The sequence below is a fragment of the Choloepus didactylus genome, chromosome 21 (genome assembly GCF_015220235.1).
Source record: "Choloepus didactylus isolate mChoDid1 chromosome 21, mChoDid1.pri, whole genome shotgun sequence".
Lineage (NCBI taxonomy): Eukaryota > Metazoa > Chordata > Mammalia > Pilosa > Megalonychidae > Choloepus > Choloepus didactylus.
Window position 1 is genome coordinate 35074627 of NC_051327.1, and position 71734 is coordinate 35146360.

Sequence of the window (71734 nt, forward strand, 5' to 3'; positions counted from 1 at the left end):
ACATGCAAATATTTTTAATATCCCTATCTCTACCCCAAATCCCCAAACTTGAGGCCATGATGTCAATTAACATTCTCGCTTTATGGACTGTTCTCATTCTGCGTGAGACGGCGCAGTTATACCTTGGCTTCCTCCAAGCCCACCTGGCCACCATCTCTGCCTCAGCACCTCCAATGGCTTTAGGCCTTTAGAGCCTGCTCTCTTCATCCTTTAGGCTGAGCAAAGGGTGTTCACTCAAGATGCCATGCCCCATCCTCCAGCCAACTAGCTGGCAATATTATTGCTCATTTATCAGAAGAAATCAAGGTGCACAGTGGTGAAGTAGCATGCCCAGGGTCACACAGCTACTAAGAGGCAGAGCTGGGCTTCAAATCCACCTCTTTCTGATGCTATGGCTTTTCTTCTTCTTTTTTTTAATTTAAATCTAAGCAATGGTTTACATAAATAAGTAAGATATGCACGGGGTCACTGCTGGTGCCTGTCCACCCAAGAAAATCTAGTACAGCAGCAGGCCTTCTGCAAGAATCTGTGCTGCCCATGCCCTGATCTTGCAATTACTTTAGAAATTATGTGTCCAAGTCTGCAGGGCTCTCTGGGGAGCGGTGGCCTGGCCCCACAGCCATGGCTGCTTCTGGGTCCGACTGTCCCAGCCAATCGGACAACCTGGAGAGTGAAGAAGGGAAAGGAGCCACAAACCCTGCGGCCCCGGGCCCCACCCCAGCCACAGGATCCGGGAGGTCAAGAACTGGAGGTCTGGGTGAGTCAGCACAGAGGCAGGCGAAAACGGTGACTCAGCTCTGGGTCATGATTTTCTGCTTCTCTGCCTGAGACATGAGTCATGGCCCTTATGCCTTTGATTTTCAGGCTTCTAACTCATCCCAGCGGGGTAAAGGAAGCTGATGCAGGAAATCTCAGATGGCTCTGAGTTCAAATCCAGGCTCGACTGCTTACTAGTCATGTGACTTTGGCGACCCACTGAATCTCCATTTTCCCATCTGTAAACTGGGGATGCTGAGGCTGACCTTGCAGGGTTCCTTCGCTCCATCAGTATTTATTGGGCACCTACTGTGTACCTGGCCCTGGGGATATGGTAGTAAACAAAACATAAAATTCCTGCCCCCATGAAGGGTACATACTACTGGGGAAAAACAAGGTACAAAGCAATCTATAATGTAAAAGGTGGTGCTAAGTGATCGAATGTCAAGATGATTGATGGAGACGGTTCGTATAAAGTGCCTGGTGCATAGCAGGGCCTCAGTAAAAAGTATGGCTTCCCTTCCTTGCGGTTTAGGAAGTAAGGGCCACGTGGTTTTCAGATCCGATTGGCCTCCCCTCCCTGAGGGAGGTGCAGAGTGAACCACTCCCACGTAGGGTGCCAGAGAGGCCCAGCCCCTGGGCAGTGGAGAGGAAAGTAACTCAATTTGGGGATTCGACTTGAGCTCGCCCGGAGGCAGCCAGGAAGAGGTCTGCCTTGTCTCCTGTGGACTTCCCAAGCTTTCTGGAGCTGGCAGGGAGAGGAGGACAGCTGCTCCTAAGGAAAGGAGAGTGTGTGCCTCCCGTGGGCTGGGGGCGGGGGGGATCCCTTTAAAAAATGCCCAGATGCAAAGCCCTTAAGGCGGCACTCTGTCTCAGGGGCAGGCAAGCGCAGGGTCACCATTTGCCTGAAACTAGGAGTGAGCGCCTCCTTAAATTTTGCGCCCCAGGAATTTTGCTGGCCTCTTAGGAGTCCCAGCCCTAGGAGTGATTCCAGGAAGTTCAGAGAAGGAGAGAAGTGAGGCAGGGGAGGGAGAAGAGCCAAATAGGGTGGTTAGTGAGCCGTTACAGTGGGGGTGGGGGGCACCTGGGGTTCAACTTCACTGGGGAGCCTCTGGGAGGTTGCTTGGCTGGGGCAGGGAGCCTGGGGCAACTCCTCCAACACTTCCAGGCTGAGTCTGTTTGGTTGAGCTGGAGAGGACCCCCAGGTGGAGAAGAGGACAGATGTAGACCCCTGAGGTAGGAAGCCATCTCCAACTGCTGCAGGTGAGCTCTGATGAGCTGGGGGATGTGGGTCACATCAGCAGCCTCTGCGACCACTTAGGCAGCACCTGATAAGTGCTGGGCAATGCTTTAAGTGTTTGACAAATATCATTTCTGCGATTCCTCACGACAGCCCTGTGAGGCAGGCCTGTTTATTGTCCCCATTTTACAGATGGAGAAACTGAAGCATGAAGCAGCCACAAACACCTTGCCCAAGATCACACGGCTGTCAGTGGCAGAGCAGGATTCGAACCCAGGAAGTCTGGGCCCGTGGCCAACCTGCTTGCTGTGCTTTCCTTCCTCTCTTGCATTCCATCATTAATGAGCACCGACTTCCAGTTAGGGTGGCCAGATTTAGCAAATAAAAGTACAGGATGCCCAGGTAAATTTGAATTTTGGATAAACAATGAATACTTTTTAGTATGTGTATGTTTTTTGGGGGGTGGGGGAGTTTAAAGGAGGCCGAGTATTGTATAGGATACTTATACTACAAAACAATTTGTTGTTTACCTGAAATTCAGATGCAATACTGGGTGTCCTGTGTTTTATCTGGCAACCCCCGTCCCCCTGTTCTCCCAGGGTGGGACCGGAAGCAGGTTGGAAGTGCAAGGGGAAGTTGCTGTAGCTCTTCTCCATTTTGTTGAGCTCAGTTTTACTGGATTTGGTAAAATGGGTCTGTGTTTGCAGCTGCTGCTGCAAAGAAACCTCCAAATCTCAGCAGCTTAACGCAGTAAGTATTTCTTGCTCATGGAAAGTCCAAAATGGGCAATCTTGACAGGCAGGCCGCTCTCCTCCAAACCCTGGTTCAGGGACCCAGCCCCGGACATCGTGTGGCTCTCTCCATCTGTCTCAGGAAGGGGAAGGAGCATGGCGGTCCACTCATGAGGTGGTCATGGGCCAGCCCCCTAAAGAGGTCCTCGTTGCTTCTGCTCACATTCCTTTGTCCAGAATGAGATCATGCAGCCAGTCCTGATGGCAAGGGGTATCGGGAAATGTCTGCAGTGTGCCGAGGAAGAAGAGAGAACAACCTTCGATCAATGCTAAACCCCTCCACGTCCTCATGCACTGGACCCCAGGCGCACTGGCCCCCTATTTGTTCCTCAAGACGAAAACCTCCTGCCCATCTCAGGTTTCCCACTTGCTACTCCATCTGCATCAAATAGCCTTTCCGTCTGTCCACTGTCTTGACCACCCTATCCAAAGTATACCTTCCTTTAGCGTTTGTTTTCTTCATAGCACATGACAGTTTGTAATTCTTTTATCTGTTGGTTTACTTATTTATCATCTGACTCCACCGCTAGATATAAGAAGTTCCCCAAGGGCAGGGACCCATAAGTCCTGTTCCTATTTTGGTGTCTGGCTCAGAGCAAGAGATTTAATGAATATTAGTAGAATAATTAAATAAACGAACGCAACACACAGAACGTAATGATGTCATGCTTCCTCAGGCCTGATATATACAAATTATACTGTTTTCCAAATATTAATTAATGAAGCCTTTGGAATTTCCCTGAAGGCTCTGCTGAGGGTACTTTTATGAAGATGATTCAAGACACAAATAGAGCGAGATGATTTATTCTGGGTCACTAGTGATTCAGTGTCTGTGAATAGAAACACACTCTAAAACCTTTGCTCTAATTAGTCAAAGTGATTGTTAGTCACAATAATTAGGCAGGCATGACCTCAGCCGGGCCGTTTGGTAACCTCTGGAATTTAAGACCTGGACTAATTTTGCTTTAATGGCAGCTTTTGTTGTGGATTGCCACCCCCTCCCCCCCAGGCCTTTTTGATTTTTCCAAGCCATCAAACATTTGTCCCAGAATACAGTCTTTTCTGTAATAGATAAGTTGACTCACCCTCACACTCTAGAATCTTCCTTGAAATTATTTCCTTCTGAGATAATTTGTTGTTGATGGTGTTGGACTTGTTTGTTTAGTTTTAGTTTTTGGTTATTTTTAGAGGTCAGTTCTGGTGCCATCACATCCTTCACCCCTGGCTCATTAGTCTTTCCAAACAACATCTATAGCGTCCTCTACAGTGATAAGGACTCTCTGCGCCACCCTCGGGACACCAAGGAACCAAACACAATTCCCAGCCCTCAAAAGGAAAATTCTGAGCATTTTCTTGGTAGCATCAGGAGGGTTTGCAGCATTTTAGTTACGTCTTTCTTCCCTTACTCTTGACCCATAACCATAGCAAACATTTACTAAGTTCTCACTGCATATGAAAGATGGTATTGCATGACTTTACTCATTTAATCCTCATCAAAGATCTGTGAGAATGTACTAGTATCAGTTCTATTATTTTGCACAGGAGAACACCGAGGCACTGGAGCTTTAAGTGACTCATCCAAAAATCACACAGCAGGAAGGTAGGTGACGGGGCCGAGAATTGAACCCGGAGAGTTGACATTTTACTCACTATACTAGACTGACTGCCCTACTTTTGATTTCCCAGAGAGGCCCCCAAGTTCTCTGTCATTGCAGGTCCCCCTACATACTCATTGAACAAGCATTTGCTGAAACCTTGCTATCTGCAAGGCCACCAGAGAGGCCACCTGAAGGGATGAGGAGATGAATAGGAGCAAATCTTTGCACTTGAGCCAGGGCGGTTTGGGGGAAAGACAAGGACTTTGGAGCCAGATCCTGGGCTTGAATCCTGGCATTGTCAGTCATCAGGGTCTCCAGATGTAACAAAGCAAAATACAGGTCACTTGCTATCTTTGAATTTCAGATAAACAATGAATAACTCTTTTTTAGTGTGATTATGTTCCAAGCCACATTTTATTGTGTTATATCTGGCAACCCTACACATAACTGCTGTGTGACCTTGGGTACATAGCTCAACCTCTCTGATCTCAGATTCCCAATATTCAAAGTGAGGATGATGATCCCCATTTCACAGGGTTGCCTGGGGGAATGGATTAGTTTCCTAGGGCTGCCACAACAAATCACCACAAACTGGGTGGCTTCACACAACAGAAAATTCTGGAGGCCAGAGGTCTGATATTAAGGTGACAGCAGGGCCAGCCTCCCTCTAGAGGTACCAAGCAAGAATCCTTCCTTGCCTCTTCCAGCTTCTGGTGGCCACAAGGGTTCCTTGGCTTGTGGTGGCATCACGCCCCTCCCTGCCTTTGTCACCACAGGGCTGTCTTCTTGTGTGTCTCTGTCTCTTCTCCTCTCCTTATAAGGCCACCAGTCATATTGGATTTAGGGCCATCATAACCCAGTAGGACCTCATCTTGATGAATTACATCTGCAAAGGTCCTATTTCCAAATAAGGTCACATTTTAAGGTTCTGGGTGGACGTAAATTTTGGGGGACTATTTTCAACCCAGTACAAGAAGTAAAATGGGATCCCACTTCTAGGTTTTTACCCAAAAGAACTGAAAGCAAATATTTGTACACCAATGTTCATAGCAGCATTGCTCAAAAGGTGTAAGAAACCCGTGTTCATCAACAGATGAACAAACAATGTGATTTATATACATACACAATGGAATATCACTCGGCTGTGAAAAGGAGTGACGTTCCGATGCATGCGACAACACGGATGAAACTTGAAGACATTGTGTTGAGTGAAATAAGCCAGACACAAAAAGACAGATATTGTATGATCTCCCTCATCTAAAATACCTAGAATATGCAAATTCATAGAGACAGACGGTGGATTTCGGGTTGCCAGGGGCTGGGAGGTAATGGTAAGTTATTGCTCAGTGGGTGCAGAGTTATTGCTTGAGGTGATGAAAAACTGGGGTAATGGATGTTGGTGACGGTAGCACAATATTGTGAATGTAATTAATACCTCTGAATTGTACCCTTGGAAGTGATTAAAAGGGGAAATTTTTGAGTTGTTTATATGTTATGACAATAGAAAGTAAAAAAAAAAACTAAATGAAAATGTTTATAATAAAGTATTTGGACTCCTGTAGCATCTCCCAAAAGGCCCCCTTTCCACAGGCAGCAGGCTGTCGAAATCCTGCTTCACACGGCAGTGGGGACGGGGGGATTTTCAAGTCAGCTCAGGCCACTGCCTTTTTTTTTTTTTTTAAATTAAATTCAGTTTTATTGAGATATATTCACATACCATATAATCATCCATGGTACACAATCAACTGTTCACAGTAGCATCATGTAGTTACGCCTTTATCACCCCAACCTATTTCTGGCCACTTTCCTTACACCAGAAAGAATCAGAATAAGAATAAGAAATAAAAGTAAAAAAGAACACCCAAATCAACCCCCCCATCCCACCCTATTTTCCATTCAGTCTTTGTCCCCATTCTTCTACTCATCCATCCATACACTGGATAAAGGAAGGGTGATCCACAAGGTTTTCACAATCACACTGTCGCCCCTTGTAAGCTACATTGCTATACAATCGTCTTCAAGAGTCAAGGTTACTGGGTATTTACTTTTAGCTATTCCAATACATTAAAACCTAAAAAGTGTTATTTATATAGTGCGTAAGAATGTCCACCAGAATGACCTCTCGACTCTATTTGGAATCTCTCAGCCACTGAAGCTTTATTTCGTTTTATTTTGTGTCCCCTTTTTGGTCAAGAAGATGTTCTCAATCCCACGATGCTGGGTCCAGATTCATCCCTGGGAGTCATATCCTGCGTTGCCAGGGAGATTTACACCCCTGGGAGTCAGGTCTCACGTAGTGGGGAGGGCAGCGAGTTCACCCGCCGAAGTGGCTTAGCTAGAGAGAGAGGCCACTGCCTTTTGAAAGCCCTTCCAGTCTGCCCACGGACCTAGACTAAAACTCCAAAGCATCTCGCCGTTTCTAGCATCCCTCAGATTGTAGCTATTGTTAAGGACCCTTCTCAGAAACCCATCCCAGTGGCTAACCCTACTGCTCTTGTCCCAAGCCCTCTCCCCCCACTCTACCCCCTCCCCAGGCACAGGTAAGTGCTTGGAGTGAAGGTGGGTACTGAGTTGGAAATGAGATGTTGAAATAATACAAAGATACAGCCAGGTAGGTGCACTTTAAAAATCCATCCCCTTCTCTTGGGCCACTTCTATCCTCTCCTCTCCACCATCTCTCACCTCCACAGCTGCAATAGCCTTCCTGGCGGTCTTTCAGCTTCCACATTAAAACAACACAACTTTTTATTATGGAAAATTTCAAAAATGTACACAAGTAGAGAGACTAGTATAATGAACCCAGGCTCGACAATTCCCAGCTCATGGCCAAGTTTCGCCCACTCTCCAACCATCTGGAGTGTGATTTTGATTGTTTGTTTGTTCTGTTTTGATGCCTCACCACCCTACCACACAGCCCGATGATTTATTTTATTTTGAAAAAATTCAATCTCAGAGACAGGGTAACCTGACTTTACCTTGGTCCTCTGGCAGATCTGTTATTTGTGGCATTAACTTTATTCCAAAGTTCTTTCAGCGATTTGCTTTTGAATCCCCAATTTAGATACTCAAAGCCAAGTTTAGAGAACTTAAAAAAAAAAAAAGCTTCTCTTTTGCAAATCTTGCCAATTAAAAGCCTTGGCTTTCAAGATTAGGATCGCTGCCATGAATTCCAAAAGCTGCTTAGGAACTCCCCAAAGCCAAGAATTTGGCTTTCCCTTTTCCAATTGGTTTGGGTCAAACCTCCCCCAAGAAAAGCATCCAGAACAGTACAAGCCTCAGACTCCACACGCGACTTAATGGGGAGAGGGGTTACAGGATTTTTATAAAAGAGAACAAACCCAGTGCTGCTCCATGTGCAAAAAATGTTATCCACTGCTATCTCTATTGCCGTTAACATAATAATTTTAGTGAACTTAAAACGGCTTTTCAGAATGTTCACAGGTTGCGATGTTTCCAACTTGTTTTTTCTGTATAACTTTAAGCTTTTCTCCCACTATCAAGTTTCCCAGGATCTGAACTCCCAAGTTCGGGGTGTTTGTGTTCTGTTTCAATATGTCAATATCACAGGCGTTTGTGCAGGAGAAGCCTCAGAACCAGTGTCCCCGATGTCACCTGGCAACCTGTATTCTAATGCCTGACCCTACTAATTTGCATATAATTTGCATAGACCCCCCCCCGGGAATCCAAAGCTCCTCCTCTCATTAGCCTTGTTTCATGGAGGTCATCCCCCGGGAATTTGCATTAATGTTGGTTGGTCACCTGTTTAAAAAGTCTGATTTTCTTTTTCAGGCAAATTCCCTGAAATCTCCCCATAGTCATCAAAATCAAAAGTCTAAAAAAAAAAAGTCTCCCAGTTTCAGAACTTGCCCAGACAGGATGATTTAGGCCCAAACATGATTTAGACAAACAAAAGCAGAAAGAGGGATGGTTAGTGGTTAGAACCACGTGCTGAGAATAGAATCGCTTGTGAATATCTCAGCTCTGCCAACAGCTTTCCAGGCGACCCAACATGACAAGGCAGGCTCAGTTTCCTGACGGGCAGTTTTCCTGATGATAAAATCAGAATGGACCGTGTCCTTACAGCCAGAAGCAAGAACTCTTGTTTTCCAAAAAGTGGCCCAAATCACCATGATTGGGTGGTCCTGGTTGTTGTTTTATAACTATTTCATAGAATAGTTTTTGGTTTACAGAAAAATTGCTGAGAGAATAAAGAGTTCCCGTTACACCACACCCATATCCCCCATTATTCACATCTCACATTAGTATTGTACATTTGTCACAGTTAATGAACCAATATTGATACATTATTATTAACTGAAGTTCATACTTTATTCAGATCTCCTTAATTTTTACCTAATGTCTTTTTTTCCATTCTAGGATCCCATCCAAATAACACAATTACATTTAGGTGTCATGTCTCTTTGGATTACTCTTAGCTTTGACAGTTTCTCAGACTTTCCTTTTTTGTTTTAATTGAGATATAATTTGCATGTCATAATAATCACCCTTTTAAAGTGTACCAATCTGTGGCATTTAGTACAGTCACAAAGTAGTGCAACCATCACCTCTATCTAATTCCAGAGCATTTTCATCACCTCTAAAAGAAATCCCCAACCCTCTAGCAGTCACTCTCCATTCCTCCCTCCCCCAGCCCCTGCCTTCTGTCACTGACAATTTGTCTCTTCTGGACATTTCATATAAATGAATCGTACACCAGCTTCTTTCACTCAGCATATTTTCAAGGTTCACTCACATTGCACCAGGGATCAGAACTTCATGCCTTATTTGTGGCTGAATGATATTCCATTGGATGGATGGATCACATTTTTTAAAAATGCAATTTTTTGAGATATAGTCACACACCACACATCTTGTCCCTCCTTTCATCGGCTGATGGATGGCACCACTTTGGGGCCATAATTACTTCCCTTGTTTTTGATGACCTTGACGATTTTGAGGAATATTGATCAGGTATTTTACAGACTGTTCCTCAATTGGGATTTGTCTGATGTTTTTCTCATAAGTGGACTGGGATTATGGATTTGGGGAGGAAGACTACAGGGGTAAAATGCCACTTTCACGTCGTATCGGGGGCACCTGCTGTCAACAGCAGCACTGCTGATGCCGACCTTGATCACCTGGCTGAGGTGGTGGCTGTCAGGTTTCTCACTGTAAAATGCCCTGCGTTGAATAGATGGTTGCATTGATTTCCTCTTCATTTTGGCTATGTGGTTACAAGTCTAACATTAATCGTTGCTGCATAGGTTTAGTCAAAGGAAGGCTAGTTTTAATTTATTTTGTTTTTATTCATACTTTTTAAAAAGACCTTTTATTTTTTCAGATAGAAGACATTTTATTACATTAAAATTATCCTGCGGAAGCAGTTTGCAGATTTTTAAAAATATTAATTTTGAGTGTTGGCCAGAATGCAGGGAAACAGATCTCTCATGGGCTGGGGGTACAGTGTGTGGCCGGGAGTGAAATCTGGCAATTCACACCCAAAGCCTGAAAATGTGCCATTCTGAAGCACCAATTCTACGTTCAGAAATTTATACAGAGGAAATAAATGTGTATGCACAGATTTGGTCCACCCCCCCACCCCAAATTCATTATAGTGTTATTTGTATGAGCCAAAAATTGAAAATAATCAAAATGCCCCAAAATAGGAAATTCATTTTAAAACTGGTTTCACAACCCCACAATGGAATGCCAAACAACCAGTTAAAAAATTGTAAAAGGATGTAAAGGCCTGAAAAGATAATCCTAGTAGTTTCCCATTGAGTGTATAGGAAAAGTCTAATTTTATAAGATGAATAGATATATAGGGATGTATACATATTCAAAAAATAATGAAAGGATAGATATAAAAGTATAAACATTTGTTTTTTGGGGGGATGGTGGGACAGTATTTGATTGACTATTTCATTCTATTTATCTATATTTTAAAAGCTTTCCTACAATTAACCTGCTTTGAATTTGTCATGAGAAAAAACTGTTAATTTTAAATATTACTTTTTTTATTGACTATTTTCAATGATGTGATTTCTATGTCTGCAGTCATCAAAGTGAACTTCAGAAAGGAACCTGACAAATAATCATATCCTTACACTAGGCAATTCCCAGACCTACCATTTATTATCTGTTTCCCCCCGGGGTCCCTGCACGGAAGAGACGGCTGCTCACATTGGGTGCTTCTGGAGGATGTGGTGCAAGGGGCTGTGCCAAACCCTGAGTTCGGAAAGGGTGAAGAGAAATAGTGGGTCCCAGAGCTCAGAGTGGGTCCTGGTACAGACCAATCTGCCGTGACCCCGCAGGCAGGGAGCTGGGGGAATAAATGCCCACCTCCCTTCCTGCCCTCCCTCCGCTCTCCATCCAGGGTTGCCCAGTGGCTGAGACTGCCGAAACCAGAGGGCACCACAGCCTGAGGTCATCCACCTGGGTCAGTCTGCGGGGCACAGAGCAGAGCGGAGAAGTTGGGGAGTGGATCTGGAGGTGGGGGGGGGGTGGAGGACAGCCAGCATACTGGCCATGTGATGTTGGATGACTTCTTTGACCTCTTTGAACCTCAATTCCTCATCTTTAAAATGGTAGCAAAAATTCCAACCCCATCAGGTCATTTTTAGGATCAAACGAGTTCACACATGCAAAGGACTTAGCATAAATACTAACAAATATGGAATTGTGGAGGAGGTGGGGACTTTCTATTAATATGTCATTAATTTTGAGGCAGCCTGGCTCTGGAACATTAACAAGTGCAAAGGGTGCTTTTCTCCTGATATTGGGCTCAGCATGAGACTTCCTTTTTGCCATGTGTAGGGGATATTCCCACTCTCCCGAGTTCTCCATTTGGGAAGGGTATACGGAGATACCCTTTCCGGTACCCTTGCGGGGTCATGGACTTGGTTCTGGCCAATGGACAATGACCAGAAGGGACATCTCACTTCCTGTCTGGGGCAGCAAAAGGGCCCTGCGAGATTCTCCAGTCTCCAGCTTCTCCTTTTCCAGCAGTGGAGGAGGCCTGTGGTGCCAGGGCCGAGTCACAAATGGAAGCCACTGGATCCCTGAGTCACCACGTGGATGACAGCAGCTGTGGAGGGTCACCTGGAGTCAGGGCAGCCTTTGCCTGAGCAAGAAGTAAACCTTTTGTTATGGTCTGTTTATTTTCTGCAGCAGGGCCCGGCCCATCCTGACCAGTACCATGTATCAAGGAATTTTTCCAGAAAATAACATGGACGGTTTGTTCAGAGGATGCAGGGACTGCCTCTCACATCTTCCACCTCACAACACTTCTCTGCCTCTGCTGTTCTGTTCTAACAAGCTGTCACTGCAGCTGCTGGGAAAGAATCCACATGGGCACCCAACTGTCAGCCGCATCCCCAGTAACAGATGGCCACTGAGCAGGAGCCATAAGACATTTTTTTTTCTCTTTTCTTTCTTCTCCTTCTTCTTTTCCTTCTTCTTTTCTAAATTAAAGAAGTTGTAGGCTTTCAAAAAAAAAAAAAAAAAAAGGAAGAAAGAAACATGCAGAAAGAGTAGAATCCCTATACACCCCCTGTGCTGGTACCCTGTAAAAGGCTGGGTTCTCATAATCCATCCCTGTGGGAGCAGAACTACTGTTGGGTGGGACCTTTTGATTAGGTTGTTTCCATGGATATGTGACCCAGTCACTGAAGGTGGGTCTTAATCCCCTTGCTGGAGTCCTCTATGAGAGGATAAAAGACAGAAGAAACTCAGAGAGCTCAGAGAAGCTAAGAGTGAAATGCCCAGAGACATTTTGGAGAAAGAGACCCATTTTTGATACCAGAACCCAGGAGAGAAGGACCAGCAGATATCGCCATGTGCCTTCCCACGTGACAGAGGAACCCCAGATGCCATAGCTTTTCCTTGGAGAAGGTATCTTCCTCTCGATGCCTTAATTTGGACATTTTCATGGCCTTAGAACTGTAAATTTGCAAACTAATAAATCCCCATTGAAAAAGCCAACCCATTCCTGGTATATTGCATTCCAGCAGCTTTAGCAAACTGAACATCCCCCTACCCACACAAGGTTTTCCCTATTATTAAAACTTTTCATTATGGTAGTACTCTGGTTATAATTGATGATACAGCGTTATTATAATTTACAAGTAACTATAGTCCATAGTCTGCATTAGGGTTCACTGTTGGTGTTGTACAGTTCTATTGTTTTTTATTTTTATTTTTATTCTGGTAACATATATGTCATCTAAAATTTCCTCCTTTTAACCATTTTTAAACATACAATTCAGTGGTGTTCATTACACTTACGATTTTGTGCTCCCATCACCACCATCCATTACCAAAACCTTTCCATCACCTCAAACAGAAGCTCTGTACCAGTGAAGCCCATACTCCCTATTCCCAACCCTACCCTGGCCCCTAGTAACCTGTATTCTAGTTTCTGACTCTATGAATTTGTTTATTCTAATTGTTTCATAAAAGCAAGGCCGTGAAATATTTGTCCTTTCATGTCTGGCTTATTTTACTCAACATGATGTCTTCAAGCTGCATCCATGTTGTAGCATGATGCTACTACTTTTCTAAGAAGGAAGGAAAGTGTCTTTGTGAAGTGGTTCTGATCTGCCAGGCTGCAGTGAACGCACACGTGTTTCAGCAGAGCTGGAGGATGCTGCATATTTACTCCTGTGTGCATCTGCTACTTGTGGTGGGCAGCCTCCGGGATGGCCCCCAAAGTCTGTACCCTGTGGTGTTCATGCCCTTATATTCTCTCTTCCCTTAGGTGTGGGCTGGATGCACTGACTTCCGTCTAACGAATAGAATGTGGCAGAAATGACGGACTGTCACTTCCAAGAGTAGGTCATAAAAAGGGTGTGGCTTCTATCTTGGATTCCTTCTTTTGCTCTCTGGTTCTGAGAGAAGCTGCCAGTGTGTGAGCTGCCCTGTGGGAAGTCAACTCACAGAACAATCCCCAACACTGTTTCCTTTCCCAAAGGGGGTTACAATGGGATCCCCTTGGTAATCCGCCCTCTTTCCTCACCCCATCCTCCCCCACAGTCCCAGGCAACCTCTGATTTGCTTTTCTCTGACTATAGATTAATTTTTCTCTAACTTTACCTAAATGGAGTGAACCACAAAGCATTTCCTCTTGTGTATTTAGCTTCTTTTACTCAGCATGACTACTTGGAGATCCATCCAATATCGTGTATCAACAGCTCATTCCTTTTTCTTTCCAAGCAGTATTCCATTGTATGGGTGTACCACAGTTTATCTATTCACTGGTGATGGACATTTGGGTCGTTTCCAGCTTGGGGCTATTTATCATAGCTGGAAGGAACATTCACAGACAAGCGTGGACACAGGCTTTCTTTTCTCTTTGGTAAATACTTAGGACTGGAAAGGCTGGATCCTTTTAAGAAACTGCCACATTATTTTCCAAAGTGGCCGTACCAATTTATATTCCCACTAGCACACTACAGCAGGTTTAACAAGACTGACGCACATCCCCCCAAAGCCAGAGGCTGCCAATCACTGTGACAATCCAATACTCCCTCTCCAGTCCCAAATGCCCCCCTCCCCGGGGGGGGAGATGCTGCCCCAATTGACAGCTACCCAATCAGAGGATCTTTTTTTCTAGCGGTAGGTAGGGACAAAACCCCTATTAGGAACTATGGAAGAAAGATTATGAACCCATGTTTCTGAACTGAAATCATGGTTACCTGAAGTACAGGGCTTTGGAAAAAGCGAGATGTAGCTGCTAGTTGCATGCCTTGCATTTTGCAGTTCTTCGTTTTCCAAAATGACCAAAATGCTCTTTATTTAAAGGACCGAGTTTGGTTTACACACGTGGTTAGGGACCTCAGTCAGATGACCCATTTGCTTTCTATTCTTAACTTTCTCCCTGGCCCTGGAGCCTCCTGGAGCCTCCCTGGGGTGAAAATAAGTAGTGGATAATCCTGAGCTGAAAGGTGGTACTTAAGCCAAAAGTACACCTGCACTCAGCTAATTTGCACTAATCACCTGCACCAGCCATGGGTGAGCCAGAGGGAGGAACCTCATTATGATGCAACCGCAACCAGACATTGCAGGACGCCAGGCACTCTCCAATACTATTTTGATTTCTGCATTTTCTTCCGCAGCCCCCTACTGCAGTGGTTCTCAAATGTGAGCAAGCATTGAACCCCTGGAGGGCTTATTAAATCTCTGGCCACATCCCCAGAGATTCTGATTCTGTGAATGTGGAGAAGTGCCTGAGAATTAATGTCCAACAAGCTTCCAGGTGCGGCTGCTGTTGCTAGTCCAGAGGCCGCATTCCCAGCCCACTGCCCTATGGCGAACTTATATTTGCCCATTCAAAGTCCTGTATGTCCAGCTAGAAGCTATAGCAGTGATCCTCAACCTGGGTGAATCTACTGTACCCCTACCCCACCCTGGGAAACTTGGTGATGTCTCAAGACATTTTTGGTTGTCATCACTGGGACGGATACAACTGGAATCCAGTGGGTGGAAGCCAGGGATGCTAAATAGTCTACAATGCACAAGCCAGCCCCCCATGACCAATAATTTTTTGCCCTTCAAGCCCATAGTGCTGCGGTTGAGAAACCCTGAGCTTTAGGGAAATACTTAAATAAATCAGAGGGCTCTTCTTGCAAGGAACAAAGGTTATGTGGCTGTAAGGAATGCTCCCTGGGGTGTTTTAAAAACTTGGGGACATGCTTGCAATATGAGCTGGGGGACAGAGAATAAGAGTATATTCAGCACATCACCCTTGTTACTTCATATTCTTCATGCTTTATCATCTCCAGTTATCTTGTTTATTTATATATTTACTTATCTATTGTGTGGGTCCTTCCAGTAGGACGTAAGCTCGGGGAGGTCAGGGTGTTTTCCTTGTGCATCTTTGTACCTGTAGTAGAGACTACTATGCTGAAGGGAGCACTAAATAGTTGGTGGACAAACCAATGTTGTGCTGGTGCAAAGAAAAGCTCTGATTTGTAGCATCTGCCAATTTCCGTGGTGTAAATCCTCCCGCCCTGGCTGATTTCAGATGAAGGCCTCATGACATCACTGAAGGAGTTGGACAGAGATGTGCACCATCAGCACTCACAGGCTCTCATGGAAGCCAACTCTAGCACACCATGGGAAATAACTCTGTTAAATTGTAAAACTGGAAGGAAAATGCTAATGGTGGTGCAGAAGATCATGCAGATATTAGAAATCATTAAACTCTAGCTTAAAAAGAAATGAAGTGGAAGGTTTGGCTCCTTAGCTAGTTTACATCCTCCAGGGTAGAGTAGCATGACTTGGCCGTCAATGATGCAGATCCCAATTTCTGATCTCAGTCCAAATTCCAAATGCCTGGCTGACTCAGTGGATACGATCTTGTGTTGATTGTGGTGGGGTGGGGGAGTGATGCACGCAGACACATGGGGCGGGACTGCTGTGAGGGTGTTCAGGTTGTAAAGCATGAAGGTGTCACATTGAGAGGGTCCCCATTTGCACCATACACACATGCGGACTTGTTTGAAAGCACACAGGTGGACGTGGCGATTCTGGGCCTCACAGCCATGGGGTGTGCAGCCTGCACACAATCTGCAGAGCACCCCCAGGCATTTGCCTACACACACACCTGGCACCGCCTGTTTCCCAGGGGCCCAATCTAGCCCTTCTTCACCCTACCGCTAAACCTGACACGGCTGCTTCACCGGGAAGAGAGGGCAGCGGGGCGTATCCATTGCTGGAGACAAGTCCTGATGCCTGGGTGAGAGTGGGTGAAAGTGAGGGCACTTTTGAGCCCCCCAGCCAGGCCTGCAGTCTATCTGACTGCTGGAATGTACTAACATAAAACAGTTTTGTCAAAACACAAAACATTTGCAATACTCAAAGAGAATTGAGAATGCGTGTTCACATAAAAACTTGCATGCAAATGTTTATAGCAATTATTCACAACAGCCTAAAAGTGGAAACAACCCAAGGGTCCATGAATGGATGCGTGGATAAACAAAATGTGGTCCATCCACACAGTGGAAGATTGTCCACCCATAAAAAGGAACGAAGTTCTGATACATGCAGTGACAAGGATGAACCTTGAAGATATTAAGCTCAGTGAAAGAAGCCAGCCCCAAAGGCCACATATTGTAGATGTTTATATGAAATATCCAGAATGGGGAAATCTATAGAGACAGAAGGATTAGTGGTTGCTGAGGGCTTGGAGGAGGGAAAATGTATGGAGAGAGATGGCTAATGGCTATGGGGTTTCCTTTTGGGGGGATGAAAATGTTCCAGAATTAGATGGGGGTGATGGCTGACAACATTACGAATATACTAAAAACTGCTGACTTGTACACTTAAAAGCAGTGACTCTTAGTAAAGGAACTCATTTGAGGAAGGTGTACGTTTTCTCAGTTTTTGTACAGGCTGGAAAGGCATGGGCTGGTGGTGGTCTCTATGATCTGGTTCTGGAGTCCATCCTGGTGACATCTTGTGTGGCAGACCCTGCATGCCCACCCGCACCTCTTTGGCTTGGATGGTGCCCGTGGACATCGGTCCATCAGCTCCTGTGACCCTTTGGCTGAGGACTGGCTCTGGCTGCAGCAACATGCTCAACCTACTCGTGGGGTGGCTGGAAGTGCTGGGGGGTGACTGTCATCCTCTCACCCTGCCTGCCCCAGCCAGTGACCCACCAGAGTTGGTGGGCAAATACCCCAGCCCCGTTATTCCTCAGATGGGGTAACCGAGGCGTGTTCTACACCCTCCAAAGGTCCCCAGTGGGATTGTGCCCCGGCTACCCACAGCGGTGGTTGCCTGCTGAGGTGTCCTTCCCCGCCTCACTTCCCCGTCCCCTACCAGTGCGTCCCGGGGCGTCTCCCAGATTAACTGCGTGGACTCATGGCCTCGTCGCACGTCTGTCCTGCTTCCGGGGAGCCCAACTAAGGAGCTCTGAAAGGCGCCCACTTCAACGCGTAACTGTTCTGTTCTTCGTATTTTTCAAAATTACTTTTTCATAGTAGACAAGCAGTGCTGTCCTTATCAGAAAATAAACACTTTCTTGGAAATCTAGAGTCTGAATGAGACTGCTCGTGTCTGGTAGGACATCCTTGCTGAAGGGGAGGTGGACGATCTTTTGAAGCTCCTGCTTTGTACCACACTTTCCAGGCACTGGAGATGTCGAGATGAACGTGGTCTCTGCCCTCGTGGAACTTCCATTCTCGTCGGGGCAGGGGGAGAGGATAACAAGTAAGAGATAGAAAAATGCCCCATGCATCTGAGACTGCTGGACCGCCATGAAGTAAAACTAGGGTAAAGTGATAGGAAGTGACGGGGCTGGGGGGCTGCCCTGTGGAAGGGGCATCTGAACTGAGCCCTGAAGGACAAGAAGCCCTATTAAAACTGCAACAAGATGCAGTCCCTGTATCAGCTAGTTAGAGATGCAGATGCTCAGGCCCCATCCCAAACCTACTGAATCAGAATCTGCGCTTTTAATCAACCCCCCCCTACCAGGTGATTCCTGGGCACATTAAAGTGTGAGAATCACTGAGGGCGGACTGCAGGGGAAGCTCTGCATCACAGCTCTTTTAGGGTGCAGGGCATGCTCAGACGATGTGGCTTTATTTGCAGACAGCTTGCCCTAGGGGAAGCTGGTGCTCTTGTGATAGCTATATTGCCAAAGGGATCCTTGATTTTTGTTTTCACGACCACTTTTGTGCATGCGTGCATGTATGTGTGTAGACTAAACACAAAAATAAAAAAATTTTTTACATGGTAATGTATCTACCATTTTAACCATTATTGAGTGTGCAATTCAGTGGCATTAATTACATTCACAATATTGTGCAACCATCACCACCATCAACAAAACTTTCATCACCCCAAACAGAATCTGTTCCAATTAAGTAATAAATATATTCTCCCCCTCTCCCTGGCTCCTATAAATCTCTGATATACTTTCTGACTCTATGAATTTGCTTATTCCAGACATTTCATACAAATGGAACCATACGATATTTTTCCTTTTGTGTCTGGCTTATTTCACCCAGCATAAAGTTTTCAAGGTTCATCCACATTGTCACATGTATCAGCACTTTATTCCTTTTCATGAAAATAATATTCCATTGTATGGCTAGACCACATTTTGCTTCTCCACTCATCTGATGATAGACACATGGGTTGTTTCTACCGTCTATCTATTAAGAATTATGCTGCTGTGAACATCATGTGTAAGTGTAACTGAGAAGTTAGGATTTATGGGCTGATTATGATTACTGAATCATTATATAGATATTCCTTTTGACTTTCTAGTGTATTTGAGTAGACAGAGGGAAATACCTGAAACCTGATCTGTAATCCAGCTGCCTTGATCTCTGATAATGATTGTATAGCTTTTACCTTGTGTCCTTGTGATTGTAAAAACCTTGTGACCACCCTTCACTTGTACCCATTTATCCAGTTTTTCAACTTCAAAGTCTTATGACCACTAAAGACAGCCCCTAATGTTTATTAATTAAGGGTCAGCCCAGAACTAACCTGCCCCAATCCAAAGTTATCTTGATAACCGAAGCTGGATCTAACCAAAATGGGCCTGCCTGACATGCACAGCTTAGACTTTAACCTACAAGTCACCTATACCTCATTATAATACTAAAAAATCATGCCCAGCATCATATTAAGGCCGCCATTTTCTTACAAACATCCTGTGACTAAGCGTGTAATCAATCTGCACATGCTCAAAAATTAAATCACCTCTAATTACATCATCTGGGGCCATTGTGTCTATTATCCTAAATCCTGCCAGTCTTCTGATGCTATAAAACTATCAGAATTATTGTAGTTTGGGGAGACGGATTTTGGCGACAGGCCAGCTGTTTTCCTTCTTCGCGCCTAGCAATAAAACTCTCTCTCTTTGAAACCCCGGTGTCTCAGAAATTGGTCATTTGAGTGCATCGGGCAAAGAATCTACCACCTTGGTCCGGTAACACAGGTGTTTTTTGAGTCCCTGGTTTCAATTCTTTGGGGCATATACCCAGGAGAGGAATTGCTGAGTCATATGGTGATTCTACATTGAACTTTCTGAGAAATTACCAAACTGTGTTCCCCACAGTGGTTGCACCATTTTACATTGCCACCAACCTGCGAATGTAGGTTAGTGCCACTTTTAAAATGCAGAATTTTCAGGAAAATTGGGGAATCGTTTTGTTGTCAGAACCAGGAAACTTGCGAGACAGGGTCTATTACCAAGAGCCCTTCTGGAAGTCCAGGGCACCAGAGTGCTGAAGTAAACTTCCAACCCAGGCTGTGGGCTGCCACCCAGAGTGGCTTCGAGCCCGGGAAGGCTACAGGCAGGCTTTCTGCAAATGCATTTCATTGCCTGTGATTCACCCCTCAGCTAGCAGTCAGCAGAGAGATCACATTCTTATCCTGCCTGATGTCTGATAATCGTGCAGCCACAGCTCTAAGCTGAGAAACAGCCTTAGAAGGAATGCCTGTTGGAATGGAGAAAAGTTGCATAAACACAGGGGGTAAAAGCAAAGCAAAAGCAAACATAAACAACAACCTCCAGTTTCCTCCAAACCACCGAATATTATGTTTATTTGGTGTTACAAATCACCACTAACTTTACATACCGCACCAGTATGCCCGCAGTCGCTTATAGAAACTAGAAGTTAATTTTTCAGTTCTTCTTAACAAAAGTCTAGAAGTAGGCAGGCCAGGCACCTCCACAAAGTCGTCAGCGACTTCCTCCTTTCTGCTCTGTCATCCTTGGCACATGGCTTCCTTCCTTAGGGTCATCTTGGGTCAAACATGGCTGCTGCGGCCCCAGCTGCATTCCAGGGGGCAGGAAGGAGGAAGTGGCAAGAGCAAGAGGACAAGGTGCATCAGTTCTCTTTAAATAGCTTTCCTGGAAGCCCCACCCAATGGCTTCTCCCCTGAGTATTTCATCACCCTCCCCTAGCTGCAAGGGAGGCTGGGAAATGTAGTTCTCAAGTTGGGCATTGCCCACTTAAATAAACTTCAAGTTCTGATAGCAAAGAATAGTTGTGGAATGGATGTTGGGAAGGTAGCTAGCTGATTTATTATTATCCCATTCGATGCTCAGTTCTGAGAGAAACTTGGGAAAATCTGCCACTTCCCCTATGAGGTCTGAGATTCTTTGACACTTCTGAGACATTTTTTTGTCTCATAGATAACAGACTAGAAGTATTTCTCTTCTTTCTTTCTTTCTTTTTTTTTTTTTTTTTATTATTAAGGCAGGTAGAGTTAATTGCTCATGATAACAAGGAGGTGGGGCAGAACATATAGTTCCAACCTCTGTTTAAAAAAAATCTGTTTTTAAATTTTACTTTGCTTGTTATATGTGTTTCTGTATGAAACAGGAGTTTAGGAAGAAACATGTCACTTTAGTTTATCAAATGGGGTAAAAGAGTCATGATTGCATTGAAGCAGGAGCTTGCTATTTCTGCCCTATGGAAGGTATTAAAAGGAGCCAAACACATCTCTCACCTGCTCCCCCCAACCCAAGCTTGCCAGAGCAGCCATCCAGTGGTCCCCATAGAGGATGACTGTTGAATGTGAGCTGCAAAACTTCTGGGTCCACTTTCACCTACAGGGGAGCCACTTTATCCCTGGAGCCAAGGAGTGAGTGAGCAATGAAGATTCCCACCTTCAGCAGGGAGCTGAAGAAACATGGGCGGAATCCAGATGTGCTGGTCTTAGAATACATCCCCAATTCTTCGATGCTCCTCGCTTCAAAAGAGGGAGCCTTGTGGCCCTCCCCTTGCATGTGGTGGGATTAGTGATTCGCTGCTAAGAAGTAAGATATGGCAGAAGTGATGCTGTAGGACCTCTGAGTCTAGGTCATAAAAAGCATAGCTTTTGCCTGGTGCTCTCTCTTAGCCCGATCACTCGGGGGGAATCCAGGTGCCATGTCATGAGGATGCTCAAGCAGCTTGAGGAGACACTCATGTGGGGAGGGGCTGAGGCCTCTCACCACCAGCCAGCAGCCACGCGCCGGCCTTGTGAGGATGCCATCTTGGAACCGCGTCCTCTACCCCAGGCAAGCCTCCAGATGACTGCACTCGTGGCCAGTATCTCGACTGCAACTTCATCAGAGGCTCCGAGCCAGAACCACCCAGGTCTGCTGCTCCTGAATTCTTGTGGCCTATTGTAGTTTTAGATTGCTACATTTTGGGTTATTTGTTACACAGCAGTGCATGACAAATACACTGGATATTGCTAAGTATTATCTGAAAGGAGATACATTGAGAGAGCTATTCCTTGTCTGGTTTCTGCTTCTGGGTTTCCCAAAGCTCCTCATTGTGATTAAAATAATCAAGAGGATAGTCCAGGCTAGAAAGAAAATTCACACTTGATTCCAGCAGATATGGAAATAAGTCTTAGTAAGCCCATAATGTGATTGTCAAGTATTGCACTTAACAAACCTGAGTCTTTTAAAAATTCATAGCACAGTTCCCCACTCCTGGAGATTATACCCCACAGTTTGGATTGGGGCCCAGGAACCTGTATTTCTAAAAAGCGCCATGTAACCCGGAGGAGCAGCACTTCTCATATTTGGGAACCACTTCTGGGGTTATGGAGCCCATGCCCTGCCTTTGGGAGCAAAAGCATCCACTCAGCTTCAGACTAGCTAGGCCTCTTCTGACTCGCTGAAAAATCACTGTCAACTAGGAATATGAGACTTCTCAGTGATAATGATTGGATTTGTTCCTCTCCAAGAGACCCTTTCACAAAGTCATCCTTTCCCTGCTGGCCTGACTCAGCAAGGGTTGGGGATTCTGGAGACAAGGTGCCTGAGTTTCAATCCTGGTTCTCCTGCTTACAAGCTATGGATTTACTTGGATTACTTAACAGCTCTTAGGCTACCATCTCCTCACCTGTAAAAGGGGACAGTTAGGGTAACTGTGTCATGGGGTTGGCTGTGAAGAAGAAGTGGGGTAATGGGATAATGGGGTCTCAACCTTGGCACTGTTGACATTTCCGGCTGGATGATACTTTGTTGTAGGGGGGACATCCTGTGCCTTGTACCATGTTTCGCAGCATCCCTGGATTTTACCCACTAGGGGCCAGGAGCACCCTCTCCCCAACTAAAAATGTCTTCAGACATTCCCAAATGTCCCCTGGGGACAAAATCTCCCCCTTTTGGGAACCACTGGGTCTAGAGCACTTAGCTCTGTGCATGGTGCTCAGGTGTATTAAATAAAAGATCATTTTTCTCTCCAGATTGCAACCATGCTAGATTTCAATACTGTTTTCCTAGGTGTTCTTCATTTTACTTTTTTTAAAAAATGAAATACTCAGTATTTTGTAGTAATTCCAACAGTGGAACCAGTGAATACGGAAAAATAAATGTGTTTTCACCAAGTGATTCCACTTTATGGGAACTTATCAAAAGGAAGTAATTGTACAAGCGTGCAAAGATGAAAGGACATGTTGTTTGTATGTTAAAAAATAATCGGAATGTCCATCGTGTGGCTGTTTATAAGAAGGAATGAAGTAGCTATATTGTTGACATGGAAAGATGTCCAAGATATATTATAAAATGGAAAATAAAAGGTAGATTTCACACAAGCTGCGTAATATGTTATCTTTTTTTAATACAATTTTATTGAGATATAGTCACACACCATACAAACCACCTGAAGTATACAATCAATGAATATGTCATCTTCTATGTTAAAAAACTGTTTATGGTGCTCACTTTGCCAGTGCATATACTACAATTGGAATCATACAGAGAAGATTAGCATGGCCCCTGTGCAAGGATCACATGCAAATTCTTTTTTTTTAATATTCATTTTATTGAGATACAGTCACGTACCACGCAGTCATACAAAACAAATCGTACATTCAGTTGTTCACAGTACCATTGCATAGTTGTACATTCATCACCAAAATCAATCCCTGACACCTTCATTACCACACACACAAAAATAACAAGAATAATAATTAAAGTGAAAAAGAGCAATTAAAGTAAAAAAGAACCCTGGGTGCTTTTGTTTGTTTGTTTGTTTTTTTCCTTCCCCCATTTTTCTACTCATCCATCCATAAACTAGACAAAAGGGAGTGTGGCCCTTATGGCTTTCCCAATCCCACCGTCACCCCTCATAAGCTACATTTTTATACAATTGTCTTTGAGATTCATGGGTTCTGGGTTGTAGTTTGATAGTTTCAGGTATCCACCACCAGCTACCCCAATTCATTAGAACCTAAAAAGGGTTGTCTATACTGTGCGTAAGAGTGCCCACCAGAGTGACCTCTCGGCTCCTTTTGGAATCTCTCTACCACTGAAGCTTATTTCATTTCCTTTCATTTCCCTCTTTTGGTCAAGAAGATGTTCTCCATCCCACGATGCCAGGTCTACATTCCTCCCCGGCAGTCATATTCCACGTTGCCAGGGAGATTCACTCCCCCGGGTGTCAGATCCCACATAGGGGGGAGGGCAGTGATTTCACCGTTCAAGTTGGCTTAGCCAGAGAGAGAGGGCCACATCTGAGCAACAAAGAGGCATTCGGGAGGAGGCTCTTAGGCACAATTATAGGGAGGCCTGGCCTCTCCTTTGACATGCAAATTCTTGAAGCATCCTCTATTTTTCTATATAACTGCTTGTTGAGCTGTACTTTGAAAGTTAACACCTCTCTCTATATACATATTTTACAATAATGGAAATAATGGAAATTGTGGAACTGTAACCCATAATATTCTTCGAAATTTGCTAACTACTTGTTAGACCACACTTTGAAAGTTATCATTGTTATGAATATATGTTCAAGTTCACAATAAAAATGCATAAAAAAGTGTTTATATACATATTTAAAAGTCAGGAAGGATATTAAAAAAAATACACGAATGCACATTTTCTTGAGCCATTAAGTTATAGTTACTTTAAATGGATGGGAAGCATGCAGACGTTTGCGAGAGGGCTCCCATTCATTGTGGCTTGTGCAGGCCTCCCAATTCCATGGTTAGAGGTTAATCTGAGGAGTGCATTTTTGGGGTCCTTGAGTGCTAATCTTTATTGAGTTATTCTGTGTACCAGGTATGGTACACAGACTTTTTATGGTTATTCTCATTTAATCCTGACAGCACACCCTGTGAGCTTTTGTCATCATTTCCATTTATGAGGCTCAGAGAGTCCTAGTAAGTTGCCCAAGGTCAGTGTCTGTACAGTTATTTACAAGCTGTACTGATGTCTCACCACAAAAAACACAGAAAAATGTGCTTCAAGTCAAAGCAGATCATTCCTGGTTCTTTAAACCTTTCCCACTCCTGTGCCTTCCCAGAACCTTGTCTGCGTTTTCATGGCCTAGCTAAATGCACCCCCCCCCCCCCGGAAGTCTTCCTGGACTCTTACCCCTGGGAACTGCCCTTTTATTCCTGTCACAAATCTGACTTTATGCCTGAATGGCCTCCGACACATGCTGCTTTTCAGAGGCAGCTTATGAGCCTCACTCCACAGATATTGCAGGCTAAGTTCTGATGAGCGATAATAATGTTGCTTAGGTTTTATTAAGTGAGGTTTAAGATTTAAAAAAAACCATCTGCCACTGTCCTGGTCTCCAAAGTCATCTCCTGCTTGTGTGTGAGACATTCATTTAAGTTCTCGGCAGGCCCCAGAAAAATCCAACCTGTCACAGAAAACACAGTAAAGTGCACAGAAATATTATTTTTGCTGTAAAAATGGACGATTTTTAGATTTTTTTTTCTATTTTAACTGTCATAGAAAACATTTTTTGCTTATTACAGAATCAGTAAATTGTGTTTTTGTAGGACCTGTACCAAAACTAATTGGTCTGTTTGCCGCTCCCCTCCAAAAGAATCTGGGGTTCCCCTAATAACCCCTATTCCTTGTGTTTCCGTCCCATTTCCTTTTGCTTCATAGGTTCTTTTTGGCCTCCAAACTCCTTCCCAAATCCTACTTATCTTTTAGGATTCAACCAGGCTCAAGAGTGGCAAGATCCCTGCCCTCTTACAATTTACTTTTTATTGAGAAGAGACTCATAATAAACAAGCCAACACGCCAATATGCACATTATTTTAGGTAGTGACACATGCTATGAAAAAAAACAAACAAGGTGATAGCAGAGGGAGCGTGGAGGGTGCTACTGATAAGGCCTCTGAGCGCCAAAAGGAGTGCAACGAAAAGAAGAAAGAGCGTCCAGAAGGAGGGACCGGCCAGCGCAAAGGCCCTGAGGCAGACCAGAGCTTGGGGCTCTGCAGACAGAGGGAAAGCCAGTGTGGCTGGGCGGCCCGCCCGGTAAGCAGAGGGTGGCGTGAAATGAAAACAGAGGCTGCCGGGCCAGATTCTGCAGTGACTTGTGGGCCACGTTGAAGAGAGCAGACTTCATTCCAAAGGCGAAGGGAGGCTGTTTGGCTTTTAAAGCCCAATCGCTCCGTACAAGCGCACTCTGGCAGCTGGTGGGAGAAGTGCCCTGGCCAGCCTTCTCCAAGGCCCCAAGCTGGCTGATGGCCCGACTCTCCCGGCACCCCACGGCTAAGCCCAGAAGGCCGCCGTGGTCTCTGTGCGGTCATCGCCCATTGACGTGGCTGCTTCCTCTGCACAGGCCCAGCCGGGGAGGGAAACCGGGGCCCAGGGATTCGGGGCGCGCAGCCCCGCGCCCGGAACCCAGAGTGCGCAGCGTCTGCGCGGGGGCGGATTAACGAGAGGCCAGCGCAGGACGTCGCCCGTGGCAACCCGGCCTCCCACGCGAGCGGCCCGAGGAGACAAGAGGCCGGCGCGCGACGCGGGCAGCCGCACGTGGCCCAGGAGTGTGCCTTTGGGGACAGGTTCGGGGGCCGCCGCACTCGCGAAGGCACAAACGCGGCCCGGGCATCCGGCGCCTCCTCCTCCCGCTGCGGTTGATGCTTGGCTCGGCTTTACCGGACCCGCGAGACGGCTGCTGGGGTCTGGTTCCGAGAAAGGCGAGGGAGAGCCCGGGGTCCCCCCCCCCCCACCTCCCCGCGTGGCCGCGGGCCCCGCGCACCAGGCCCTCCCCGAGCCTCGATGTGCTCATCTGGGAACTGGGACTGAAATAAACCTCTGGGGAAGCCCTTTATTTGCTTTCTGCACTTCCTCCCTCCCTTTGGAAGCCCGATGGGCTGGAGCAGCCCGCCACGGCCCTGCATCTCCACAGCGCAGCCGCCGGACTCCGTTTTGCGCCCCCAGCAGCGAAGAGCTAAGTGGGCCCTCGCCGGGTGCGGGTGCCGGGCCAGATCACGTGATTCCCACCCGGCGCCCCGCGCCGCGGGGGCAGCGCGCAAGTGCGCACGCGCATTCCCTTTCTCTGGTTTCCTTGGTCTGCTCCGACGCAACCACTGTTAGCTCCTCCCTCTCCTCCTCCCTCTTCATCCTTCCTGACAGTCACCGCCTTTCCCGCCTGCCCATTGGTTACGTCAGGCAGACGAGCCTATGAGCCAATCGCTACGCTTGTGTCCAGAGTGCGGCACGCGGAATCAGTCGGATCGGACCAATGGGGGCCCGCGGAACTGCCGCGCCCCAACCAGGCAGGGGAGCCCGGCCCGAGGGGGCGGTGCTTCACCAGTCAGCATGTGGGCGGGGGAGGGCGGGGACCAGCAGCCGCAGAGGCGTCGACGGCGGCGGGGACGACGACGTTCCTCAGTCTTCGGGGTGGGCTCAGCGGCGCAGGCCGGGCTGCGCGGAGACCTGGGCAGTCAGCAGCGGCGGCTCTAGGGAGGCCGCGGCACCATGGGGGGGCGGTAGGAGGGTGCCCGCAGGTGAGGCGAGCGGCGGCGGTCACCGGGCCGCGGTGCCGGCCGGCGGGGCCCGGGGGTGGGGAGGCCCGGGGCGGGGGTCGTCCCGGGCAGCGCGGGACCGCGGGAGGGGGCTCGCAGGCCCTCGGGGTGCAGGAGGCCGGGGTCGCCGCGAGGAGCCGCCGCCGGCCGCTGGGCCCCGTCTCCAGGCCGCTCGACGACGACGCTTCCGCGGGGGCCCCGCCTGAGGAGGACGCGGCGGCGGCGCCGGCGAGGCCGCGGGAGGCCGCGGAGGATGGAGGAGCGGAAGGAGGAGGGCGAGGCCGAGATCCAGGAGCACGGGCCGGAGCACTGGTTCTCCAAGTGGGAGCGGCAGTGTCTGGCCGAGGCCGAGCAGGACGAGCAGCTGCCCCCCGAGCTGCAGGAGGAGGCGGCGGCCGCCGCGCAGCCCGAGCACAAGCAGCAGAAGCTGTGGCACCTTTTCCAGAACTCGGCCACCGCCGTGGCCCAGCTCTACAAAGGTGAGCGCCGCCGCCGCCATCTTGGCGCCTCTGCCGCCCGCGGCCGCCGCCCCGGGGCCCACAGTCTCGTTGCCCCGGCCCGGGGTGGGGGGGACGGGACAGCCGGGCCCCGACACCTCGGGCCCCCAAGATGGCGACGCAGACGGGGAGGCCCTCGGGGAGGGGCGCGGGGTGTGGGGGAGGGCGGCCCGGGGCCGGCGGCCCACCCGGGGGGAGGTGTCCCGAGGTGGCGGACCCTCCCGCCGCGGGGGCCCGGCTGCCGGGTTCCCCCCGGCCGTGGAGGGGAGGAGCCCCCAGTCACAAAATGGCGAAGGGAGACAGCAGGGCCGGCCCTATTGTGCCCCGGAGGCGGCCTCGGGGCGGGGACGGCGAGGGGGCGCCTCCCCGCGTCGCAGCTCGGCCCGGGGCTGCTGCGCCTGCCGGCCCCGCGGGCTCCTCTCTCTCTTGGCCGCGACCCGCAGTCGGTCTGGGATCCTGAAACCCTTGAACAAAATGGCGAAACCTAATATGGCCGTTTCGGAATGATTGACGCCCAAATAACATTTGTCTTTCTGTTTTTTTTTTTTTTTCCTTTTCTTTTTGTTTCTCTTTCTCAGACCGAGTGTGTCAGCAGCCAGGACTTTCTCTCTGGGTCCCCTTCCAAAACGCAGCCACCGCGGTCACCAATCTCTATAAAGGTAAAGATAACCTTGCTGCATTGCCGGTTAAAGGGAAGGGCAGCCCGCGTCAGGGGTTCTCTCTCCTGGGTTGCAAGGGTATTGGTCTCTCTTATCTGGATCCAGGCTGCGGGAATGTTTTCATTTGCACCCACTCACCCGAATGCCTGGTAATTTGAGAATTCTGGTGTTGGTGTTTTAGTTGGGTCAGTGGTTTTCTCAGCTGGGGGTGATTTGATCCTCTTCTCTGACATCTGCCAATATCGGCCGACGTTTTTGGATGTCACAACTGAAGGAGGCTGCTGTTGGTTTCTAGTGGGGCAGAGGCCAAGGATGCTGTTAAATATCATGCAGTGCACAAGACGGCCCCCTGCCACAAAGAATTACGCAGCCCCAAACTGTCAGTAGTGCCCTGGAGCAGCTCTGACCTGGAAGACCACGAGGTATTGTGCGCCTGATTGAAAAAGGCACCAAGAAGAGAACAATTAATGGTTTTATGCCGTGGGCAGAGGTGGACCCACGGATTCCTGTAAGCACCTCATGGAAAAGTTTCTAGAGTTAGGCAGCTTAGATATGACAGCTTGATAGCATTTAGGTGCTTTGGAAACTGGCTAGTTGGGAAGTAACGTGGGCATGTCAACATGCTGTTGTTTAGCAACTTCATCGAATATTTTCTTTATATTTAATTCTAAATTTCTGGCAGGAAGTCTGTGATTAGAGTTTAAGCTGATAGACTTGCCTTTTATGCACAAATCCCTTTTTGGAGTTTGTTTTCCCCGTCTGATAACACGAAGATATGTAAGTAAATATTCTTGTCTGTTGTACTCTTAGTAACAATGGGTTTAGATTTTGTGCTTCACTGGTTTTGAAGATTTGGAAGTTTGGGTTTGGTTTTTGGCGAAGTTGCCATGGAAAAAGGATTTGAGTTTGACTTAATCTTAGTAAAAATGTAATTAGGTCGAATGCTTTCTAACTCTTAAAAGCTGCTAATAGCACTGGAATTTTGTGCATTTCAGAGACATCAAAATAGATTGAAAACAGGTTATGGAGAGTCGCCTTGATTCTCAGATTCTTATTTTTGCATAAGAATGCAAATGATGGTAGCATTCTGTAGGCAAAATGTCCCTTATTGTGAGATTTCTTGAAAAGATGGCAGTTCTTGGGACAGTAATTAGAGAATTGTAAACTGAAACAGATGAATACGAATATTGATTTTAGGGAATGAGGAACTAATAGTCCACGCCTTACTGAGAAAAGGGAAACAACGAAATGGTGTCTCAGTTGGTCAGCTTTGATTTTATGTGGCTGAATTTCTTAAATCTTGACCACTGAATAAATTGCTTTGACAGCCAGCATTGCTTGAGGTCCTTAGTATTCTCTTTGGAATTGCTCTTGGTTTTGTCCAGAAATGGAATTTTGAAGTAATACTCAAGACATTCAGTAATTTTTTTTTTAAAGTCAGGTTTCCTGAAGTATAATTTATATACAGTAAAAATCACCTTTGTTTAAGGCATCGAGTTTGATTTAGACAGACATAGTCTACAAAAATACAGTCCAGTCCCTCCTACTGCCCCTTTGTCGCCATTCTCTTCCCCTGACTTCCCCTGGCAAACACTGATCTGATTTGTTTATATATAGTTTTCCTTTTTCTGTAACGTCATATATGTAAAATCATGGTTTGTAGCCTTTTGTGTCTGGCTGCTTTCACTTAGCATGCTGAGTGAGAGTCACTGTTGGAATTCACATTGTAGGAGTTAGTAGTTAAGGACCTTTTTTGTTGAGTGCTGTTCCACTGGATGGAGGTGCAGCGGTTTGTCCATTCACTTGTTGGAATTTTTGTTTGAAGAGGGAAGGCTGCATGTTTTTAATGCCTTTGTCCCAGGCTCTTTGCTGAGACCATTTACTGATCTGCTGTACAAATACGAAGGTCTTCTGGCTTTTCTGTTTTGTTGTTAACTGCAAAATAGAATAAACAGACACCCTTTCCTGGTGGTGTTGTGCACGGGTAGAATGTATCCCTTCAACTGGTAACTCTTCATATAAGAAGTAGAGCTCAGAAGTTAAACTCCGAAATAATAATCTCTAATTTGATTGCTTCATTTGAAAGAGTTTTATTATTTTATTAGTATTCTTTCTTCATAAAACTTTTATTAAAAGTGTTGTGTAGTTATTAGATTACTCAAATGTTGGATTGTTAATCTGTACTAGATTTACTTTGTATTTTATTTCTGTAAAAGGAAACACATACCTCTTTACGCTACATGAATGGTAGATTATGTTTTTTGGAAATCAGTAGGGTAGCAACCTTTTATTCTTACCTGTTGGAGCAGAGTGTGGATAATGCTTTGTAGGTCCTTAAACTCCTATTTAGGGTGTGGACTTGAGAGAAGGATAAAGTTGTAGGAATAATTGGTTACTTTAGAAAGAGGTAGTAAAATAAGCAAGGTGGTACCACAGGTGTTTGCACCATTAAGTAGTGGTAAATTTAGATTGTTCACAGTTTTATTTAAATGTTGTTTGGGGGATCCTGTAAGTGGGCAGAACTCCTTTGTCTTGTATAATTAATCACTTACCTTGCAAGTTAAAAATGGCTCATTTTGCAAGCTGGGGGGGGTGGGTCTTTTGGTTGAAGATTTTGTGTTGGCTTGATTGAAACGGGACTGGAAGGATCTGGAGAAGAGTGAGTTGGAAAACATAGTCTACCTCCACCCCCCATGAGGACAGAATTCAACAACATGGGGTGTGCAGTTCCTTCTACTTCAGATAGTAGGGTCAGACTTTGGAATCCTTTTGCGGAAGGAGAAGAAAAATCCTTGTTTCCACCTCCGTGTGACAACTGTGAAGAGGATGATGTTTGTTCAGTATGCAGTGGTGTTTGGTCTTTGGTTTTTTAGGACATTTTTGGTATCCACAACTAAAGAAGGGAGTGAAAAATTAATGATTTAAAAATCTAGTTGGGGTTAATGCTTACCAGGAAAATACTTGGTCAAGCCTATTTGTATTTTCTTCTTAAGTCTACCCCCAAAATCCAGTTTATTGGGTGACTGGGTTCAGTCTCCTTCTCCTTAATTCTGTTGGGACAGCATTCTCCTTATCTAACTCTAAATTCTTCCAACTGCCTGGGGCTCCTTTCTAAGTAGAGAGGTAGAACTGGTTGTTGCCTTCTAGGGCAAGTCTTTCCTAGTAGCCCCACCTGGTCAGCCCCGGACTGGAGCCAATGCTTGATAGAGTCTCTTGTTATTGCTTCTCTAATTCTTCCTTCTCAGCTTTTTATGTTTCTTTTTTTCTTTGATTATTGTTTTATGTTAAGCTCCATTTGCCTTCACATTGTAAAACTGTGTTTGTAGCTATAGTTACATACTGAATTGTGCCAAATCTTTTTGTATTTATATGGAGGGTGTTTCTGGTTATCTCTGAACAGGATTGGTTCCCTAAGGTGTCTGTACTCGAGTGCTTGCAGAGGGCTAGAGGAGTGACAGGTTAAGCTTCATGGAGTCTACTGCAGGATCCCTCTGAGTTCACATCTTGGCTTTGTCACTTGTACAGTATGAGCAAGGTATTTAACCATTGAGCTCATTGGTTTTCTCAAATTATAATGGATAATACCCCAAACCACAGTATAAGTTCAGTGTCTGGCATGTGTGAGTATTCAAGTGTTGATTGAGTTGGTGTTCAAGTTCTATTCAGGTGTTTCTGGCTATGGATAGAGCTTAAGATGAAGGAAAGTAATTGTGGTTTATTTTTTAAGTTTTTTTTTTTTTCCTTGTGTTGGAATAAGCTCTGTGGAGTGTACTTTTCTTCTTCCTTATCCTGTTTGCCTCAAGGGGCAAATGTAACTAGAGTTGACAGGTGAGAAAATAGTATGTCTTTTAAGCCCTACTTGTGAGACATCTTGATGCCAAATCCTCTATATAATGTCTCATTTTATGTTAACTGAAAGTAGACTAAACATACAGAAAATTTTCAGGCCAAGTGATTGGTGACTGATTTGGAAAGTATATTCTACCTGGACACCAGATACGGAATGTTAAGAGTTTTTTCTTCTTAAAATTTGACTTTTTGTTACTGTTTTTTGACTCCTTGCTATAAAAACTATTACTGAGCTTTGAGCTTTTGTGCAAAACACCTTAGTATGGTTTACAGTTAGAAACTCTTTTTAAGTCTTAAGTTTTAATTCTTCAGTATGTTACATTACAAGGATCAGTAGTTATCAGTTATTCCTAATACCCAGTTTATTGATTCAATATGCACATTTTTATAGAAGGCAGTCATTTTTGTATGTATAACCTTTTTGTAAAAGGATGTTTGATTACAAATTCAGAAAATGTAAGTCAGGCTGGCTTTGATGATAGGGACCAGTATTAACTTGTCTCTATCTCAAAGGCTCCTGGTAGGGCAGGCCAGGAATGACTTGATTTAGTGGCTCAGGCTCTCTGGCCATGCTGTTCTCTGCTCAGTATGAGTGCGCCTGCATGTGTATGCATATGAATGTGTGAGTATATGCTAGTCTCATCATCTTAGCAGGATGGCTTGAAGCTCACATTTGAGGGTCACTTGCTGAAGCTTAGAAGAGTTCAGAAGCTTCTTTCCCAGGAGCTACTAGCAAATATCTTCAATTTCTTGGCCACAGTTGGGTCATTTGCTTACCTAGAACCAGTATCTAGTCAGGAGATGGGGTTATGCCTATTAGTTTAGAACTAAACCATGTAACATTCCACCTCTTGAACAGATAGGGAGAAAGCATTCCCCAGAGCACATAATTGGTTTCCTGAACAAAAGCTTGAGTACGTTGAGTATCAACGTACTCAAGGATAGATGTCACACAGGTAGCAAAGAGTGGCTACTATTCCCTGGTTCTTGGCCTTTGTTTTGTGTGTTAGATGACGATTAAGTACGTATGTAAGTGGGTAGGAGTTTAACTTATTTTAGATATACTTCCTTAGGGGGAATACACAAGAGTTATTTTCTCAGAACAATTGGGAAATAGTTTTATTTGGCCTTGACTCAGATCTTTGTTTCTTAAGAATTGTATGTAATATTTTTTTCCCTGTGGCAGACTGATTAGTGCAAATTTAAGTCTTAAGTTAAAATACTCCTGAGAGAAGAGTTGATTTGATGTAGCAGTCTGCTCTTAGGGATTTGTGTATCTTCTTCGGAGAATGGGAGACGGCTTCTCTGATGTCCAGGAAGAAAGATCTTGTGGAAGGAACTCTGCCATGGACCCAACTGTTAGGCAAGTCACCTTGAGCCTAAGTTCCTTATGAAATAGGGGTGTCTTGCTCTGGGTAACTAATAAGATTTGTATCAAAAAAATTGTGAAATGTGATTGATTTTGTGTGTCATGTAAGAAAGTTCCTCGTTTGTTCTTCTGTCCAGAAATCAGGATGATTCCCCCTGGTGGTGGGAGGAGTCTCCACAGTGCTTTTGTGGTGAATATTTAGATTTTGAAAATTTCTTGAATTCAATTTCAGCTGCTTTATAAAAACGTTTAAAAAAAAATGTGAAGCATGAGCTGTCTGCTGTGACTGTTCTGTGAATCAGTTTGTTTTTTGAATAAGGAAATGAATGTGCTTGTGATTAAAGAGGTTAGATTGACATTTTGCTGCCCTTGGGGTTTGCCTAACCTTCAAGTTATGGGCTTTTTCCAAATGGCCTTTACTTCAGTAAAATAGTACTGGACACAAGACTCCCACAGCTTCTGGGATCTGGTTTTCTGGGCCATGGGCCTGAAGCTCATACTTCTAGAATTTGGGTGCCTACTTTGTCAGGGTCCAGATGTGTTCAAAGCAGTCTTTGGCTGAGAGTCTTCACGAGGCCATCCCTTTTGGGGATAATTCTGCTGGACACTAAATTATCCTGGAATTACATTAAAATGTAGTCTAGTGCCTAAGGTTCTCCAGTAAGTGCAGGCCTCTTCTACGTAACTAAAGGGATGATAGGAGGATTTTATTTTCAACCAAGTAACTGAAGTCCTAACATAAGTTATGTATTTAAAATTCTTTAGTGTGAACATAAGTCTTTCTGTTTAAGGGAATAATGGAGGTTGGATTAACTTGGGTGGTAAAGTAATTGAACTTTCAGAATATGCCGTTAATGATACCAAGCCAAGTTAAGTCCAGGCAGAGTGAAAGCATGTAGCTGAAGGCCGTAAATGTTGTATTTGCTTTTCTTCTCCTGTACCTTCCAGTCTGTAAAATTTAGTGTTAATAAAATGCCTGATGTTGAATGTGCTCTTAGTTGGTTCTGCTGTTGAGAATGCTTAGAATTTTTGAGGTGGAATGAGTGTCCAGTGGCATATTTTTTTAAAAGAGGTTCACTGTCTTCCATCTAAACCAGGCCAGTGTGTGTTGTTCCAGTTTTGTGATCAAAAGCATGGTCAGCCTTTGCAGATTTGGCTGTTGGTACTGGACTGCCTTGTTTTCTCAATCAGAATAAAATAAAATGTTGCTAAGCTCTTCCCAGGATTGTCAGTATATTTTTTTTTGACTACCTCATGTGGCTCTTTCCCTCTGGCTCTTGAGTTTTGTATCAAATTTAGCATCTTACTTTTTGTTGTCTGTTGTTTGCTGGGTGTACATTTATATGTGTGCTTCATCTTTGTACTCTCCAAATTTGCTGCAGACTTATTTTTTGTATCCCTTTCATACTTCCAACTTTTCCCCTATGTACTTCATTTCCATGTAGTTCTTGAAAAATAACATTTCCTCCATCATCTGTTTTGAAGAAAGAAACTTCTCCAGTTAAGATGTAGACTAGAATAATTATTTTGGGCAGGGCGGGTTTGTAAAAAGCTAGTTGCTTCCAGGTTTTAGGTTTCTTCTCACTTATAATGGGATAGGCTTAGTGGCTTGACGTCATGATTTCCCTTAAAATGTCTCCAGCTCTTTCAGAATCTTGCTTTACAATGTCACCTTCCAGCTGTCCACCCCACTACTTCCATCTGTTTTTTACTGAGCCATGGGAAAGTGCTCATACAGTCCTCTTAAATGCTTACTTACCTTTAAAATGGAGTTCATGACCCTTGTTTTGCTTATGATTAAATAAGAAATCTGAAGAGGTTGATTCACATTGTGATCTGGCCATTATTCTTGTAGTGAGACATGGGAGAAATTACTTCACTCCTGAGCTGTTTTTTATATCTGTAAAATTAGAATAATCTACTGTTTCAAAGTTGTGATGGGGTTTAAAGGAGAAGATATGAATGCACTCAGTGCACGTCATATCACAGGTTCTGAAATTATGTTAAAGTCAAGTCCTGACTTGTATTTTTAAGTCTATTTAAGAGAAGAGACCTCCCATGGATAACTTCTTCCAATTTTTCTTGTTAATTTTTGGAGATTACAGACTAATCATCACCTAAGGAATAGGCATTATAAAGCTCTACTTGTTCTGCCCTTTTGCCTCCTTTTTTTTCCCTTAAATTTATCGAAAAATTAAAAAACAAACAACAAAAACATACCACAGCATTTCAAACGAAACAAAGCAAAGGATTAAGAAAAACAAATAACCTAAAATAACTACTTTGCTTCCAACATATTCCTACCATACCCCAAGAAAATTAACAAACCATAACCAAGCAAAGGAATGAGAAAAATAATCTAAAATAACTACATCACTTTAAACATGTTCCTTCCTTTTTTTAATCTGCAAATTTGTTCAGCTTAGGATCCTTTGGTGTCTGGATTTTATTGTCGTTTTCTTTTTTTTTCTGAGTCCAATCTCTTCATTGTCTGATATTGCTCTTCTTTTCCAAGTCTACTATAGATGTAGCAGACAAGGAATTAACAAAAAACGAATTGAAGCCAGGAAAAGTATTAGAGGAATGATTCCTTTTGTTAGACAAGGATGGTTGTTTTTGTACAAGGATCCAGGAATAAAGGAACTCCATCCTTTCTTTAATACACTGGTGATTGGCTGCTAGCATAGCAACTCAATTAAAAATAAATTGCAGTGACTTACATTTTCAAGTGATTTTTCAGTGAGATAAAACCAAAGAGGCAGGGATCACTTTACTGAACTCAGATTTAGCACATACAGAGGGCAGTTGTGAAGAGTGGGAAACCATTCTGGAAGATTTTAAAGCAGTGTCTTTTGGGGATGGTGGTAAGTTACTGGAGGCTATTGGGAATGAAGGGAAATGAAAAAAATACCTAGGGGGATGAGCGACACTTTCTCTGTGTTCACTCTGCTGTTTGGTGTTGGGGTTTAGTGGTCAGTAAGAGTTAATTTCCCTTTATTTTTAAAAAAATGTTTGTTGCTGCCTTAAGTGTGTTCCCAATTCTTGGTGCTGATTCTGTCAGCAGGAGTGTATCTCTGAAATGATGTAAATGCAGGTGGGCGTGGTCTGAGGGAGATGCAGCTGTTTGTCTGTTGAGTGATGCGATGGTTCTGCTTAGCCTTTGTCATGCTTCGCTGAAGGGGAGCATTGTCGCTTACTGCGTAAGAGCCATCTCTCATGTTCCACGGGGCCGAGTTACTTCGCAATACTTCAGATTCCTCTTGACAACAGTATCTCAAGGTAGTCATATAACCTCTTCAGTCTTATATGATGCTTAGTACCAGTAAACACGTAATAATTTTGGCATTGTTATACTGTTAAGTAAACAAAGATTTTCTTTTAAGCAAAACATCTTGAAATTTTGAATCATTTAGGAATTTTTTACTTTTTATTTCTGCTCTTGCAAGTTATTTTAGCGAACAGCATTTTAACAATGGTAGTTTGGTCAAAGGTAAGTGGTGGTCGTCTATTTTTGTTTCAAAGAGATTACTTTTGAAAGACTAGGGTAGAAGCTCTCGAGCTTTGATGTGTACAACTCTGAGTTCAGATACAGATTCAATGAGATGTTTACCATTTCCAGCATGACTGTGAAATACAGTTTAATAGGTTACTGATAAACTTAACATGCTACTTTATCTTGTTAAATGATTGTTTTGATTAACTTGTAAGATGATTTTCTTTAGAAGAGATTATAGTATGGCTGTCTACTGATCTTGTATCTTTTTTTTTTTTTTAACAGAAAGCGTGGATACTCATCAGCGAAGTTTTGATATTGGAATTCAGATTGGTTATCAGCGACGCAATAAGGATGTATTGGCTTGGGTTAAAAAGCGTAGAAGAACTATACGTAGAGAGGATTTGATCAGCTTCCTGTGTGGAAAAGTTCCTCCGCCTCGAAACTCTAGAGCTCCCCCAAGACTGACTGTAGTGTCCCCTAACCGAGCTACTTCAACGGAAACTAGCTCATCTGTAGAGACTGATTTGCAACCCTTCCGGGAAGCCATAGCTCTGCATGGTAAAGCCGTTTAAACATATTTCTTTGGAAAAAGGGTTAAGAGTGTGCCTGTGGACCCATTTTCACATTTAGAGTTAGATCCAGATAATACTGTCTGTTTTTTGTCCATTATAGTGAACACACTTGCTCCAGAAATGTTTAAATAGAATGTAAGTGAGCACTTAAATGGACAATTTTTGGACTGTCGGCTAGCCCATCCTAAATATTATGTTTTTAAGAAAGTTAGAGGTTATTGGTGTTACACTTAACAGAATCCTTCTGCAACATTGATTAGAATTTATTGCTTTGCATTTATATATTGTACATGTTTTCTTACTCATTTCTGAGTTAAAGAGGATGCTCTTGTGTCTTAAGAATTCTGTTACATTTATAATTGTTGGGAGCCTGGCCGGTGACCAGGCAGGTACGAATTGGGTTCGTTCTCATGGGAACTCCCTTGAGGCCCTTAGTGATAAATGTGCCTTTCGAGGGTGAGCGTTGATGACCTTAGTAGGTGTGCATAGAGGTAAGAAGAATCTTTATGCCTATTGCTTTATGCCTATTGTCCCTTAGATCTTAGAGATTTGAGTATAAACTGGAGAAGCCTGGGGAATGGAGTCAGTGATAAGTCTCTTATCGCTTGTTGCTCTTTAATGTAGACTTCCAAAGAGGACTGGGAACATTACCTTCTGTATGACAACTTGCAAACTGAGGGAAGCATAATAAACAACGGTGAAATAAGACTTGGTTGAAACCAAGAAGAAAACATGGATTGCAAGTGACCACCCAGATAGAAACAATCAGTGTGTTAGGCCTGAGCCCTGTTAAAGGTTGACATTTGTGGGGCATAGTCTGTAGGTCTAAAACAAAATAACTTGGTTATCAAAGCAGTGGGGTGTATATATACAAATGGCTTCTAGATCATTGAAGCTTTACCCCTTACAAAGGTTCTTATTCTCTTTGGCAAACCTTGATTCCTAAAACCCCAATCAGAATATGGGGTTAGAAAAAGTGATTTTTTTTTCCTGACTTGTGGCAAATTGAAACAAACAAAAACCTTTTATTGCAAGAAAGTCCACAATATATGGATATTGTATTCAAGACTGAACACTGTTTATAGAGTGGAACAATTATGCCATCACAACTTTTGAAACTCCTGCCAAAAAGAGGTTAACCTGTTCCTATTGGATTACAGTTTCATTGATATCTAACATAAGCTTGGAAAAACCTTTATTGGAAGTGTATATAGTTGTAGATTAATTTTAGTGCATGGCAGAATTTGATGTAGTTCTCTCTCCTTATGCATCCTGAATTTCTTTATCATCAAGTGGATTTTGATTCATTCCATATTTAAAGTAGCATTTTCTGTATTATATTATTATACTTTAGAAGGTAGTTTCAAGAAATAAAAAAGTCCAGCATGTTATAAATTTTATTGCGGTAGTATACATAGTAAAAAGGGCAAGCCACCTGCCCCAAACCTTTACCCTGTCCCTCAACCCCCATCTCATTTTTCTTAAATTGAATGTGTTCAACTTGTGATTTATTATTTTCCTAAACTTTTATCAGAGTTTTAATGACTCAGTTTTAGGGAAGGGACTACATAATTTTGACTTATGTTTTAAGTTGTGAGGGTTTTAAAAGTTATATACAAAGCTTTGTGTAGAAAAAGAATTTTCAATAAACTTTTTTAAAGTAGTGTTGATTCAGAATATATTGGTGACTTGATGTCCTTTTATTTTTAGGCTTTATACACCGATTTGATGTAGTTAGAACAGTGTTGTGAAGTAATAGGGTCCTTTGAAAGAGCCTACAGAAAAAAATTATACTAAGTTTTGTTCTCTAGTGTTGGAGGAGAACATCGGTGTATTTGAGAGAGTGCTGCTCTGATTGGAGTATTTGAAGAAAGTAATTTTCATGATTTCTAGTAATAGTGCCATGTTAACTAAGTAGTAATGCAAATTAGTATAACGAGTTATCTTCATGATCTGTTTTGTTGAATAGTCTGTATATTGGAGTTAAAACCATCAAAATGATTTTTAAAAGTATTTGAAAACATCTTAATTAGAATAATATGTCAGCATTCAGTTTTGCATATAATTTGCTTAGACAAATCTATGATGTGTAAGTGAGATCAAGTTGAACTTTTTGGAGTTCTTCATTGGAGGGGAGAGTCTAAAGTTTTTGGAGTGTGAGGGGACATGGGAAAAGGATCGGTGTATTGAAGCAGACATCTTAAGTTTGTAACCAAAGTAAAAATGAGTGTACGGGGTCACTCATATCTTACTCCTTTGTAAGAGAGAACAATTCCTCCCAATAGATTTTTCTTTGTCTTTATTACTGAAGAACCCTACTAGATATCACCCCTGTCATTACCTCTACCAAATGTACCCCATACTTGCCTAAAAATACCATGTAGACTGTGAGAATGTGACGAGTTAAATACCCTGATTGGCCTTGGAGCCCATTATAGAGAGACTGATTTAAGTGAACAGTTTGAATCAAAGCCACATCAACTAATGGTTATTTGGGGCTTAAAGAAGATATTCTGGTGCCTTATCTTGACACCTTGTCATTCATTGAGAGCTGAATTAATAACAGGCACCTTGTTTTTATGTAAACAAAGTTTCAGAGAGACCAAAAATCATTGAATAATTTTGTGGTTCTCTGCCTACATTTTATTATTTTTCTTCTGGCCATTTTTTCTCTCCTAGAACTTCTCCTTTTCTTGCTTCTCTTTTTGTGCTGTTTCAGCCTCGTGGTCTTTCCTTAGGTTCTTTTACTGACATAAATTACATTGCCTAGGATTCTGGCCTCACCTGGCTCCTGCAGTTGCCCTTCAATGGCCGTCTCACTCTAAGCAGATTCTCTCCTGACAGCTGATGACTTCCAGATCTGTACCTCTGGTTTAGACCCTTTCTCCTGACTGCCGGAAATGTGTATGTCCTGTTGTCTTCTGGCAGACAGCTCCAGTACCTAGGCATTTATCTCAAAGACAGGGTTCCAGGCTGGACTCAACCTTTCTTCCCTGACAATAGATTTCTTTTCCTCATACAGCTATTCAGCAGACATGTATGTGGCAGATCCTGGGCAGTCTCTGGGAATACATAGATGAATCGAGTGCTTCCTTTTTCTGTTGAGGCGAACACACATGGATAATTTATTCTAATGTAATAAACATGATATGTGTAGCATATTCTGGGGCAAGGAAGGGGCATTTCATAATGCAGCCTGGCCATGAGTCCAGAGAAGGCTCGATGGAGGAGGGTGAGGCTGGGCTATTGGTGTAATCTGCTGCTCTTGTTGCTTCCCACTCCGGAGCTGATCCAAGCTCCAGTCCATCTTCTATGGGACCACTGGAGTGATCTTTGATCTTGTCACTCTACTGCTTGAAAATAATAATTTGTTTCCCTGTGGCCTACAGGGTCAAGCCAGGAATCAGCATGACGTTGCGGTACCCTATGATCTGGTCTCAACCTTGGGTCACTTGTCCAAGCCCTGCCATTTAGTCTATTGAATATCTCCATGCTCTTTTACATGCTTTTTCTTCTGCCTTTTCATCCTTTTTAAGATTCTGTGATGAAGCTTTCCTTCAGTTCTTTTCATTCTCTAGAACATTCCTTCAACTCTGTGTCTGCCCTCCCGCTTTGTGTTTCCTTGGCTCTTTCTTCCAATGGACTGGCTACGTCTTATTCCTTCTGGCTTTTCCAGAATTTAGCAAGGAACCTGGTGTAGGTGTGTGCTGAACTTAACACAGTTCCTCAGAGGTCTGTTGAGTGAACGAGTACAAGGTAGTGGGGCCAGAGGACTTCCAGAAAGAGCTGAGGTTTAATTAATAAAATAGCCCCCTGGTGACTGCAGTAAGGGTAGACTCAAACTTCTGTGCTTTGCAGCTTCTCAAGTTAGAATGAATGTGGCTTGTAGTGGGGCCTGAGGGTGATCCGCTGATAGAGCTGCTCTTCTGGTGCTTACTTGATGAGCACCTTGCTAAGGAGACTCTTGTTTAGTCCTCGCCTTCCTTGGGTTATTGCCATTTTATTGATGAAGAAAGATTTATTTGGCCCAAGATCAAACAGGTTAGTAAGTGGTAGAATAGGTAATTCCAGCTCTGTCTGGTTCTAGAATGCATACTCTTAACCATTGTGCTATACCTCTCCACCCCCCCCCCCCTTTGGTTGGGTGGGAATGGAAGCCTAGGAAATGTGTCTAAGCTTATTTTTCTTATCTAAGGGCATCTGGAAATAAATGAATTTCATATTTTTTCTTGGGACTTTTCCCTATAAGTGAATCTGGATAAGTAGGTTTGAAGATGAATGGTTTATGTTCTGCTGAGTTTCTCATTCCTGTAGTAGAAAGAACATAGATAGGCTTTGGAATTTGAGGCCTTGGTTCTGATCCAAACTTTGCCATTCACTGTATAATCTTGGGCAAGATGCTCAGCCTCTCTAAGCCAGTCTCGTTTGTGAAAAGTGATATACTTTGTTTATAAGGTGATGTAAATTATATAAGAACCTAACAAATTATCTACCCTGCCACAGCACTGTGTATGTATGCTTTGTCTTTAGAGAAGGAAGAATTCTGGTTAGTTTCTAGGACCTCCAAGAGTCTGGAGGAAAGATATGTTAAACTTTAATTATTAATTGCTTATATTACTTACTGAGATCTTGAACTTGTTTCATGTTGACAGGCCAGTGAAGTTGGTTACATTCTCTTTCTACTGGATAGACAGATTCCAGGAGGTTCACTTGCCCAAACCAGTGCTGTGTTGGAATGCCCTGATTGAAGTCTGGTCTCCTTACTCTGAATTGTTTCTATCATCGTGGGGATTAGGTGGAAAAGGGTCCAGAGTAAGAAGACATGCTTTTGGGGATTGGGGAGGGTGCCACATCAGTCACCCATCGGATAAAATTACCCACAGTCTAGCTCTTTCATTCAAATCATCTCATACATGGTCCTTATAGATTGCTGGTCCTGGTTCAGACTGTCCATAAATATCAGGGACTTGGTTTAGGTTCCAAAAGTGATTTTGATGACATTCTTGACTACAGTACTTGGAATATTAACCTCAGTGGGTCTGCCTGGGTTGTCGCTCTACAATTATACATCAGTTCAAACTCCAAGGTCCCTAGCAGAGACAGTCTGGTGTCTGTTACAGTAGATACTGGTGGGGAACCATTGCTGTCATCAGCTTTTGGATTTAAGGTCGGACCTTCCGCAGTTTTAAGTTGCTCTGATGTTTAAAACAAGGCTGAGATAGGAATTGGACTCCTGCGTTTACGAGCATCATAAATTTGAAAGGGATTTAAGCAAATTCAGGCAGTGTAGCCTTTAATATGACACTGGAGAGTATTTTTTTAGGGAAAGAAACAAACGGAAGATTTTTTTTACAAAGGAAGTGCTTAGGTGAGTAAAAAACAAACAGTGGCTCTTTGAAGACTTTTTGGTTTGAAAACCCAGTTTTGTGTGTGGATGTGGTATTACGAGTTCTGATTTGTGCAATTAAAATCAGAAGGTGTGGTCATTTAAAAATAAACCAACTGTTTTTATTCTGCAGCCCTTCCTATCTTCCGCCTTTTACCACAGTGAATAATCCCACGGTAGCTCCATTAGAGGCTGGTAGGTGACATGGATGAATCAGATGTCTCCTGCAGGAGGGACTGGCAGTGAGGCTGGGGTGCAGTCCCATTACCTTGAGTGTTACAAGGCTCCAGTCCTGGCTTTTTTTTTTGTGCCTCAGATACTCGTTTTTCTGGGCTAAAGGGCTAGATGGGGATTCTTATTTTCTTAAATAATCATTGCATTGCCTGATAGGTTCTTGGATCTGGAGAAATTGGGTGTAGTGGCCTTATAATGAAAGTGTAATTTGAAATTAGATTCAGGGGCGTAGAATCAAATAGGAATTTTTACCTAGAAAAGTTGAAAGGAAAAGTCCTAGTTTGTCACACCCAAAGTAAAAACTAATACCTTCTTCCCCTAGAGTTTATGGGAAAGCTGGAATTCTTCTCTGAGCACAGGTTATTGTTTTTTTTGTTTTTGTTTTTTGGTTCACACATTTGGTTGCCTATGTGAGTCAGAGGGATAGAGAAGGGAAGTACCAAACTTTGAGGAGAATGAACCTGTCCCTATGAGTTGTGACCCTAGACAAATTGAGATTATTGGTTTTAAGAAGAAAATCAAGTATTTGTGTTTGATTTTCTCTTTCCCCCTTTCCTGTCACAGCCATCTTTTCCACCGATATAAACAAGTATTGAGAAACATATCTTGAAAGCTAACCCAGATGTTTAGGTTCGTAAGTATTGTAAACTGACAGTACTGGCATAAAAGGAACTCCTTAGTTTTCTCTTGCTGAGGACTAACTAGTACTGACCTGTGGGTAATCTATATCCACTCACCTTTCAAAACTCCTTTTCTCCTCTTGAGGAAACCCATCTAGCACAGTGTGTGGAATATAGTGGAGTCTTTTTTTTGTTTTTAAAGCGGCTTAAACAGTAAACATTTATTTCACAGTTTCTGTGGGTCAGGAATTGTGGAGCAGTTTAGCTGGGTGGCTCAGGGTTTCCTATGAGGTTGAGGTATCTCGAGATACTAACTGGGCCTCCAGTCACCTAAAGGCTTGACTAGGACCGAAGAACCCATTTCCACTCTGCCTCACTCACATGGCTGTGGGCAGAAGGCCTCATTTCCTCTCCATGCAGAGCTCTCCACAGGGCTCTTGAGTGTCCTCCCAGAGCTAGTGATTCTGGAGAGAAAGCTGCGAGAAAGCCCAGTGCCTTTCCTGCCGTCCTGTTAGAAGTTCCGTCTGGGAGAGTTAGACTCCTTTTGAAGAGGAGTGTCACATTGTGCATGTATTTGAAAACCCAGGACAGACTCTACTCTGGCCACAATATAGTAGATTCTCAGTAAATGCTTGTTGAGTGTTGCAGTCTGCATCTTTCTGAAGTAACAGAACTGATGGTAGCTATTTAACAAGAAAATGTGTTTTACGAAATTATTTGGAAATTAGGATGTAAGAGATTAATACACCAAAGCAATTTCTTAATTGCTTTTGAAATAGATTATTTCAAAGTATGACAGTTAGAAGCACTTTCATATCTGTTCAATTTTTTCCATTAGTTTCCTGATTGATTAAATACTAATTTCCTGGAAAATTTGAAAATTTCAGAAAAGTAGCAAAATCAGTATCATGTTATCCCACTATACAGAGATAACTGCAGTTTTAAATGGTGCGTTTTCATCTAGTCTTTTTCTTTCAATGTATAAATATAAAATTATTTCATAGTTGAGATCATACTGCTTATATGGTACTGTATCTTGCTTTTTTCATTTTAACTTGAACGTCGTGAGCATTTTTCCCATGGCATTAAAAACTGTCTTTGAAAAATTGAAAGCATTTTGGGCTGTCAGCATAACTGGAAATGTTTTCTTGGTGTGATACATGTATCTTTGTAATTGGTTTGATTTAGTGTGCTTTACTTCAATAAAAATTCAGTATTATAATTTACAGGTTGGGGTGGGGAGTGCTATCTACTTCAAATTGCCAAAGTCAGTACAGTTCCTTTAACAGCTTGAACTGCCCCCCTCCCCTTTGTTTAAAACACTACATTTACATGAGTGCTTGGCTGAGCACACTGAACAGAACTTGTGCAAAGAAAGCAATATACAACTGTATAGTGCGAGTCATTGCAAATGCAAGAATGCTAGTTTCTTAGGTTCCCCTGTCAGGTGTTAATCACTTCATTCAAGTTGGGGGGATTTAAAATCCCCCCTTTCTTCTACGGGGGACGAGGAAAACTGGTGCAGCAGATCTGCAGAGGGCCCTGAGCTTGTGCTGCGTGGATGGAAACCGCCTGCCTCCCCTCTCCACTGCTGGCCCTCTCTCCCAGGTGCTTAGGGGTGGCCACTGCATAGAGAGCTTAGGTGCAGCCTCAGAGCAGTCGGCCTCTGGACTGAGGGATTGAGAAGGCCTGGTTCTGTATTTGCTCTTTCCGTGCCCATTTGTGACCTGACTGTTGATAAACTGAGATTACATGTAACTTTGAAAACAGGATTTTCTTATCACTCTGAGCATGAACTTGGTATGAAAATAATAGCTATGTGCCACTATTATATTTAATTGCCATGTAACTTGGATTCCTATAACTTGGGCTGTAAATTTGTTTTAGCTCTGGTGGGAGTTTTCAGAGTTTGAGTAAATCATCCTAACCTCTTTCCTGCCCCTTCATTAATCATTAAAATTGGATGCAGAAACTGATAAGTTTACCTTGTATTAAGCAATTCAGACTTTTCTGTCTAATCATAACCACTTGTTCTGCTTTTGTCAATTGATTCCCATAGCCTTTTAAAAAAGTGTGTTTTTGGTAGAAATTAAGTTGTATGCCTTTAGGACATACAACTTAGTTTTTCATTCTCAAGCATGTTTGAATCTTCTGTACTTGTATAGGCCTGATTGTTCATGTGGCTCAGCTAAGGTTTCCTAAAGCATCTTTTAGTAGCTGTCATTGGTATATAAAATAAAATTTGGGCTGTTTAAAATATATATATTTTTTGGTTGTTAATCTTAATTTTTTTGATACTTGTGAACAGTCTGTTTTGGGGGAGATTAGATAGGCATACATAGAATTTTCACTGCTAGGAGAGTAGATAATAAATAGGTATGGTACATTGTGATTTTACTTTAGCTGTTAAACCCTGTATTGTACACCCAACAGAAGAAGATGATGATTTTCTGGAAGTTACTCTTAAATATTCAGATTGACCAAATTGATGTTTAACGTCTCTCTTTCATGGAGAATAGCAAAGGAAACAATGAGAAACATTGACTTTAAGTGCCTGGTTCACTTCTGATGGAATGTTTTTATGAGCCATGGCTATATTTGTCATAGGTATTAAACATACTGCCACCAGACTCCAACATTAACAATGAGGACATTAGGATGGGGTTCGTCGAATTTGTTTTGTGACGTCAAATGGTAAAGGGGATCCTGAATTAATTACTGAAGTAGCCCAGTTTATTGCTGAATGCCAGTGTTTCAGTATAATTACCTTAGAGCCTCTTGCATTGAGAAACAAGTGCAAAAAGTTTGTGGTTGGAAGGATGTGGACACCTTTATGTAGTATGTTATGGGCTGCGAGATGAGGGGAGGGGGAGAAAAGGTAAAGCTCTTGCCTCAAGTTTACAGTCTTGGTGGAGGACTTTAAAAAAAAAAAACAACAGCTGGGCAAAACAACTGGAGGCATTTTTCTTCAGAAATCAGTGAATGTTATGTGTCAGGCACTGTGCTAAGTTTATTAGATAGAGATGAAAAGCCATTGTCTTTAGGGAGAGACAGGCAATTGAATGTGCTAGTTTAAAAAATTTTTCTCCCAACCTTTGTGGGCTGGGGAAGAGGATGCCAGGTTCCTTACTGAAGATTTTAAGTTTGAGATCTCTCTGCTAGGCAGCTAGGAATAAGGATGGGTTCTCACTAAGCGCAGGAGAAATATCTGCCCCTGTGGTACAGGTTTGGAAAACGCTGATGCGAGGATAAGATAAGGGGTCGAGGATATCACCTTGGGTGACACCAGCCTTTTGGGCAGAAGAAAAGCCCACCAAGGCGACTGAGGAAGAAGCTGGCGGGCTGGAGAAGCAGGAAGGAGCGGAGAGTTTGAAGCAGGAGGGAAGAGGAGCCAGCAAGAGACAGGAGAGGTAGGAGAACCAGTCAAGAAGCTTGGTGGGCTGTGTGGAGGAGCTAGGGCAACTTGGGGGCCAGGACCAAATGCAGGAGGTGCAGCCAGACCTGACCACTTGAAGGCAACAGAAATCATTTGATGTTAGTAGTATGTAAAGTGGTGGGGGTGAAGAAGCAGGAAGAAAATCAAGGTAACCGTTAAAGGAGATGGGACCCTAGACCCTGAGGCCACGTCCTTGCATAAGTAATTTGGACGGTAAGAGGGGGCAGCATAATAGAGAGAGTAGGAATCTAGATAGTATGTAAGTTTGGGTCCCAACTCTTGCTTACTAGCTGTGTGACCTTGGCAGATTCCAAAACCTTTTAAGCTTGGTTTCTTGTCTGCAAAATGGAGATGATACATGTTGTTGTAGGATTAGACTGTAAATTACTTTTTGTAGTGTCTGACACAGAAAGTATTCCAGTGTTAGTGCTTTTTTTTTCCTCTTATTTTTAAAATACATGCCAGCCTTTGAAAGGTTTAGAGTTAAAGAGAAGGGCGTGCTCGGATTTGGGCACCTGTGCATCTCCTGCAGGGAGAGCAGAAGGGAGCCAAGTGAATTAGTGTGGAAGAGTTGGAGGGGCTCAGAGTACAGTTAGAAAGAGGGGTGGGCTGGGGAGCAGCAGTGGTTGAGGCCAGGAGTTGTCTCCAGAAGATTTGTAGGGTGAGAACAATGTCAAAGGAAATGTAACAGATTTGATGTGGTAGGAAGCAGAGTCCTTTTTCAACTTAGTGTTCCAATTTAAACCACAGATATACAGACTGCACAGTAAGAAAGAAAGGGCCCCTACCAAATCTAGCCTGTAAACTTCTTTAGAATTTTAAGACGTAAGTCCTATTCTTTAGAACAACTGGTTATACTAGACCATGTTCTATACGTTTATTCAAGCAATAACAAAATCGTTGTGAAGTTAGATTGTCATAAGGGGAAATTCTTGAGGAGGGAAATCCACTGTTGGTGACATTGAGTCTTTTAATTTAATGCTATGGTTTATGTTTCCTGGTCTACCTTAGGCCATCACAGGTTTAAAGTAACCCTGAACATTTAGGAGTAGAACTTAAGTTGGGCTCCTTATCTCTTCCAGGAGCCTAAGGAGTGAGTGTCCAAAGATGAGTACTGGGTATATTCTGCATTGAATAACTTTTCACCTTGAACACAAAGCAGGATTCCTTACACAGCCCCTGCCCTCCCTCTTCCTCTAAAGGATTAGAGAATGATGATGACGCTTCCCTAGGGTGGAAATAAAGCCCAGACCTTGGATGATCAGATAGACTGTCTGATCCACTGAGGCCCACTTTGCACCTTTGTCCTGGCATAATTTTTAATAGTACCCTTTTCAGGCTCGGTAGGGTATGGTTTTGGTTGATAAATGTGGTTGCCTCATCAAGAGGAGGGGATGATTGCTTGTCTCCCTGCTACACACACATGCGCTACCCACCCATGCATGCAGCCACCCATCACAGAGATATCTGCTGGAGTGGGGACTTAGGATAACCAAAGTTTCCTTCTGTTGAAGCAAGCCTCTCATGTCCTTAGGTGTAAGTTGCAGACAGTACCTATCTTGATAGAGTACAGGGGAGAGTTTCATGATGTAGCCAGTACACCTAGCACAGTGCTTGACACATAGCTTAGTAATTGGCAGTTAACCATTAGCAATAAAACACATGACAAAGCTAGATGATTTGACTACATAATAAAGCTTAACTGCTCCTCGGTGACCCCAATAAAGAAGAGAGACATCCTTTGACATTATGACGACGTGGAAAGAGTAAAGTGGGTTGCTTTCAGAAGGGTTACATGATCGAGCAACTCTAAAACCTTTTTTCTTCTTCCTAGGTCTTAGTGGTGCAATGGCTAGTATAAGCGTGCGTTCGAGTACCCCAGGCTCTCCTACACATGTAAGCAGTGGATCGAATGCTAGTCGAAGGAGAAATGGACTCCATGATGTCGATTTGAACACTTTCATATCAGAAGAAATGGCACTCCACTTGGACAATGGTGGAACTAGAAAGCGTACCTCAGCCCAGTGTGGCGATGTCATTACAGACTCACCAACCCATAAACGCAACAGAATGATCTAAACTGCAAACATTTTCACACCCACCATGCTGCTTGAAAGCCACTTGATCCTCAACATATACTATTATTGCAAAGGAAACATGAGGCCATCTTCCCTCATTCACTGTTTAAGAAAAGTGAATTCTATAGTGGTTGCCATAAAAGGAAGTTCTAGGTATTTGCAGTAGATGCCTCTTGTAACTATGGCTTTCTCAAAACTATAATCCTAGCAGAGGACATCAGATAATTGTGTAGTCGTTAGCAAGATCATCATAGGCAAACATATATCCGTTCCAAGGCTAAAAGTGACCTTAACTGTATTTATTCTCAAAAGGGAAAGGAAATATCAGATGTTTATTTGATGATAGAATGCCTTTTTTTTTTTTTTTTTTTTTTTGGGTCCTTCATTTCCTGCTGTGTTGTCTTGAGTATTTTGCTTCAGCAGTATTGCCAGTTTCCTAAAATTGTCTAAAACACGATATGGTTTCCTTGACGAATCTGCAGGCTTCCATTTTCACAGCAGCACTGTACCATGCACCTGGTTTCTATTTAGTAACAGTGTGCAACTTTGAATTACGGGACTGTGCCCTGTTTTTAGTTTTCAATGCAGTTTCTGATTCTGGTGATTGTGTGATGTAAAGAGGTGCTATGAAGGTCATGCACTTAATACTTAATTTTGAATCAATACACAGAACTTTATTGGATTCACTTTGTGTGTATTAGTGCTCTAAAAGTAGCAATATTATTAAACTGCCCCAGATTAACCCTGTAGGCTTAAAAAGATTCAGTTTTAAGATGAGTACTACTTTCCACGTGGGGCAGTGCCCTTCTGGTAAATGTAAACATGTAGACTGCATTCACGGTGGCCTAACGTGGAGAGGTCATGAATTTTGCGAATGGGCTTCCTTTTTCCTTAATGCTAGTGAGAGGGAGATGGATGGGGGCTGTGGGTGGGATGGGGTTTCATATTTCATAGCCTTTTGTATCCTGTTTCACTCTTCATGAGTGCCCTATTCTGTGCAGTTTCCATTGGAATGGGTGGAAGATAAAGGCCTGTTAAAACTGCTAATAATGTGATCACAGGTTAAAATAGTAAATCCAACTCTCCCATACCTCCAGTTCCTCTCCCTAAAAAGTGCAGTCTGGGATCTCATTCTGGAAAAGAATCGCATGGAGGTTCTCTAGATGTTAGGTCGACCTAAATAAAATTTCTCAGTAGAGTCCTCTTTTGAGTAAATGTAAGACCTCTTGTAGCTACAATGTTTTAGAGCATGTTTCATCTTCGTTTTTGATATCTTGAACTGAATGGTAGTCTTCTTTAGATGAAGAATTGATGTCAGCCTGCCAGATACTGTAATTTATTCTATCATATTATTATATTATATATCAAGTAGGACAGTGAAAAATGTTTCCTTGCAAACTTGTAGTCCAGTATCAGTTAATTCCTGTTTTTATCCTTAAAAGACCATTGCAGATCAGTGTAAGGGTTTTTCCAGTAATTACTCACAGCACTTTGTTAAAGTTTGCAATTTCTTCGACCGTCTAATAATATCTTTCTGTGAAGAAACTTTGCTGAGTAAACCATAATATTCATTGACTGGGTGGGATGTGAATGGAATATTAGAAATGTGTGAATTGAAGTTCTGTATTCATTATAGATATAGCCCTTATTTAAAAAAGTGAATTCCATACTAAAACTAGGAACGTTAAGTGAGGTATTTCTAAATTTTTGTAAAAGTGAAATCTTTTTTTTTTGTTTGCATATAATAGCAGGAAGAATTATAGCAACCTGTCATATTTTACCTGAAATGGACAAGCCTATGTATTATGAATACTTTCAGACTTCCCTTTTGAATATACCAAGAAATGCATTTGGAATTCTCTTTGTTTTATTATTGTTGTAAATTTAGATTCTGGAACTGGGGTCTGGTGGTGTGATGTGTTGCTCGCGAATGGCCAGAGCTCCTATTCCTAAATGATTTTGAGATCGAAGAACACATATTTAATCTCCCCCCGGGCCTTGGTTCTAGTTCCTCTTTCCAAGTTGAATAACATTTTTTTTGTTGTTTTTAAGTTGGTGCTCTGAAGCTTAATCTCAGTACCCTTTACTCTCAGTTGTCAAAAGTTTTGATAAAACATGTGCCATTTAATTTGGTGAGAGAAAGCAGGTCTTAACGTCTGCCAGAACGCAATTTATATGCCTTATTGGCTCCATTAAACTTTTTAAAAACTTTAGCATTTGTTACTTTTTTCTATTTCATATGATCTCAAATGCTAGTTATCACCTCTTGGAACTTCTTCCCCTTTCTCTGTTCCATTGCTGTAACTAACCCTGAGATCCACAAGTAGAAAAGGAAATAATTTCTCTTATGAAAACTGAGGTCTGGCAGCTAGACTTTGAAGCCTTTTTTTGTGCCAGTTTAGATGCAAAACAAATCATGAAGATTGCAAATTTGTGTGGTACTTTTTTTTTCTTTTTAATAGCTTTGACATTTTTCAGTCTCTTGAACAAAGCCTGAATTTGAGTTTGGGGGAACAGAACTTCTCTTCATTTTAAGCTTGATTCTTTGATTCTTCTAAAATTCATAACTCATTAGTTCTGTTCCGTCCCCCTAACTTGACATGAGTGGGTTCAATACATCCTTATTCTGCTGCGTTCTGAGCATGACTATATATAAAGTTAAAAATTCACAACATTTAGTATTTTATAGAGCAAAATTAATGGAAAGCATTTGGCTGAATCTAAACATCTTCAGTCAAATTCTTCAGTGTGGTTCACTCAACTGGAGCAGTAGTATACACCTTCGATCATAAAACTAATAAATAATTTTACAAAACCAAAACTCTGTGGGGCTGGTCTGCACTTTTGTTTTGGTCACTGTAACTAAATACCATTATGATGGAATCAAATGTTTAGCTTTTAAAAAAGAATTAGTCTTCTAAAATAAATTTTCCTAAGGGCTTTTGGAACTCATAAAGTTTGCGTAATTGTGGCTTGGGCCTTAGGATTTCTGTTTAGCAGGAGCTCGTTTCCTTTACAGTAAGAGGAGGCAGAGGTGTGACCCTGAGGGTCAGTCAGCCTTGGGAGTGCAGGCAAGTGTCACATGCCAAGGAGTGATTCTTGAAATAGGCTCTTTAGTTGTGGAAATGGGCAACACAATTAATTTTGGAAAATTATTAACAGAACCACTAAGTTTTTGCCACCTGAGTTTTCTTGAATGGTAGTGGTGAGTATGTTAGCAGATTAATCTCACTGCATTTTATTTCACAGTTATAATCTGGCACATTGGCCATTAGATTGCTTCCTACTTAGGTATCTAGTTACGATGGACTTGGGAATCTGGGAATCCTCAGAGCTATTCTGGACTCTGGAAATGGGGCGACTTGAAAGGCTTAGTTGTTAAGAACCCTTGTCTGTTTTAAAGTTCACCTTGAGATCTGCCTGTTTTATTTAGTTACATAAAGGAGGCTTTTTGATTAGACACTTGTGATACCTGCTTTCCCCTTCTTGAAAGTTGTTACTGCTTTGATCAGTTCAGATACCCTTGTCCTGGGACTGTGCCTTCCAAACCCTGCGTTAGAATATTTTTGAGATGTGGGACGAGATCGGAGCAGGCCTGGGCCTCCGGGTTGTGGGCGCTGCGTGTGCTGTGCTGACGGCAGTCGGCCTGGCAGCCTGGGGTTCTGCGCTCCTGATCTGCAGCCCACGTGCTCTGGGAGAGGTCAGGAAACAGCAGCTTGTGCCACCAGAGGCATTTCAGAGACCAACAGATTCTGTGACTCGGCAAAGCCAGGAAGTTTCATTGAGTTCTCCCAAGTTTTTGATGGCCGCTTGTTTTGTCTTAATTTAGCGCTTGATCAAGTATTTTAAACTCTAAGTGCTTGCAAAAATTCAGCCACTTAGCAGCTTCCAGCATCTGCATTCTTCCTATATCAGAATCTTCATGGTGGTTGATGACTGAAATAGTGTGTCATTGTATGAATGGGCCTTTTTGAGGGTCCCAGGTTTTCATAGTAAGTAGTGAAGTTTCTGTAGGGTAAACATCACAGGGAAATTACTGGTTCAAAGGAATGCAAATTTTAAATATCGACTGGTTCTGTGATTTACACTCCACATGGTTATGCACATGCCTCTGCCCTATATTTTAGCTGACCTTGGGTGCTGTGTGCAGCAGAAAAAGCGATCTTAGGATTTTAATGTGCTTTTTGCCCTCTAGTGTGATGAGAAGAATCTTTGCTTAAAATGTGGGTTTTAAGGCCAGTTCTACCACCCACCTCTGGACTTGGTCTCATCACCTGTGAAATAGGGTGGAAACAATGATGCACAGTTAGGGACTTGAAATCCCGCAATTTGGATATGCTTAGAAGTCTACATTTATAAGCTGCTTCCAGTCCGCGGAGCCCGTGAGAACTCCGGAATGTGGCTTATAGTTTTTTTAAAACTTTGCCATTGAGAAAATTAAATGTTTTTGTGAAGAAAATTAGAATGTCCAGCATTAGTGTAAAGACCCTTTTGACTTGCCCTCCTCAAAGGTCAAAGCTTTTAATAGTTTTGGAGTATACATTTCCAAATGATTTTTCTATGTATTTACTACAAATCTTCCCTGTGTGTATTCATTAAAATAGTCTGGTTGGCTGGTGGTTCTTCAGTTTTTAGGGTTGGTTAATGCACATTAGTAATGCAAGTCATTGCAGAAGACTGGAACTTGGAAGGTCTCTAGTCTTGAAAACTGGTTTCACAGTATCCTGGGGTAGTTTGAAGCTGGAGGGACAAGGAACATGGTGTGAAGCCTGTGTGTGCAGCAGTTAGTTTTCAGGGCAAGAGTTTGTCCATGTGTGAGTGAGGTCTTGTTTTTCAGATGAATGACTTCAGGAAATGCCACACGCTGGCAAGTACCCTTTTGCTTCTCTGAATTAGTACTTAATCTTATGTTTGGGGAGCCATGCCTGAACTCCTTCAGAGGGCGGGGGAAGCCTTGGATGCTGGGGCATTCGCTGTGAGCCCTGACGGCGTTCAGAGCAGCTGCAGTTGCTGGTGAGGCCGTGGTCTTGCCTTAGGTCTGCTGAGTGTGTTCTGAGCTGCTGGAATCGTTTAGGGCTGGGAGCAGTTAGAAGCTGCCCTTGAGGGTTTCCCCCAACTCCAGCCACGAGGAAGGCTCAGCAGCTCAGAGCAGAGATTTTGCAGCTTATTCAGAAAGCAGGGTTTGGGGGTCCTTGGGGCAGCCTGCCACTGCTGGTTTCCCTGGACCTCCTTCAGCCCCTGGGGGTCCCATGGCCTCAGTGGTGTTTGCTTCTGGACTCATAATCCAGAGGTTCTTCTCCACAGATGCCCCAAGGTGCCTGCCACTAAAACTTGGAGCTGTGAGGCAAGATTCACAGGCTGGTAATATCCATTCCTCAGGAGTGGGGAAGCCAGGGTGGAAGCTCCTCGGGGGAGGCGGGAGCACGTACCGTCCTTGCGTGTGGCGGGAGGTCGTTGATCGCCTTTCCCCCGTCCCTTCTCCCACGGTGACTCTCAGGAGGAAAATGGCAGTGGGGATTTCAGGTGTACTTGGAAGTTGGTAACTACCAGGGAATTCAGATTTGCCTTTTGGGATCTCAGGGTAACGTAAATACTACTGTATAGAGTTGTTACATTCAGTGTATTCAGTCTTGTCTCTTGCCCGTCTCAGTGTCTCTCGAACACGTTAAACCACAGCCCACGGTTAGAAACACCCCTTCCATCGAGTCCTCGTGTGGAGATACCCCCAGCACAACTAAAAGTAGTGTCATCAAGTTGTTCTGACCTTTCTTCATGTGATGCTCCCTGCTCTGCTCTCTGTTCTTGTGTTAAATGGTGTGGCTGTATGTGGCCTGCCACACTGACTGCACAACCCACTGACCAGCAGCTTGAAAACCCAGCCCTTCTGGGGTCTGACCCCTGGCATAGAGTAGGTATTTGGATAAAAGGTGGCTTGAAAAAACAATACTGGGAAGAAGCTAACTTTACAACTTTTCATGAAAAGTCCGCATTGCTGCCTTCTCTTTCCTCTTGAGCTTTTACAATTGTCAGGAACCAGGGTATGGTGGGTAAGAGCAGGATGTTGAGGTCAGTGACTTATAGGTGAGAGGCCCAGCCTCCCCACATAGGCAGCTGCCTCCCCTAAGCCTGAGTCTCCTCATCTGTGAAATGGGGTCAGAATGAGTGGGTTTGTGGTGAAATGGGGTTTGTCCGGCTCGTGGGAAGCACTCAGATGTGTGCCATCAAACATCGTCCTCATCGTTACCCAGCGGGCTGGGTGCAATGCCCTTCTCGGGGTGTGCATGTTCTCGCCTGGGTTTGCTCTCCAGCCTGTCTCCCCACATCATCTCTCCCCCAATTCCATGGTTCTCTGCTTGGACAGGAGAATCAGCCATGGTCAGGCTGTGCCACAGGCAGGCCAGAGGAGACTGGACCCACGCATCAGGACTTTTCAAGCTCCCCAGTAGAGAACCACTGTCCGGAGGCCCCAGGTACGTTCTGCGGAGGGGAATGTGGCTTTGGCTCCTTTTCAGATTAACTGGGCTGGTGGCCAGTGGCACTGAGTGTGTCAGGGCTAGCTGGCGCTGTCAGGGCTCGGCCCCTCCTCGGGCTGCTTGCCATTCTGTCCCTCAGGCCATGAGGACATCTGATCGTGACCAGGGCCTTCCTCTGGGTCAGGCATCCCATTGGGCCTGGCCGGCTGTTTCCTCTGACCTGCAGGAGGCAAGAGGAAGTTTGCACCCACCAGGTTCCGGGGTGTGGCAAATCATGGCTCAAGGGGAGTGACCCACCAGCCTGCCCAGAGGAGGGTGCTTGGGAGGGGCTTGAAGTAGAGGTTCCTACACAACACATGTGCACACTCTGGGTCCAAAGGTCTGGTAGAGTCAGGGTGTCTGTAACTAAAAAAAGGCAAAAGATTATACAGAAAATGGATCCTAGTCCAATCACCCAGGTATCCTGTTTACATTTGAGAAATTACGCTGAAAAATACGTGCACTTGGCAGGGTGGGTGTGCAAAAGCTTCCCGTGTGGCTCTTGCCTGCCGGTGGATGTCATCGTGTCTGCATGTGAGCCCGGTTGCTGCTGCCCCCCTGCACCACGTGGGCAGCTGGACCGTGGTTGAGGCTGATGGACATGGCAGAAAACAGAAAGAACCTTGGTTCTCAAGCCCAGCAGTCACTGCATGAGTGCAACTTGGAATCCAGTTACCTGGAATAATTGTCTATACCCCCCTCCCCAAACAAACAAACAAACAAAAATCAAACCACCCACCTACATGCCCCAGGTCTCCTGGTTATTGGGTATGCTTTTCAAAAAAGTTGCTATGCATGTACCTGCACATGTATATATCTTGAAAACCACTTTATACCAAAGGGGTCATATCATACACTTTAAACTGCATCTTTCCACCCCATTCCAGTTAAAAGAGCTTTGAGGACTTCCTCTTGCCGCCATATACAGATTTGCTTTTTTTTTTACTGTCTTTGTGATGAGAAAGCGCAAAAGGTGATCAAGCACGTAATCCTCACATCAACCTCAGGTGGGTGCTCTTCTCTCCATTTAACAGATGGGGAGACTGAGGCCTGGGGAGGGGAGGTGGCTTGACAAAGCCAGCCCCTGGCCCCAGCCTGGGTCTAGACCTCTGCCCTGGGTTGGACACAGTGGGCTCGTGGGGTGCCCATATGCGTGTGCTGGGAGTTGTGCCCAGAGCTGCCAGGCGGAGCTGATGACCTGCCCAAAGCGGGGCTGACTTTCTAACTCTTGGCAAGTCCTTCAACCACACTGCCTCAGTTTCCCCATTTGTCATGGAGAGTGATGATAAAGTTGTCAAGGGTGAGGCAAGGTAATGCTTCAAGCAGTTAGATGCGTGCCTGGCTGGTGGTACACCCTGTGGGAGTGTTTAATCCTTGCAAGGCAGCGCAGGGTGGCCACAAGATGCCCTTGTCTCCATTTTGGTACGTGGTGAGAGTTTAGGTGATGGGAACGTCCCCCAGGAACAGCCCAGGGAGTCTCCTTGGCTCACAGGATCCGTTCCTTGGGTCAGCTCGGACACCTGGAAAGAACCGTCTGTTCCCGGCAGTTTACTGCCTCAACTTTAACCTCAGAACAACGCGAGTGCAACAAGTGGGCTCTGGCAAAGCTGCCAGTGATGTGGCATCAGGAACCAAAACTCCTGGGTGGAGTCACATTTGAAATAGACTTCTCGGGTGAACACGGCACAGTGGGCCTCCCTCCAGCTGCAGAAGCCAGAGCCATTGGTGGATGTTCCCAGGCACTTGGGCCCAGCACCTGTTGCCATCTTTGCAGAGCCTGCTGGGGAGGCCACAGACCTGGCAGCCCAGCTGGGGGGCGGGGGCCTCTCCAAAGAGGAGGGGGCCAAGCTCACCCTTTCTGAGGCTGGGTGGGGTGAGGCGAGGGGTGTGCAGGGCCTGGGGCACAGCTGTGTCACCCAGCTGGGGCTCTCAGTGGAATGGCAGCAATTGGGATTTTCCTTTTGGGTGGGGGTGGGGTGTGTGAGGCCCAACTGGAACCTTGTTAACTTTTGTTAATAATCTGTATTTATTGTATGGATGACTCTTCTTATTAAAATTCAGTTTTATTGAGATGTATTCACATACCATGCAATCATCCACAGTGTACAATCAGTTGTTCTCAGTACCACCATATAGTTGTGCTTCAACACCACAATCAATTTTTGAACATTTTCGTTACTCCAGAAAAAAAAATACAAATAAAAGAAAAAAAGAACACCTAGCACATCCCATCTCTCCATCCCACCCTATTTTTCAATTAATTTTTGTCCCCAGTTTTCTACTCATCTGTCCATACACTGGATAAAGGGAGTGTGAACCACAAGGTTTTCACAATCACACAGTCACACAGTGTAAGCTGTATAAGTTACACAGTCGTCTTCAAGAATCAAGGCTACTGGGTTGTACTTCAACAGTTTCAGGCATTTTCTTCTAGCTATTCCAATACAATAAAAACTAAAAAGGGATATCTATATAATGCATAAGAATAACCTCCAGAACGACCTCTTGACTCTATTTGAAATCTCTCAGCCACTGAAATTTTATTTTGTTTCACTTCTCTTTCCCCTTTTGGTCAAGAAGATTTTCTCAGTCCCATGATGCCGGGTCCAGGCTCATCCCTGGGAGTCATGTCCCACGTTGCCAGGGATTTTATACCCCTGGGAGTCATGTCCTGTGTATGGGGAAGGGCAGTGAATTTACTGCAGAGTTGGCTTAGAGAGGGAGGTCACATCTGAGCAACAAAAGAGGTTCCCCGGGGGTGACTCTTAGGCACAATTATACATAGGTTTAGCCTCTCCTTTGCAGTAACAAATTTCATAAGGGCAAGCCCCAAGATTGAGGGCTTGGCCTACTGTCCTCAGGGCTTGTGAGAATATCAGTATTTCCCCAGGTGGGGAAGTTTAATATTTCTGCATTTTCCCCGAGTTCCTCAGGGGACCCTGCAAATACATTTTTATTCCCTGCCTGTTACAGTTTGCTAATGCTGCCATTGTGCAAAACACCAGAGATGGATTGGCTTTTATAAAGGGGGGTTTATTTGGTTACACAGTTACAGTCTTAAGGCCATAAAGCGTCCAAGGTAAGGCATCAACAATTGGGTACCTTCAGTGGAGGATTGCCAATGGTGTCCGGAAAATATCCGTTAGCTCGGAAGGCATGTGGCTGGCATCTGCTCTGGAGTTCTGGTTTCAAAATGGCTTTCTCCCAGGATGTTCCTCTCTAGGTGTCTGCTTGTTCCTGGGTAGCATTCTCCAAACGTCTCTGAAAGCTGCAGCTCCTCCAATATGTCACTCTTAATTGCGCTCCAAAACGTCACTCACAGCTGCTTTGCGTCTGGGCCTGTGTGGCTCTTTTTAAAGTACTCCAGTAATCCAATAAAGACCCACCCTGAATGGGTGGGGTAACACCTCCATAGAAATATTCCAATGAAAGGTCTCACCCACAGTTAACTGAGTCACATCTCCATGGAAACACTGAACCAATAGGTCCAACCTAATCAACACTAATATGTCTGCCCCCACAGGATTGCATCAAAGAACGTGGCTTTTTTGGAGGATGTAATATATACAAACCGGTACACTGCCCAAATTACTTTGGGATGTATCGGTGTTTCGCACTAACCTGTACAAACCTACCAGATCTCATTTCCTATTCAAAGTCCCATGTAATACAGTGTTTGAATAAACTCACCGTACAAGTTAAATTCTTTAGTGTGTTGCAGAAAATACAGATCCTGCACCAAATAAACATCTCTTCCCTTGGTCTCACACAGAAGTTGAAGTTTTAAAACATAGTCAATGTTGTCCTTTACCCTTTGACCTGATTTGCCCTAATCCTAACCAGGTCTGCTTCAACATTCATATCCCTAATTGAAGTCTGGACTCTTTTTTAGCTTTTTTTTTTTTTTTTAAACAGTGGCTGTATGTGGTAATACTGACATTCCTAGCTGCTGAGCTCTAGCTCTGAGTTTCAGGTGTCACACAGATACCCAAAATTCCAGAGACCGCCCAGGTTGTGCACAAAGACCTCAGCATCTCAGAATTAGAGATAACCATTACAACTCAGGAATATACGTGACTGCTGTAAGAGCTTACAATCCAGGGACCATTACAATAAGCCTTCCCCTGATAACCTTGCTCTAAGATTCAATTCTTAGAGTTTACACATCATAGTTAGTCCATATTAGTGAGGTATTATATTGGTTGTCTTCATTTCTGGCACATTTCACTCAAAATGCTGTCCTTACTATCCATTCACCTACTTGCATGTGTCACAACTTCATTCCTTCTTGCAAGCCACTCGGTATTCTGTTGTATGCACACACCACAGTTCACCATTCTGTTCATCAGTTGTGTATGGATGATTCTTACAAATACTTGTGGCTCTGTCCCTGGGATGTCTTCTGCCCACTTCTTGCGAAGACTGTCCCCTTAACTCTTTTGGTTCCTTCTATGTGCCACCCTGCAGAGAGCCCTGCTGCCCACCCTGTGTGAGGGAGGCGAAGCCCCTCCCACGTTTCCCTCTCTGCCCCTTTTCCTCACTGTGTGGTGATTTTTCACTGGTTTACTCTCTTTGGTTTGCCTTTCCCTGAGGTGGGGCTGCACCTGTGTTGCTCACTGCTTCTCTTGTCACTATGTCTGGCAGCGAGCAGACAGACTTCTGGTTTGCTGAGTGAGCGAGGGAGGTGTCCCCATTTTACAGGTGGGTAAACCGAGGCTCCAGACCCAGATCTTCCTGCCTTCCTGCCCTGTCTGCGAGGTGTGTGCGGTGACCATTTAGCCTGCTGGCCCTACTGTGTCTTCAACAACTGCTTGTTGTGGGACCTGCCTGGCCACTGGCCTGCTTGACTCTGGTCAGCTCAATCACTGAACTTGGTTGGGTTTGAGACCTTGCCCTCAGTCGTACACCATCCAGTGAGCCATTTGTCACCAACAAGGAAGTGCTCCCAGAGTCTGCACCCCACGCAGGCCCGACCAGGTCGGCCTTGGACAAACCCCAGGGCTGGGCGCCCCACGTTCTCCTGTGATGACTCACTTCCTCTTGGGGCTTTGGAAACAAACGGGAAGTGTTGTCTTTTCTCTGGAAAGGGCTGGGCCTGCTCTCAGAGCCTTAAAGAGACAGACCCCTGGGGCACAGCTTGTCCTGGGGGTCCCTGGTGGGGGTGAGAGGTGGGGGTGGCGCTGATGAACAGGCCCAGGAAATCCTGGAGTCAGGATTTGAACCCAGGGAGGCCCTCATCAGATCCTGCAGCCCTTCTGCGTCCCTAAAACAGCCATGCCTTCCCCGAGGCCAGAACCCTTGGCTGGGCCAGGTGGGCCCAAAAGGGCCGCGCTGCTGGGACCCCACTCACTAGCTGCCTCTCCCATAAACTGGGTAACAGCACCTGAGAGCGTGGTGAAAATTCCAGGGGCTGCACCCTCAGAGGCTCACAGGGCCTGGGGAGCGGTCCAGACAGATGAAGTGGAGAGGACACTCGTGGTTAAGGACATTAAAATTCCCATTTAAAAACAGACCATCCTGGCCCAACCAAGTGTGTCTGGGTTGGGGGCTAGCTTTGACCTCCCTGGGATACAACGGACAGATGGACACTCTTTCTAGTTCCTTCAGACGCCTGGCTGGCCAGCTGACCCTCAGGGTGCCCACCTCTAAAATGGGCCCTCTCTCCAGTGCTGGGGTTGGGGTTTTGGGTTAGGATGCGTGGGAGTCAGCACCCTGCTTCCCACCCTCCAAACCCACAGCCCCACAGGGTGCCGGATGCGGCTCCGGGGGCACCCTGGGTCTGCCCTTCAGGGCTTGTCCTCCGATGTCCTTGCTGAGGTCCCCGAGGTGGCTGCGACCCAAGGCTGTGTGCAAAGCCAGCTCCAGCTTCCCAGCACGAGACAAACAGGAAGTCCACCAACTCTGCAGGAATTTGCGTGATGCCTGCCGTGCGTGAGGCCGACTGAGCAGTCACGGGGATCTCTGGGTCCTGAGGGCCTCGAGGGCCTCGCGGGGGTTTTGCAGGCATTTCGTTTCCCCTTCATGGCGGTGCCCCGACGGCACGTGCCTGCGCCTGCTTGGGCCGGGAGATGCTCGGAGAGGTGGGGTGACTTGTCCAGGGGTGCCCGGCTGGGCTCAGAGCCCAGGAGTCTCTTTCTAAGGTCTGGCCTCTGTTCTGTGTGATGTCTCCTTCCACGATCATGACACAGTCCTGGTAATAGGTGGTCCGGTGAGGAGTGGGACATCGAGGATCATTTTCGGTTGAACGTTTGCTTTTTTACTCATTCCAGGTAAATGGTCTAAGCACAAAGAGCAAGAATTGCTTGTCTTTCAATTTCTTTATATTTATAAAAATATAAAGAAATTTCTATATATTTACAAAAATGAGATTCTTTATTAAAGTGGTTAATTTAGAATGCTAAAGAACACCCTTGAAAGAAAAGGAGCAACACGGCAGGACAAAAGAGAGTGACGCCGACGAGTGATCTCCGCGGAGGGCTGTCTGGGTTTGAATCTGGCCCCAGCCCTTATGGCCTTCAGCATACCCTCTTCTCTGTGCCTCAGTTTCCCCACCTGTAAAATGCGGATACTAGTTTCTATTTCAAGTTGTTATAAATCATACATGACTTTAATGACTCAGTATTTATCAAGTCCTTAGAACAGCGTTTGTCACTTTGTAAGTGCTATACACGTATTTATTAAATACGATAAAATAGGCCAGTACAATTTGGAATGGTCCTTACCCATAACAGAGAGAGCAAATATCCACCTTCGCCTCCACTTCCCCGTTCTGGTTCTCTCCTCAGAGGCAACCTCAGCCCTCTGCCCATTTTTGTAAATAAAGTTTTACTGGAACAGAATCACACGCGCTCATTTACGTGTGGCTTGGGCCTGCTTTTGTGCCACCACGGCAGAGTTGGGTAGTTGCAGCAGGAACCACGTGGCTCACAAACCAAAGTTATTTACTATCTGACCACTTCAGAGGAAGTTTTCTGACCTCTGCTCTAGACCATTTCCTAGTCGTTCATATATTTTTATGATTTTTTAAAAATATAAATGGAATGTTACTCTAGGTATGTGTTTAGCAATTTGTTTTTTTTCACATAGCACTAGACCATTTCCTAGTCATATATGTTTATGATTTTTAAAAATGTAAACGGAATGTTACTCTAGGTATTTGTTTAGCAATTTGCTTTTTTTCACATGACACTAAATCAGGAACATCCTTCTGTGTGCCTGCGCATCTGCCTTCTGCTAAAATTTCACATTTGGCTAAGCCATGGTTTATTAACAAGTCTCTTATGACGTCACTGAGTTTGTTTCTGTTTATGCTTTTGCAAATAGTGCTGTGTGGTGAACATCCCTGTGTGCGTATGTGTGAGGTTTCTCGATGCCAAGAAGTGGAAATGCTGGGTCAAAGCCTAAATACATTTAAAAGTTTAACAGAGACTACAAAATACCTCCCCAAAGACCAATTTATATTCCTCCCCAAACAACATCAGCAAGTACCCATAACCCCTGCCCTGTAAACTTAAGAGTTGTGATCTTTTCCAAATTGATTTATAACTGAATGCAGTTCTAATAAAAATCCAAAGGGCTTGGGGGAAACTGGTCAGAAGTATTTAAGTTCATCTGGAAGAATTCATAGCTGAGAACAGCTAAGGAAATTCTGAAATAAAAGAAATTAAAACTTATAAAATAGCTGTGATTCAAAGGTAGGTGCTGGCACAAACACTAAAGTGGCATAGATATTCCAGAAAATGCCCTGGTTTACATAAGAACTTGGAATTCCCTCAAGAAACAGCACAAAATTACAGGGAAGGAATGGCCTTGTCAACAAATGGTATTGGGACAATTTGGGGGGAAAATTTAATTTAAAGCATCAATTCATGCACCCGAATGTATTAAGCCAGATTAAAGAGTTGACTATAAAACATAAAAATTTAAAACAACTGGAAAATATATGTGAATACAGTATTTAGCTTTATAAGCCCAAAGGTAATGAGAAAAATGTAAAAGATTGATTATGAACTTAAATTTAAACCTGTGTTCTTCACTGATACGAACAAAGTTGAAAGGAAAACAGTACTATGACAAGTATGTCAAATTTAACCTCCCTGATATATATTATCTTATGCATATATTATTTACATTATTTTATATATTGTGTATAGAGTTCTTAGTTCTTATATGTGAATAAGGAAGTAATATGCCAAACAGGAAAAGTAAACAACAGATATGAACAGGAGTTCTTATAAGCAGAAGTGCAAATGACAACCAATCAATAAATGAAAAAGGACTCACCCTCATTTATAGTGAAATTCAAATTTAAAAAGATACTGGGTTTTGAGTACAGTTTTGAAAAGATGAGTGGATGTTCCTCAGTGCTGGGGAGTCTGAGATGATACATCATCTCACGTGCCACTGCCAAGATGGCAAACTGTAAGTTGATAAATAGTTGTCAATATATTAGGGTCTTTAAACTTGGTCATGGCTTTGATCCTAGAATTCCATTTTCAAACATATATCCCAAGGAAATAATCAGAGTTGTGTATTATTTGGAGTAGAAGAGAGAAAGAAATAGCCTAAAATTTTAAAGGGGACTCATTAAACACATCATAATTGTTGTATTAGGTGGGAAATTATGAAGCCTTCTGCAGCATGCTCGTGAAAATGCTCACAATAGAAAAAATTATACAGCACGATCTTAATTTGGCTGCAACAATGCCCGGAAGTACGTTTTCAATAAATGTTAGCTGTTGTCGTCATTGTTGAAAACTCAGACCCTCACGTGCTCTGTCTTCTCTCTTTGGCTTCCTCCCTCCCTCCTTCCTTTCATTCTGTCCTTTCTTTCGCTGCGTGGACAGGTGTGTGGGTGCTTAGGAAGGACCGGCTCTGGGCCAGGCCTCACAGGTGTGTGAACCCATTGGGGGCTTTGCAGGTAGGTGGGGCAGGGGGTGGGATGGGGATCCCTGGGCCCCTCCTTCCCGTGGTCTCCCCTCTGGGGGAGGCTCCCCAGTCCCTCTGCTTGGGCTCCATCTCTTGGGGGGCAGTGCCATCTAGAGGCTCCTGGACCACAGGGCATCTGTCCCAGCCGCAGCTCATGGCCTGACACTGGGATCCTGTCCTGGGGGCCGGGAGAGAGAGCCCCTCTTTGTTGCACACACATCTCCTGGGAGGGGGCTTGTTTTCTGGAAGCCTCCGTTGGCACTCCAGCCTTAGAAAATCCTTCCAGATGTTTTACGTCGTGATCCTTAGGTGGATAGAGGAAACCTTTGGGGACCCCCCGCATCAGTGTCACCTGGAGGGAAATCCCAGGCCTATCCCAAGCTCCTGCATCAGATCTTGCTGGGGGGTGCGGTGGGAGGCTGCTGAATAGCTAAGATTTTAACGTGCTCCCCGGGTGATTCTGATGCATACTAAAGTTTGAGACCCATTATTGACCTAGATCAGTGATGATTCATGATTTGGGGGGAGAGGAGTTGGCACAGAACCTTTAGAAATCTGATGCAAGCCGCAGACCCTGTCTCTAGATAGACCCATGTAGAAACACTTCAGGAGGTTTTGTGACTCTGAGGCTCCTAAGTCTATGATTCCATGGACGTAGGTTGAGTCTCCTGTCTGATTTAACCGAAGACTTAGGATCAAATATTTATGGACTTTTCATGATGGGCAGGAACTGTCCATGGTTCTGGGGGCACAGTGTGGACAATGGGAACAGCCCTGACAAAGGCTCCGGGTAAAGAGTGGGCGCAAGGACCGGGAGGAGGCTGGGGTGCCTGGGTCCCCCACGGTAAACAGGAAGGTGATGGCAGATGAGATGGAGGGATCAGCAGTAGTGAGACCACGCAGGGCTGGATAGGTCCAGATAAAGACCTCAGATTTTATTTGAAGAATGATGGAAAGCTTTTAAGAAGATTTGGAGCCAGGTATATACCCAAGAGGACAGAGAAATGGCCACACAAAAACTTACACATGAATGCTCATAGCAGCATCACTCATAATAGCCACAGAGTGGAAATGAACCAAATGTCCGTCAAAGGATGAATGGATTAAAAAAAAGGGGATTATAGCCATGCAGTGGAATATTACTCAGCCATGAAAAGGAATGAAGTGCTGATACATGGATGAACCTCGAAAACATTACATTAGATGAAAGAAACCAGATGCAAAAGGACACCCTTTTATATGAGGCATCCAGAATAGGCAAATCCACGGAGAGAGAAAGCGGATTAGTGGTTGCCGAGGCTGGGGGAAGGGGGAAATGGGGTTTTTTTTTTGGGTGATGAAAGTGTTCTGGAATTAGGTAGTAGTGGTGGTTGCACAAAATGAATGTACTAAAACCCACTGACTTGTTCCTTTAAAATGGCGAATTTTATATCATGTGAATTTCATTGCAATAAAATTGTAAAAAAAAATTATATATACGCACTTAAAAGATACAGATGTTTAAATAAAAAAAGCTTTGGGGGCACCCAGTGTACTTTTTGAAGTCTCGTCTGGCTGCTGTGAGGCCAGTTAGGAGACTCTCCAGGCGGGAGAGGGTGCTGGTGTGGACCAGGGTGGTGGAGACGACTTGGAGGGGACGAGTTCACACTCGGGCTCCAAGAGGGAAGGCTCATGAAATAGTTATTTAAAAATCATTGCTACAGGTAGAGTAGGGTCGGGCTGATTCGAAACATAAAAGTGCTTTTCTCGTTTGCGTTTCCAGGTTGTGGATCTTTAACAACCATCCTACAGGTTATTTGTGGCTGAGGGACAAATGTGCCTAAGACCCAGGGGCTTGTGTGCAAGGAGGGAGAGCATCTTGGTATGTGCTCTTTTCTCAAAACAAGATGCACTCGGGGCGGGCAGTGTTCAAGTTACAGCAGACAGAGCTCGGGGAGCTTCCACGGAGTTCTGGGGAAGGATGTCTAAAGAAGGGGCAGGAGAGGGGCCGGTCCTCAGTCAGGTAGGAGATGCTGTCGTATCCTACAGTATTTCAGTATGCATGTCTAAAAGATTAGAAAAATGCCCTCTTTTAAAATAAAAGAGGAGACGCAAAAAAATACAGTAATTCTTTAATATCATCGAATGTCTTGTCAGGGTATACATTTCCAATTGTTTCACAAATGTTGCCATTTTGTTTTTACAGTGGTTTGTTTGAATCAGGATTCAAGTAAGGTCCTGTGCATTGTGATTGGTTGGTGTGTCTCTTAATTCTCTCTCTTTTTTTAAAATTCAATTTTATTGAGATATATTCATGTATCATGCAATCATCCTTGGTGTACAATGAGCTGTTCACGTTACCATCATATAGTTGTGCATTCATCATCCCAATCTATGTTTTGAACATTTTCCTTATACCAGAAAAAGTAAAAATAAGAATAAAAAATAAAAGTAAAAAGGAACACCCAAATCACCCCCCCCACCCTATTTTTCATTTAGTTTTTGTCCCCGTTTTTCTACTCATCCATCCATACACTGGATAAAGGGAGTGTGATCCACAAGGCTTTCACAATCACACTGTCACCCCTTGTAAGCTACATTGTTATACAATCGTCTTCAAGGGTAAAGGCTACTGGCTTGCAGTTTGAGTTTCAGGTATTTACTTCTAGCTATTCCAGTGCATTAAAACCTAAAAAGGGTTATCTACATACTGTGTAAGAATGTCCACCAGAGCGACCTCTCGACTCCATTTGGAATCTCTCAGGCACTAAAACTTTATTTGGTTTCATTTTGCATCCCCTTTTGGTCAAGAAAATGTTCTCAATCCCACAATGTCAGGGCCAGATTCATCCCCGGGAGTCATATTCTGTGTTGCCAGGGAGATTTACACCCCTGGGAGTCAGGTCTCATGTAGTGGGGAGGGCAGTGAGTTCACCTGCCGAGTTGGCCTAGCTAGAGAGAGAGAGGCCACATCTGAGCAACAAAGAGGCACTCAGGGGGAGACTCTTAGGCACAATTATAAGGAGGTTTAGCCTCTCCTTTGCAGTAATGAGCTCCATTAGGGCAAGCCCCAAGATACAGGGCTTGATATACCAAACCGCCAGTCCCAATGTTTGTGAGAACATCAGCAGCAATCCAGGTGAGGAAGCCCAATACTTCCACATTTCCCCCAGCTCCTCAGGGGGGCCCTGCATGTATATTTTTATTCTCTGCCCAAATTACTTTGGGATGTGTCGCTATTTCTCAGTAACCTGTGCAACCGTACCAGGTCTCACTTCCAGTTCAAAGTTCTATGTACCTATTGTTCAGGAAATATAGATCCTGCACCAACTAAACATCTCTTCCCTTGGTCTCACATGGAAGTTGAAATTTTAAAACAGTATCATTCTTTACCCTTTGGCCTGATTTGCCCCAGTCCTAGCTAGATCTGCTTCATTCATATCTTTAATTGAAGTCTGGACTCTTTTTCAGCTTTTTTTAAACAGTTGCTGTATGCGCTAATACTGACATTCATATCTGCCTAGCTCTAGCTCTAACTCTGATCTTAATTCTCTTTCAATTTATAGGTTCCCTTCCATCCCCGCCCCGCTCCTCCCCCATCTCGCTTGCTCTCTCTCTCCTCCCCATGTAATTTGTTTGTCAGTAGAAAGGGGTTGCTTGCTCTATAGCACTTCCTTCAGCCTGGGTTTTGCTGATTTCATCCCTGCATTAGTCAGGGTTCTCTAAGGGAAACAACTGACAGGAGTCATATGTAAATTTTATGAAATTTTTATAAGCATTGGCTCATATAATTATGGGGAGGGGCATGTCCAAATTCCATAGGGCAGGCCGCAAGCTGGGAACTCCAATGAAGGTTTTGGATGATTTCCCCAGGAGAAGTTGGCTGTCTGAAGTAGAGATGGAAATTCTCCCTTCTGCCTGCTGAAATCATCATTTACCCTTTTAAGACCTTTCATTGATTGGCTAAGACGTCTCTCATTGGTGAAGGCCGTCTCCTCGGTTGATTGTCGATGAAATCAGCCGTAGATGCAGTCAATGTACTGGTGGTTTAAGTCCACGAAATCGGTCCAGTGCTTGCTTGACCAGACAACTGGGCACCATCACCTGGCCAAGTTGACATGTGAACTTAACCATCACAATCCCCATGGTGTCATTTAGCATGGTCCTTTATCTTTGTGCTTTATGTAAATTTATCTTCTGAGATAAAGGTTTGCTGGGAGTCAGACTGATTATTTTGGCTACTTTGTAGCGGGGCTGAGGTGTTCCTCCATCAGGAGGCACAGGATGTCTGGTTGTCACTCTTTTGGGGATGTTAGCAGCAGTTGATGTTCAGTGCTTAGATCTACCAGTTCATTTGGGGTTGCAAACTGATGATAATCTATCCTTCCTCATTCATTTATTAGATGGAATAGCTCAACAGAGAGAAGCTTCCCCTCATCTCCCATTTGACTACCCAGTGGGACAGCTTGCAAACGAAAGGCAGGATAAATACTTGATTCTTTCCCTTTATTTACCAGTTAAAAAAAATGAGTTTGTTCATAGAATCCTCCAGTGGGAACCAATGAACATTTAAGCAATATCTTCAGTATTGTTACGAATGAACTCATGGACCAGAACATATCAAATATGTTTCCACCTGTTGCGGTTATCATCCTTATTGATGCTCAAGATGTCTCATCTTTGGCTAGTGGGGGGCCCTTTAAATCGGGTCCTGCGATTTTTCTTGACTGTGACTCTAGTAGACTTTGACAGCTTCCTTGATCTCTAACGTGACCCAGACCAGTGTCTTTTTGTGCTTTTCCTGCTCTAGACCCAGCTCAGCCATTTCTCCAAGGAGGAAAAAAACCTTCACTCCATGAGCTACCTCCCATTATCCCACCTCATCCTCCAGTGCTCATCACCCAAATATCCCTCAAATCCATCCACCTCTCATGAGCTGCCCTCACCTCCCGCCTGGACCACAGCAAGGACCTCCTCATGGGTCTTTCCTTGTGTCCTGCCTGCTTCCTATCCATGTTCCACCCGGAAATAGAAATGCCCCTGAAATAGGAATCCGACTGGGACGGACACTGCTCAAGCCCCCCGTGGGTCAGTCCCTGCGACTCTTCAGGATCACCTCCCGGTGCCGCAGCCACCCCGGCCTCCCGTCTCACCTCCGTGTCGCCGCACCTGCTGGGCTCTCTGCCTGGGGGGCTTTCCTTGCCCCTCCTCACCCCGTGTTCCCCGTGCCCCGGTCCTCACCCTTCTGGGCATTGTTCAGATGTCATGGGTCTTCCTTTACCCTCATTCCAAACCTGCTCCCTCCCGACCACCCCTGCGCACTCTGCATGTTCCCACCTGTTCCCTGCCTTCCCCGTGCTTGCCCCACGTGTAATCAACCGTTCATGGATTACCGGGGGCACTGGTTTCCTCTCTGCCCCCCGTGTTTGGGGGTGGGGACCATGCCTATGCTGTCACCACCGTGTCCTCTGCAGAGCACAAGGGAGTTGCTGACTCAGAGTCGGTCACCGAGTGGACTGGCTGGGGTTTGGGGGGCGGGAGGGGCCCCGGGCGGCAGCCCCCTTCGTGGGCTTCTGCCCTGGTGATTCCCTGGAGGGTCGGGGAAAAGTTGTCCCTGTGTTTCTCCCCAGCTTAGCTCCCAGGGCTGCTGTAACAAAGTCCCACAAAATAGGGGGCTTCACACAACAGATGTTTATCGTCTCACAGTTCTGGGGCCAGAAGTCTGATACTAGGCCTGGGCTCCCTCTGAAACCGGGGAGAGCCCTTCCTGGCCTCTTTTAGCCTCTGGTGTTCGCTGCCAACCCTTGGCCTTCCTTGGCTTCAATCTCTGCATCCATCCCCATGGCGACTTCCTCTTCGTCTCTGTCGTCACAGGGCTGTCTCCTTTCACATCTGTCTGTGTCCAATTCTCCCTCCTACGAGGACCCCTGTCCTGCTGGATCAGGGTCCACTCTACCTCCTCCAGTTTGGCTTCATCTTAACAAATCATATCTCCAATCTCCTATTTCCAAATAAGTTCACATCACTGGATGGAGGTGGGGGGATTTAGGACTTGAACATGTCTTTGGGGGGAGCATAATTCAAGCTCTCCGCAAAGCACCCTCAGTGCTCCCAGATTCCCAAGGTCCTCCCTGACCCCCTCCCCGATTGGTTTCCACCCTTCCCTCGAGGATGATCCCCCTCATCCCTTTCCCCACTTCCCTCCTCTGCTGAAGGGTCCCTTGTTTGGGATGAGGAGCTCAGCAGGATGGGGGGCGAGGGACCCCGACTCTCTGTCCCCTGTCCCTGGCGGAGACGCGGCTGTGCTCTGGTTCCTGTGTCCAAGCTCCAGGTGGGCCGAGAGGGCAGTGGAGCTGCAGCTACAGCCGCGGCGAGCCCCGGAGGGCAGGAGAAGGCTGCCCCGAGCAGGGCTCGTCCCCCCTCCCCACTTCCATCCCAGATGGACGAAACCCCATCTTTCCCTTATTCCTCACAATCTTCCCAGCTATAAGGATAGCTGCACTTAAAAAACTTGTATTTGATTAAAAAAAAAAAAAAAAAACAGCAGCTTGACTATAGAAGAGCAAAAATTCGCAATGCCCTTTCTGTATAATTTCTCTCTTTTGAGCAAAGTAGAGGAGTTAATAACTCTTCCTTTACTAAGGCATCCAGTGTCCACCCAAGGGACACGAGGGAAAGGGGCACAAAATGTTTCACAAATGCTGGCACATCACTTATTCACTCTCGGACCTTGGTCAGCTTTACTAACTGCTGCGTACTCTCATCTATTAGAATGATTAACAATAGTATCTCCCTGTGTGTGAAGTTAGGAGACCTCACGTCTTGAGACCACCTTCACTTCTGACACTTGTTGCAGGGTTGGGGTCCCCAAAACCACCCTCAGTTTCAGTAAAGGCTCACAGACCTCACCGAGAGCTGTTTCGCACATGGTTACTATTTATTGCAGGGAAAAGAGGCAGATTAAAATCAGCCAGATTAAAATCAGGGTACAGAG

The 71734-nt window shown here is 44.5% G+C and overlaps 1 protein-coding gene and 1 non-coding gene across 2 annotated transcripts; both read left to right on the plus strand.

Annotated features, from left to right (window-relative positions):
* The first annotated feature begins 23069 nt into the window (after nt 1-23069).
* On the plus strand, nt 23070-23172 carry LOC119518342. The gene has a single exon (XR_005213732.1). It is a non-coding gene; the product is annotated as a U6 spliceosomal RNA (small nuclear RNA).
* A 3805-nt stretch (nt 23173-26977) lies between these two features.
* On the plus strand, nt 26978-52142 carry C21H16orf72 (chromosome 21 C16orf72 homolog). Its single transcript, XM_037813901.1, has 4 exons — nt 26978-27604; nt 28201-28281; nt 37278-37553; nt 49078-52142. Exons 1-4 carry the CDS (start codon nt 27379-27381, stop codon nt 49320-49322), a joined length of 828 nt encoding a protein of 275 aa, XP_037669829.1. The 5' UTR covers nt 26978-27378; the 3' UTR covers nt 49323-52142.
* The last annotated feature ends 19592 nt before the right edge of the window (nt 52143-71734 follow it).

What these genes read in the sequence shown, in the direction of transcription:
- C21H16orf72 (XM_037813901.1), top strand. Translation starts at nt 27,379, where the DNA reads ATGGAGGAGCGGAAGGAGGAGGGCGAGGCCGAGATCCAGGAGCACGGG. An exon ending in GGTCACCAATCTCTATAAAG is followed by an intron (nt 28,282 to 37,277) that starts GTAAAGATAACC and finishes TTTTTTTAACAG; the next exon opens with AAAGCGTGGATACTCATCAG. An exon ending in GGAAGCCATAGCTCTGCATG is followed by an intron (nt 37,554 to 49,077) that starts GTAAAGCCGTTT and finishes TCTTCTTCCTAG; the next exon opens with GTCTTAGTGGTGCAATGGCT.